We start from the raw sequence: 72,089 nt of genomic DNA, 5'->3' as shown, positions 1-72,089 counted from the left end.
CACGCTGCTCCCACTGTACCTCCTCCAAAGTTTGTGTTCCTTTGGAACATGAATGTTGTTACTGGGCCAGTGCAGACTGGAGCTGCACTAAACATGCCTTTCTACTTACCCCCAGCACCAGCTTTCACTATTAGAAAAGGTGTAGCACAAGTTGTGAGTCCCTGGGTGGCACTTCCTTGTACCACCAAGGACTCATAAATTAAATGTTAACCTATATGTGGGGTTCAGGGGGCGGAGCTAGGCACCAACAACCTATCATCTGCTGTCATCAATTAAACCTACCTTATTTAAACATTAGTCACCTCTACCTCGCTGTCTTGTGTTTTTTCGTTTTTGGCTTAAACCTAAGCGATTTCAAGACCTATCTACATTTGCGTACCTCAATAATGGAGTACTTACAGCAGTTGTCATCGGATTCAGAGGATTCCCAGGATTTTCTGTCATTAACAGATCATTTTCCTTCAGCTTCAATCCAGGGTCCATCCAGTCTCCATTTTTTCTCCCCTTCTGCTATTTCAGTTACATCTGATCAGGCTCCTGATCAGGCTCTCGACCAGGTTCCAGTACAAATGTTGCCTACTGTTCCTGCCACCCAAACATCGAATCTGCGGCGATCCAAGCGTCTTTGGCCTCAGGACGGCCCTCCGGATCGATTGTTTTGGAAGGACTGGCCCATGAATAAATTGATAAAAACCCTCCTTAAAAATGGTAATGCGATTCCGGCAGGGAGTGATAGAGAGTCTCTTTTCATTCTCTATTGCAATTCAGTCTCAGCAGAACCAGTCTTTCCTCCGAAAAAACATAATCAGCCGCGCCCAGCCATTCAGCGTCCTAAAACAGACAGCAGGCAGTCTATTCCGGATCTAACCACCCCCACAACTAGCACCGCTAACCAACAGCCAGCCATTGAAATCCAACATTCGCAAATATTCAACGAGATAAAATCATTTATGCAGCCTTTTTCCGATACTCTATCTTCGGTCAGTTCTCAACTGTTGGATCTAGAAAAAAGGGTGTCTGTTATGGAACAGGGAAAACAATCTACAGCGCAGCCATTAATTTCAGCATCAAAAACTGCAGCGCCGCCTACAGCTTCTTTCGGTCCAGCCCTAATTTCAGCCAGCGAAGCAGATCCTCCAATATACAACCTCGCTACTGCATCTACATACGGATCCTCCTCTCCAACTGCAGCGAGATGTCACACTATATCTCCACAAATCAGACGTATCATTCTCGAAGGTAAGGACATTAATCTTGTTTCACTATTAATGATGACTTCTGAATTCTTGGACCATAGAGTAGTTGATTGTGGAGAATTGGCGGTAACTCTAAAATCCAGAGATCCCAGACTGCTTAAAAATCTTACATTAGGGGAGTTTGTCCTTGCTTTCTCCATATTCAGAGATGTGTTATGCTCGGTATATCCTAACCGCAGAGCTGAATTGGAATCTTACGAATATTACATCGTGGAGCTGTCTGTCAGATACTGAGGGACTATGTTTTATGAGTATCATAAAGCATTCTCTGCAAAAGCAGCAGCGATATTGGCAGCAGATAATCACATCATCAATTGGGCAAAACCTGATCCAGATCTATTTAATAGAATTTTTGGTGGTCTAAGGGCTAATGCATGTGGGGTCTGCGCTTCAACAGCTCATTCAACAGCCCTCTGCCCTAAAGCTGCAATTGCATCAACTTCTAAAGCACCCGGTTTCGCCGCTAATTCATACAGATCTTCAGTAACTAATCCTATACATTCTTCAGCTCCCCTCGATCAATCTACAAGGAAAGACAAATACGGGCGCAGTATCAGATTTTCAGGAGGAAGACAAATCTGCAACAATTTCAATACTGGCTTCTGTTCGAATAGGCAATGCAATTTTATCCACATGTGCAGCAATTGCGGTGACGCTCACGCTAATACAATCTGCCCTTTAAAACGCAAGTGACTTTCCCCGATGCTCACCGTCTTTACTCCTATAAACATCCTGGCATTATCAAGTAAATTACAGAATCATCCCGACAACAACTTAATTAATTACCTGATCGACGGATTACTCAAATTCCTTCTTCCTCGTTCCAAAGCAAAAATCTTTATTCCGTGACTCAAGATCCACAATCAGTGCAGTCTCTCATCGAAAAAGAAATTAAAAAAGGATTTATAGTCGGTCCATTTTTAGCTCCTCCTTTTCCAATATATAGAATTAATCCTATCGGCATTGCCACGAGGAAAATGTCAGGAAAAAAGCGTCTCATTATTGATTTATCAGCACCACGGGGGTCAAGCACCAGCAGCATTAACTCATTAATTCCCCAAGATCAATTTTCCCTGCATTACATCACTATTGCAGACGCAATACATTCAATTAAATTAGCAGGTCATGGTTCCTGGTTAGCAAAAGCAGATATATCAGACGCATTTAAAGTAATGCCAATCCATCCTTCTCTCCGTCACCTGTTTGGTATATGCTGGGAAGGGAAGTTTTTTATTTTGCCACTCAATTGACTTTCGGCTGCCATAGCAGCCCGAAGATATTTGTTACCCTGTCGGAAGCATTATGCTGGATCCTTCTTAATGTCTATCATGTCCCGTTCTTGCTCCACTTGCTGGACGATTCTTTAGTAATTTCTCCTCCTTCAGATGCACCAGCAGAAGCGATTTCCAATCTTAAAAGCTTATTTTCTGAAGTTGGCGTTCCGCTTTCAGAAGAAAAATCAATCGGTCCCCTTCATTCTTTGGAATTCCTTGGAATCATTCTAGATACAGAAAAGTTTGAAGCCCGCCTGCCTGAGTCTAAACTTAACCATATTCGTTTGCTCATTCAGGATTTTCAGATCAGTAAAACAATTAAAAAACGGGCACTGCTTTCATTGCTGGGTTACTTTAATTTTGCAATACGTATCATTCCACAAGGGAGGACGTTTATATCTCGGCTGCTAGTGCTGGCATCAACAGCAAAAAATCTGGACTCCTATTTAAATATCTCTTCAGAAGCTAGGAAAGACATTAAAATGTGGTCTGCGCTTATTCAGCACTGGAACGGTCTCTCTATGTTTTATGATGATTTCATTTCAGCTCCTCACGATATGGCTTTATTTACTGATGCCTCATCTCTGGGATTCGGAGGTCTATTTAATAATCAATGGCCTGAGGAAATCGAGAACATATCTCCTCATCTAAAATCCACAGCTCTGCTAGAGATATACCCAATAGTAGCAGCTGCCCAGCTATGGGGTCATCTCTGGTCTAAGAAATCAATACTATTTTACTGTGATAATTCAACTACAGTGCATATTATAAATAAAGGACGTTCCTCCTCTGCTCTTATAATGCAATTGCTGCGGCGGCTAGTATGGATTTCAGTCTCTAATAACTTCCTAATACAAGCTCGCCACCTACCGGGCATTTTTAATAATGCAGCTGATGCTCTTTCCCGTTTACAGATTTCCAAATTCCACAGTTTGCTGCCCTCAGCTCTGCAATATCCAGCAGCAACGCCACAGTTCAATCAGCTGATTTTCAACTAAATCCAACTATTAATAAACTTCTTAATTCAGCTCAAGATTACATGGCATCAGCACTTGCCCCATCTACCAGATCCTCGTACTCTACAGGTTGGGCATGTTATGTAACTTTTTGTTTACAAAGCAGGATTAATCCTACTCCATTCAACCAGGACTGGATCATGGCGTTCATAGTGCATGCAAAGGACTCTCTACATCTGGCACCATCTACAATCAGACTATATTTGTCAGGAATTCAGCATCAATTTCGCTTGATGTCCATCAATTCCCCAACTCTATTATCAATTCCAGCGGTTTGTCTCCTTTTACGAGGAATTTCCAAGTGCTCTCCGGCTCCTTCTTCTGCTCACCTGCCTATTTCTATAGACATTCTCAGTAAATTGATTTCAATTCTCCGCCACGGCTGTTTTTCTCCATTTGATGATTTAACTATGGAAGTCATATGTCTAGCTGCATTTTTTGGATTTTTGAGATGTTCTGAATATACAGTTCCTTCTATTGCCAGCTTTCCTACCCTAGGTATCCGCTGCAGTGACCTCAAGCTCATCCCAGATTCTCATTTCATCTTATTTCTTCGCATTTCAAAAACAGATCAACTGCGGCAAGGACATTGTATTCAGCTTTCTAAGATCAACTCTCCTCTGTGTCCCTTCACTTCCATGTTGAAGTACATTGCAGAACGCAAAGCCATTTCATCCTCAGACCCTTTGTTTATCAATTCAAGCCGGTCCATTGTATCAAGGCATTGGTTTTCAACACACCTTTCCACTGTGGTATCCAGAGCAGGTCTTCCTTCGCAATTCCACACTCCTCATTCTTTTAGATTAGGGGCAGCCACTTCAGCCGCAAAAGCCAACATTAACCAGCATTTAATTAAAAATATGGGGCACTGGACTTCATCAGCAGTTGAAAGTTATATTCGTTCTTCATCATCTGAAATATCCTCCGCACATCAGTCCATTGCTAGTATGTCCGGAGTGGGGACGACCTTTCTGCCTGAGCCACCAAAGATTTCCCCCTAAGAAATAAAATTAAAGAAAGGTTTTTTTTTTCTTTCCACTGTGCAGAGGGTCTTCACATAGTCATTAGGGTACAGTCTACTAACCCCTTTGTCACATTAAGTGTTTGTTTTCTTTCGTCTAAATGTTTTCTCTTTTTCTTCTTTCTTATGCATTGGCGGTTCTCTCTTTTTCTTCATGTTGCGTCAGCGGGGAGCCGGGGGTCCATTTTTGGGGGGTTAGTGATTCCACTTTCTCCAACCCTTTGTTAAGCTCCGCTTCATTTACCTCATAGAGGAGGGTTCTCCATGAGTCAGAGGGGACCCCCGGCCAAACCCTTCCATCTGCATGTATGTTTCTTTTGGGATTCTTCTTTCAGGTCTGATGTCTCTATGTGAGGGTCCCCAAGCGGTGGCATCCCTCGTGTTTGTCGGGTCTCCTCAAAGACGGTGGCCCCTCTCCTGTTTGTCGGGTCTCCTCAGCGACGGAACCCCCTTTCTATTATGTTGGGCTTTGAAGAGGCGGAACACCACGCATTATATGTTTTAACAAATACTGACTTTATGTTTTCTTTCCGGTTCGCGAGCCTCTTCGTATGTCGGGTAACCTCAGAGACGGTGCCCCTCTTGGTATGTCGGGTCACCTCAAAGACGGTGGCCCCCCTCCTGTTTGTCGGGTCTCCTCAGCGACGGAACCCCCCTACTGTATATGTTGGGTCAGGAAGAGCCGGAACCTCTTTTGTGTTATCAATACTAATTCATGTTTTCTTTCTGGTTCGCGAGCCTCTTCGTATGTCGGGTAACCTCAGAGACGGTGCCCCTCTCGTATGTCGGGTCACCTCAAAGACGGTGGCCCCCCTCCTGTTTATCGTGTCTATCGATCAAGTAAATGTTGGGCCTGGAAGAGGCGGAGCCCCTCTCTCCATGTGTATATGTTTACTAACTCTGTCAATAAACACTATCAGGTGGCATAGCTCCGCCCCGTGAACACTGAGTTGGTACAAACTCACAGTGATAATGAGGAAGAAATTGAAGATGCTTAATACTACAGCAACAGCTACTACTCTGGTCTACTGTACAGTAGTGGTGAAGGGTGGGACTCGAACAGTGTGTCTGCACAGCTGCAGCAATCTCTTGATTCAGTCAGACTTGTACCTTGGAGGCTCCACCAGCCCTGCTCATAGACAGTTCAATCCACCACTGCCAAAAAATATAAACATCCGACCTTGACTTCTGTCCCCTGCACTGACCGCTCCACACCCGTGCTCAGCCTAAAGTGACAGTAATTCAACCCAATAGCTGAATATGAACGGGGACTAATTTAGCAGGGTGACCCTCACGATTATTAATATGCTAGTGCGTTCCCAGTGAAATATCAAAGGAGAACTCTACTATTCTTTCAACAATTTAGCATTTAAATATCACCCAAAATCAAATAGAAATCTTCCTTGCTGACCAGTATAAAACTCCTATCCTAACAAGATGATCTCCAAACAAGCTTCACTGTATGTGTTAATGGGAACATAACTTATTTATCCTGTTTCAATATTAAATATGATGTTGTTTATAAGAACGATACAGCACATTCAATTATTCATCAAAGAATATGGCATTATAATGAGTGGGTTAAGGGCATAGCCTTTTTCACTCAAGTGCATATTCTGTACCAAGAAGTAAAATGTTTCAGTCTGATTTGTTGTCCCCTTACTACATGCATTTCCCTGAGGGCCTAAACCAGCTTTAGTTGTTTTCATTCATTAAAAGTGTATGACAGGGACATAGGGTATGGAGCTGTTAACATTCATCCTCAATACTGACTGGATCTGTAATTTTAGGCAGACTGGTGAAAACAATCCTTGTGGCAGAAAGGAAACTAACATGAATCAATGAACCATCAGCTATCAAAGCAGAGCCCTACTGGGACCCAATTAGTTAGTTATCTAGTTAAATACAAAATAAACAGCCTTTTTTTCTTATAACATTCACATCAAAACAGTTTTAGACAGCACTGCCACCGCATTTTTCATCAGTCTAAGCATCATGATTATAAACATTTTAACCCTTAAAAAGTCACATAGCCATTATGCAGAAGGAATAAAATGCAATTGTATTTATCACAAATGAACACATTTCACTTTCTTACACATGTTCATTTTTGCAAAAGTTATGAATTGTATCCTCCAGAGTACATTGCCCTAAACATGTTCCATTTCTAAATTGTGTACATGTAATATTTTTGCAAAAACTGGTCTTTAAATAAGAAATCTAAAATATACATTGCTTTATTTTTTGCTTTTTTAGAACCCTGTAGCAGGGTATACTTGGTAAAAGTAGTATAAGTATGATGCCTGTCAAAATTTGATTGACTTTTTAATGACTTTTTTTTTTTTTTAATTTAGTCGTCGCCAACGGTTTTTACCCCGGTTTTCTCCCCAATTTGGAATGCCCAATTATTATTTTTATCCCGGTTCAACGCTACAACTTCCGCACCGACTCAGGAAACGGTGGCAGACACACGTGTCCTCCGAAAAGTGTCCTGCCAAGCCGTCTTTTTTCGCGCTGCAGGTCTACAGCGAAGCCACCAGACCCATAGTGCCGGAGGACAACACAGATCTGAGTGGCTTCTACAGCAGACCCGCAGGCACTCTATCGGCCACAGGAGTCGCTGGTGCACGGTGAACCGAGGATTACCCTGCTGACCTGAACCCCCCCCCCATGCGGGCGGTGCTCGGCCAATTGTGCGCTGCCCCCTGGGAACTCCCGGCCACAATGGGTGATGGCATAACCTGGACTGAAACCAGCGATCTCCAGGCTATAGGGCGCATGCTGCACTCCAATCGGAGCGCCTTTACTGGATGTGCCACTCGGGAGCCCCCTTTAATGACTTTTTTATGAGTTTATGACCTTTTATGACCCTTGAATACAAATAGGGCCATGTATGAATAGCAACACTAATTATAGTTAGGGTTGAAAAGGCAGTTTAATGTTAAACCCCAATTTCTGTACTTTAATAACTTTGACCCCATTCAATGGATTTGCATGAACATTTGGATGTGTGGTCCCTTTGGTTAGATCTCTTGATGTGGGCCATTTCGTTCTGCTCGGATATGCGGATTCCAGGATCCAGATAGTGAAAAAAAAATTAAAATCAGTTTTTTTTGCTGGATTTTTTTGTCAGCCTCCAGCTCCAAAATGGTTTGGAATTTATGTTTGACAATTTTAGGGTACAAGGGGACTGGCCCAGAATAGTGCTTTTTGTGGTTTGGTGAAAAAATCTTGTACAGTAGTATTTAAGGCATGCTGGATTTCAAAATGTCACATTTTTAAATGCCACAGTTTTTCATTAAGTATGGAAAACTACAAAGTGGTATGTAATTCAGTATGTTAACATAGCATTATTCCATAGGCTTCATTCGACTCTGAGAAGCAAAATCAGGGCTGGCCTTACCTGTTTATCGGCCCTATGCAGTAGGTAAATGGGGACCCCTTTCAGCCATGTGATGAATAGTGATGCAAAAGTCTGTATAGTCCAGTCCCCTGGCAATGTCATTTGGAAATCATTGCTAAACCTGTCAGACGATCTTGACTGATGGAAGAACTTAGGTCATTTTTTATTAGCTTTAGACGACTGAATCTTCTTTCTGCAGAAGCTACTGTGATGGGCATGGTAAGCAGAATCCTCAGTGCAATGAATGATTGTGGGAATACTTATTTTGGGCTGTTTTTCTGGAGAAAGTTTATTGTTTCAATGGCTGTGAAAATGGATGGAAGCATTCCTGGCAAAACTCTGAGCTCCTCTAACAGCTCATTATCATCAATATCTGCAGATGAACCATTTGTCAGAACCTGCTTTCGAGTTTTGCAGTAATCCATAAGTGTTGGATGTTCCATATTTCGCAAGACAGATATATCATACAGGAACCCCAAATGCTCACTGTGTTTCAGTGAATCGCTTGTTACAAGAAGCAATTGCTGTATCAAGCAGCACAGAGAAATATTGAGTTACGCTTCTCTGAAAATGCCATCTGTACTTTTGTTGGTTCTTCATGACTTAGTAGTACCATGTCTTTGACTGTGCCTTCACAGGAATCATTTAGTTTCTCCATTAGCGTCTTGGCTGACACCATCCCTTCTTCAAAACCAGTGTCTCTGTATGTCTATCTGATAAGTTTCAGAGCACCATCAAGCTGCATCTGTGGACACTACAATAATTTGCTGACCTTGTTTTCTTGTGCAAGAATGTCATACCATATAACAAGTGAAAGGAGAAACTTGTAAGACCTGAGCTCATGATCAACTAGAGATCTTGCCTCACTCTTGATTTTAGCATCAGTTGACACTTTTGATAGTTTAGGTAGTACATTTCGAATTTCAAGTACTTGAAAGCATACAGCCTTTACACAATTAATTTGGCATTACCAACATGTGTCGGACAGTTTCTTTACTGTGAAATTATGCACAAAAGCCTGAAGAATTTCCCATCGCTGAACAGAAGAGGCAAATATTGTATAAATTCTCTGTAGTACTCCAAAGAATGGGACTGCCTCTACTGATGAACTGGCTACATCACTGACCACTAAATTCAAACAGTGACACCTACATGGAACATAAAATGCACATGGATTCAGCTGCAAGATTCTAGCCTGAACCCCCTTGTGCTCTCCCCTCATATTTGCCCCATTATCATATTGTTATTATTATTATTATTATTTATTTCTTAGCAGACGCCCTTATCCAGGGCGACTTACAATCGTAAGCAAAAATTCATTCATACCCCTTACCTCTGCAATTTTGTAATGACAGTCCATGTTTTCCCAATAGCTCTAGGAATGACTTCACCAGAACAATCTGTAACAACTAAGAAGTCCAGAAAGTGCTCCTGAATCTCAACTGTACTGCCTGAAAAATCCACTATTCGAATGACCAGTCATTTGCTCCTGATGGCTCAAATCTGGTGTACAATCAATAATCACTGAGTAGTACTTTCTTGACCTGATCAACAATTTCCTCCCTGATCTTCTCACCAATGAAATGTATTAGATAATGACCAAGGATCTCCTGTGCATTAATTCTCTTTATATGTGCCTGCATCACAGAGTCAAACCTTCCCAGCAGTTCAAACAGTCCCCAAAAGTTGCCATTATTTTGAGCATCAAGTCTGTCAACATTACCACGAAATGCTAAGTTATGCTCTCCTAAATACTGTGCGATTGCTAACAGTTGCTCTATAACATTTCACCAGTGCTGTTTCTCAAGCTGAAGCCGCTGCTGATGTTGCTGATCAATGGTTGCACATGTCCTAATACGTGACTCCGCTTACAACCATGCATGCACGCTATTACAATGGCTATGGGAAGTATCATGCTCTTTTAGCTGTATTGACATATTCTTCCAGTTTCTGTAACCAGATGTGGTTAGCTGAATTGATGCTCTTCCAAACAATTTACAGCAAAAGCAGTATCAAGAATCTTTAGTATTTGAATATACTTGCCATCTCCTGTCTACAAACTCTCCATTTGGAAGCTTGCGTCCGCGTCTATTTGAGTCAGCTTTAGGGAAACAGTAGTTTTTTTCAGATGTACTGGGCCCTTTTCCACTAACAAGTCTTTTAATTTCTGAGAAATTACATTTGGCCAGATTCCCGGATCGTCCAAATCAGTCATGCAGGAGTGCAAGATTCAACATAGGAGGCTGTGTGGTCCAGTGGTTAAAGAAAAGGGTTTGTAACCAGGAGGTCCCCGGTTCAAATCCCACCTCAGCCACTGACTCCTTGTGCTCCGTCTTTCGGTTGAGATTTAGCTGTAAGTGACTTTGCAGCTGATGTATAGTTCACACACCCTAGTCTCTGTAAGTCGCCTTGGATAAAGGTGTCTGCTAAATAAACACATAATAATAAATTGCTTGGCCTGTCAATTTCACCAACATGGGCATCTTTAACTACCAAACTTCATTTACCAAATGAATGCCACAAAGTAGATGTGGAGTTTCTGTATTATCATTAGGGCAACTTATATTTGGCTCCGAATTTTCAGAATAGGTAGTGGAGGCTCAGACTGAACTGTAGAGTTTGGTATTACTTGGTCATACTGACTGTGTTCTAGTACACTTGGCTGAGGTGGTTCATTTTTACCTCCTTGGTCTAACTTCATAAACATTAACATTGTGTTTTCTGGCTTTTTTGCATTTCATGATGGTTTGCTTTCATTTTTCTCTTCTGAGCTCCAGAGGGGTATTTACACCCCTTGTCTCTGCCACTGCCTGCTGTACTCATAATTACTGTGGTGATTCCCATTCAATCTGCAGTTAAAATGAAATAAATGGAAATTAAACATCAGTAGCAAAACACACTATCCTAAACTGCATAAAGTTTACTAATGTATGAATTGACATTTGTATTTAGTTCTTAAAAAAACAAAAAACTTCAATCACTGCTAATTTTGACACAATGTAACATGACAACATGTGCATTGTGTAGGGCTTAAAATGACATAAAATCATATTTATATTAGTGTTGAAAAAAAAATCATAAAGTTATTTTGGAACAGATTAAATATGGTAAAGTTAATTCTATCAATTCATGGCACTGTTTGGTAAGTTTGTTTCAATGCATTATTTTAATTTTTCTAGTGAATATACCTCAAGAAACTGAGAGAGAGCAGCAGGAAACAAAGCATACACATGCCAAATAATGAATACAATGTCTAAGTCAATGAAGCACTGTCACAAAGACGGCCGGAGTGGGTGGCGTCAGACCAGAAGCAGGAAATAAATAAACAAAAGACTCGCGCTCAGCATTTAATAATTAACAGAACAGAAAATAAAAGGTTTGAAACAAAAAACAGGACACGGCACTATACGCCAAAATAAAAAAAGACAAACAAAACGTACTAACACACAAACGGTGCACGGAGACAAACACGGTGAGTAAAGCCAAAACAAACGTTACGATCTTTCTTTTTCTTTCTTTCTTTCTTTCTCCTCTCTCACCCGTTCTCCACTCACGAACACCCAACCACCAGTGAGTGAAAACATGCAGCTTTTATGCAGTTGTACCGAGATTCGATTGCTAGTCAATCATTCAATTGGAATCTCGGTACAACTGCACGTGAATTAATTAAAGTGCAATTCCCCGTGCTCACATATTATTACTTTTTACTTGCACGTGATGTGATGTGCCATCCCCGTGCCTAATACAAATATACAATTTACACACACGTGAAACACAGACCCGCTTATATCCCGTGTACCAATGCCTATACACCAACATTTACACACAACACGTAACGTATAACACATACACAGGGGGGGCACTTTGCCACAAGCACTCATATAAAAACGCATGTCCCTTCTGAAGAAAGCATCTGGCATATCCTTGCAAATAAAACAATACATGGAACAATCCCAGAATCAAAAACAACACAAGGAATACACAGAATTCCTAACAAAAATGCAAGCCTTCATCCCAGAAGTTTTCACTGAGTAATATTTGCAATAATTCAAAGTAGTAAATAAACAGGACAGATGGTACGCAAAATGAAATCAAAGTAGATATTAGTTAGGGTTGCAAGTCCATAGAAAGCGATCATACTAACTATTGTCCTAATAGTTGAACTCTAATAACAATAGAATTTAATAAAAAAGTTAACTCTCAATATAACGGTGCAGGATAACACGTTGAAAAAGAATTTTTTTTATGACATTAACTGCAGCTAAATTACAAACCTATTAATTTATTTACAATTTACACAACATAGGGACATTATGAGTACAGCACAAAGTCCCAACCCGTTCCTCAGTCCATAACACAGTCCATGTTCGTTGCGTGTGCCCCGCCGCTACAATATGATGTAACTTCTGCTTGAAAATTTTTGTCTAAACAAAATCACCACAGTGCACAAACAGCAGCCACCAAATCGCTGTCAGCCAAAAGGCTAAAATCGGTTTATGTTCCACATTGAACATGCTGAACGTGTCGGAGTCTTCCTGCCTCACAAAATTCCAACTCTGAGTATTTCTAACGGCTGGTCAAAATTCAGTATTTTTTTTAAAAATATATGCTTTTGTGATATTAATTTGTTAAGTTTGTTCATTACAAGCAGTGGAAGAGGCAAGGCAACACAAACAACCACACACAGCCATCATCAGTTAAGACAAACAACATCTTCTGCAGATAACACAAGAGACATTGATCATCATGGTCCAATAGGTGTATAAGGTCTACTGCCATGCCATTGTGTTGGGGGGTCGTGTATATCTGGGCAATGCTTATGCAGGTCTAGTAGGAGACAGATGCATAATATTGGCACCAACATCACACTATACACCTATGAATTCCACTGTCATGATCAATGTCGTGTGGCATCCACATGTTTGATGTGCATCAGTTTGTTGGGTGGGGGATGGGGAACTGCATGCAAGGCAACATGAGGGGAAATGTATATGTATGGTAAATTGTGTTACATAGTGTTTTCACCAATGGAGAGCATAGGTTGTACCACTGGTTCATTTACACTGGTCCTGATGGTCAATGCTACCAGGTGGAGTGTATACGTCTTCCAGCAGGTGTACTGCTTAGGAAGTTATGAAGTGCACATGCTGCCAAAGTAATAATTTCTACTTGGCTTCCTAAAAACACGCCAGTGTGCTGCCAAGATCCCAACTACATTTAATAAAGCTGCCCATGTGGAAAAGGTTTCATAAGATAGGGCTTCAATCCAAATGCCTCATCAGCAACTAATACATACAGAACCTTGATCTCTCTTCCAGGAAAAGCTTGTGCATCAGGGATGTGTAATGATTTGTTTTCTAATGCTGAACTAAGACCACATTTACCACACACACCACCATTGCTCATATGCCCATTTGTCCCCCACATCCACTTAGTTCAGCATCAACAACAGCCAGTAAAACCACAGAATGGCTGCCTTTGTAATTATAAAAAATGACCCTGAGTTTGAATGTGGTTCAGTAATGATGAGCTTTCCACTGAACTAATACACTGTGGAAAATGCCACAATTCAGTGCATTTTATGCTAATTGCCTTCCAGTCTTCCCTGCCATGAATGTATTTGTTTAGTTTTGCTTTGTGTGGCGGAGTGTCCCGCCCCTATTTATTATTATTTGTATTTTTGTTTGCGGCGCGGGTAAAAGCGCAGCGTCTTTTATTATTATATTTAAAAACCCTGTGAGGATGCATGGCTGATCAGCTACTGATTATTTAACTAGCTGACAGTCATGCATCCTTACCAAACGCGTGCAGACTCTGGCCGAGGGATAATAAGATAATTAACAACTAGTTAATCCCTCGGCCAGAGTATATAAACCTGCAGCTCTCTGCACTCGAGGTGGAGTGTTGGAGTAGAGAGTACGGGAGAGCGGAGAGAGCGAGCAACATTCGAAAAACAATTGCTAAAACGTGCTGGATTATCCAGCACGACACTTACTTGTTTGTTTGTTTATTCGTTTGGCCCTCCTGCCCTTTTGTTTTGTGTTTTGTTGTTTTGTTTAAATCTTTTGTTTGGTTTGTTAATAAATACGCTGAGTGCCATTGCACTCAGCTTCACCCGCCTATCCATTGTTTGTGATTCAGTTACTTCCTGGTCCGTGACGTCATCACACTCACCACTGCCAGCCAGACTGTCACATATGGTGTCCTGCGTGGGACAAACAACGCCTCCAACAGCCGGACCAGGAACAGCAAAGGAAGTTTTTTTTTGTGTTCGTTTTTTCAAATAGTGTTTTTTTGTGTTTGAAAAAAAAAAAAAAAAAATGGATAAAGTGGACGCCTACATGGAGAGGTGGCATGCGCATCAGAGGGAGTTAAAGGAAGGAGGGGCTACATGGTGCCTCGCCTGCCTGGAGTATGGGCACCTCCCTGAGGTGTGCCCATATGAAGACCCCCTCTTTGTGCAGGCCTTTGATCGAGGTGAGGTGGAGACTGCGGAGGAGTGGATCCACCTGAAGGCCATACCATCGCCGCAGGTGGATCAGGAAACCTGCCTCACCTCCCTCAAAGAGGAGGAATTGGCTCAGGAGAGGAAGGCAGGGAGAAGGAGCAGGAAGAGAAGGGGGAGAGGTAGGCTGCAGCAACAGCAGCCGCAGCAGCAGGAGGAGATCGGTGAGGATGACTGTGAGGTTTACATTGTGAACCTCGTGGCGGAGTTGTGCCCTGGCTGTGGGGCATATGGGCACACGTTGGCCATATGCCCCACGCAATATGAAGAGGCGGAGCGCGAGCATCCAGCGCCCAGAAGGGGGGAGCCCGTGCATCCAGCGCCCAGAAGGGGGGAGCCCGTGCATCCAGCGCCCAGAAGGGGGGAGCCCGTGCATCCAGCGCCAGGAAGGGGGGAGCCCGTGCATCCAGCGCCCAGGGGGGGGAAGCCCACAGGTCCAGAACCTAGGCCTCCAGCAGCAGAGGAAGAATACCTGCTGCCTCTGCCACCTCCACCACTTCCACAGCCAGGAGCAGAGCAGCAGGAGCTGCCACCTCCACCGCCAGGAGCAGAGCTGCCTCTGCCTCCGCCACCTCCACCAGCAGAGGGTGAATGCCTGCTGGTTCCGTCTCAAGCGCCGTGGGAGGACAGCTTACCACTCCCACCTCCACCAGCAGAGGGTGAATTCCTGCTGGTTCCGTCTCCACCGTCGTGGGAGAACTGCTTGCCCCTCCCACCTCCACCAGCAGAGGGTGAATGCCTGCTGGTTCTGCCTCAACCGCCGTGGGAGGACTGCTTGCCCCTCCCACCTCCACCAGCAGAGGGTGAATGCCTGCTGGTTCCGCCTCAACCGCCATGGGAGGACTGCTTGCCGCTCCCAGCTCCACCAGCAGAGGGTGAATACCTGCTGGTTCCACATCCACCGTCATGGGAAGGACTGCTCCTGCCCTGCCTCGCACCGCCCAAGGATGCCTGCCTCGCTTCGCCCAAGGATGCCTGCCTCGCTTCGCCCAAGGATGCCTGCCTCGCTTCGCCCAAGGATGCCTGCCTCGCTTTGCCCAAGGATGCCTGTTGCTCCGCATCGCCCGGGGCTGCCTGTTGCTCCGCATCGCCCGGGGCTGACTGTTGCTCCGCATGGCCCGGGGCTGCCTGTTGCTCCGCATCGCCCGGGGCTGCCTGTTGCTCCGCATCGCCCGGGGCTGCCAGTTGCTCCGCATCGCCCAGGGCTGCCTGTTGCTCCGCATCGCCCGGGGCTGTCTGTTGCTCCGCATCGCCTGGGGCTGCCTGTTGCTCCGCATCGCCTGGAGAGCCACCAGCTACAGGGAACGAGGGAGAAGTGGAGCTCCCGCTGCCAACTCCATGGCCAGGGGCTCCCCTCCCGAGTTCACCTCCCGAGGGTCCGCCGCTGCTGCTGCCGTCGCCTCCCGAGGGTCTGCCGCTGCTGCTGCCGTCGCCTCCCGAGGGTCCGCCGCTGCTGCTGCCGTCGCCCCCCGAGGGTCATTGCCTGCCGAAGGTTTGCAGCTGCTATCTTCGCCTCCCGAGGGGCCTTTTTTGCCTGGGGTCACTACCAGTCTTGCCATGCGGCAGGAAATGCTGTGGCTGGAGCCCCATGAAGGGGAGCGGCCGGCCACGGAAAAGAGGGGGGAGGTCCGGAGACCAGCTCCCCCAGCCGCACTTTCACGGCAGGAAATACTATGGCTGGAACCCCATGAAGGGGAGCTGCCAGCCATGGAAAAGGGGGGAGAGGTCAGGAGACCAGCTCCCCCAGCCGCACTTTCGCGGCAGGAAATACTGTGGCTGGAGCCCCGTGAAGGGCAGCTGCCAGCCATGAAGAAGGGGGGGGGAGGTCAGGAGACCAGCTTCCCCCGCAGCAATTTCGCTGCAGGAGAAAGGGTGGCCGGAGCCCCACGGAGGGGAGCTGCCAACCATGAAGAAGGGGGGGCAGGTCTGGAGACCACCCCCAAAAAATTTTTGGCCAGAGGAGCCGGCCGGTGCGCGGGCCATTGGAACGCTACGGCTGTTTGGGTGGGAGGAGGACATCCCACCGTGGCTGCCACCTTTGGTCCGTTGCTGCCCCTGTTCCTGCGCCGGGACTGCTAACCGGGACTTTGGGGACTAAGGGGGGAGGTGGCCGAAAATGCCATGTGTGCTGCGCACAAGGGGGGGCATGTGTGGCGGAGTGTCCCGCCCCTATTTATTATTATTTGTATTTTTGTTTGCGGCGCGGGTAAAAGCGCCGCGTCTTTTATTATTATATTTAAAAACCCTGTGAGGCTGCATGGCTGATCAGCTACTGATTATTTAACAAGCTGACAGTCATGCATCCTTACCAAACGCGTGCAGACTCTGGCCGAGGGATAATAAGATAATTAACAACTAGTTAATCCCTCAGCCAGAGTATATAAACCTGCAGCTCTCTGCACTCGAGGTGGAGTGTTGGAGTAGAGAGTACGGGAGAGCGGAGAGAGCGAGCAACATTAAAAAAACAATTGCTAAAAAGTGCTGGATTATCCAGCACGACACTTACTTGTTTGTTTGTTTATTCGTTTGGCCCTCCTGCCCTTTTGTTTTGTGTTTTGTTGTTTGTTTAAATCTTTTGTTTGGTTTGTTAATAAATACGCTGAGTGCCATTGCACTCAGCTTCACCCGCCTATCCATTGTTTGTGATTCAGTTACTTCCTGGTCCGTGACGTCATCACACTCACCACTGCCAGCCAGACTGTCACACTTTGTTATTTAAAAACAAATATATTGGTTTAGTTTTAGAACAGGGTACCCCTCCGCCCCTGTGCAGTTTATTATTTTGTATTATGATTTATTTATTGTATTTGTGTATTTTTAAATGACGGCGAAAGCTGTGCGTTTTGTTATTGTTTTATTAAATATGACAACGAGAAGCCGTAGCTTTTGTTTGGTAGTGTGGATGGGAAGCCCCGTCCACAATTAAAAACCTTGTGCAGAAGGTGGCCATCTCCCTATTAATGAATTGTTTAATTTTTTGCTAATCGGGAGATGGTCACCTGCATAAAAGTCTGCAGCTCTCTGCACTCTGGGTGGGTGTTCGGACGTGGGGAATGAGAGCGGAGGAGACAAGAGAGAAATCAAATTAAAAATAAATCTAGGAACAGTGAAGGCGATTTGCCCTGGATTACTTATTTTCATACTGTGTTCGTGATTTTGTTTTGTCAAAACTTTTATTTTGCTTTGTGAGCAGTGTTTTTGTTAAACTATTTTATTTTCTTTTTGTTTAAATAAACGGCGCTGCAGCTCCTTTGCACCGCCTGTTTGTTTTTCTTCCTGCATCTGGCCTGACGTTACCACTCTGCCAACCCTGTCACAGGTCACTAGAACTATTTCAGGATACATCTTTTTGACAGTTATAAGTTTGCCTATTATCCAATCAATATCCTTTCCTCACTCTTAAATGGGGGCTTTTGATTGGCTGAAATGGCACCACAAGTCTCCCCTGGTGTGCCATGCAGTGGCCTGAAACCTAGTCCATGCCACAAAGTGGCTCTGTGTTCCCAGGGCTTAACAGGTGTAACAGGAGGGAGGCCAGTACACACCATTGCGGGGCCGGGTCTGTGTAGAGGTATCTCTTCATGGTCTGTAGGCAGGTCTGCATCTGACTCTTGATGCACACCAGGCCTTGCCCTCCCTCATCATGGGGAAGGCACAGAACCCAGATAGAGAACCAGTGCTTTCCCAGAAGAAATCCATCATCTTCCACTGGACCCTGGTGACAAACTCATCATCGACGCGATGAGCTGGTTGATCACAAGAATGCTACCCCTGAAGGAAAGCAGTTTCAACAGACCAGACCAAGATCTCAGTCTTGCAGCAACTTTATCCTCCAACTCCACCCAGTCGGCTGCGACTGAGGTCTCCGCTGGGCTCATGCTCCACTCTGAGTGCTCAGACACAACAAGGGTCTTGTAGGCTTCCGCCAGAAGTTTTAAAAAGACAGGCCACAGCAAGGCACAAAACTTCATAGTCAGACTGTCAATGCCCAGCGATTTGTTGTAAGGCATCAGAGAGCTCGGCCAGGGTCAGTTGCCCTTTAAGCTCGTCTCTGTCGCCTTGGCTGACTGTGGGAAGCTGTGGCAAAGTGGTTAACAATGAGGATGTGCAGGTGATCAAAAAACAGACAGACAATTATAATCCAGGTGTAATGTTATTTTATGATTTGCAAATCCAGTGTCTGATGGGAAAACGAACAGTAAACAATAAATGATGCCAAGTAATACAGCGGGGTGTATTACTTTAGTTATAATCCCCAGGTTTTTACCAAAATAATAGTCCCGTTCTTTATACACCCACACGAAAAACAAAACACATACACAAGGCCGTTAGTGAGTGAATAAGTGCTTGTGGTGCAAGTACAGTTTATTCGTGATACAAGTGCAGTGCTGTTCCAGGTTTGTGCTGGCCCTTAGCGACTGCTCCGGAACGTGTTAGCCATCTACTAATAACAAGAAACAATTAGACTAACAAAACAAACACTCACAATACGTTTTACACACACAAATCACCGGTCCTTCCACGTTGTTCTCTAACCAAAGCAAAGGAACAGATTACGTCGCTTCGTTCCTTATTTATACCGTCACACATGACCCCTTGGTAAACAATTGCAGCTGCTCCTCCAATCCGCGGCTGTCACATTATTTCCCTTCCGGATCGATGAGTTAGTGCACCGAAGCTCCGCCCCCTTTCTAGGTGACTGACTTCCTTTTAATCCTGGGAACGAAGTGTCAGGCCAAACAGTCCAGGGTATTCTGTTCCCGTTACTTAGCGCCCTCACAGGTCGGGAGGGAGATTTACCACCAAAGATCATTCTATTTCCATCACATTAGCCCTTCCCATAGAACCCTGCATGCGTCGGAATCAACGGGATTCAGAGAGAAGGGAGCAGCATAAAAGGCCCTGGCCCTCTCGTTCACGGTCTCCGGATCCGTCAGAAGGGAGCCATCCTCTGCCAGAAGACAGGTAATGTTCTTCTTGTCCCCCTTTTTCTTCTCTAACGCATACAAGAAGTGTGTACCACGGTCCATCTCCCAAAGGAATTGAACCCACAAGACCCCTGGAGCTGAAGTGCCCACAAGGTGTTTTTCTCTTCGTACACGTTCTGCAAGAGTTGGTCTCTGAGTGACAGTTGGCTCTCCAGATCAAGCACATGCCTTTCTTGCTTCTCAATCCATGAGTCTCTCCAACTGCTCGTGCCCCTGTGTAATCATGACAGAAGGTCTTGATCAGGAAAGCATGCACAAAGCGCTTGTCCTCCAACAAGGCAATTGATAAAATGCCAATAGGCTGTGATCTATGAACATGCCAGCCTGATGTCGAAAAAGCAAGCATAATGCACCTAGCTCCATGAGATATAGAACTTGTCCATCCGGGACTGAGACACCCACCCCTCCCTCACCTTGGTGAAAGTGAAGGCAGAAGTGTCAGGATGCTGCCAATGCCTGATTTCAACCAGGGAGAGCTGATTGGTCATCTCCCTCAGAGCTGCTGACAAGAGCGGATAGGGTTCTTGCCCCTCCCTGTCTGTGGCTTCCAGGATGCAGTTAAAATCCCCCTCTCCCCCGAGGACCACACACTCGTCAGTGCAGATGTTGTTCATGTAGATCGACATCCAGTGAAATAATTTAACACTCTGGAGTGCACAGGTTCAGGAGGTGAACAATAGCATCTCCATCCTGGATCCGGTGGTGCAAGAGACTGGCACAATGTTTTCCACAGAGTACTTTTGGTTGAAAGGACTGGGAGAAGAGCATCGCTATCCCACAATATGTTTTAGAGAGATGTCAATAGAAAAATATATAATTTAATTTTAAGGAAAAAATCTTTTAAAAAATAGATTTTATTGGAAAGATTTTTTTCTTATTCTTGTAAGGACCTTTATAATATTATAGAGGTACAAATTATCAAATATTGAAAAGAAAACTGAATAAAAAATGTATTAAATGGTTGAATTATTCATGAAGATCCATAATGTATATTAGAATGACAAATTTATCAATGAAACATGACTGGAGCACATACAGTTACTAGCATAGCTTACATCAAAGTGAAATAAACTAATTTTAATAAATGACATTACGATGGAAATATGCATTCAGGCTAACAATGCTCCATGAGACACAATTCTAGAAAATCTAATGTCTCAAAGGTCAGTCATACAAGGACTGGGCTTGCAAAAATGATACGTATTTATTCAGAACCATGTGTCAGAAGTTTCGCTTTCATAAGACTTGCAGTAAAAATTAAAATAAAATATTGTATATAATCCATATAGTTTCAAGGTAATAAGTCCGAAGAACGTTCTAAAATGTAAAGAGGTGGAATAAACGTCCAACATGTTTGACTTATAAAGCTGAAGGTTTACCCTGCAGGTAATTTATCAATGGAGAACGAAAACATGGTGCATCCTGTAGACCACAATGGCATAATGGCCACTGCATTATTAAAAATCCAACTGTGATCACTCCCCATGAAAAGGTGAAACATACCAGACCAGGAAGAAAATGTTTTTTTGCCTCCTGCGATTATCCCTGATTAGCTCTGACAAGGATAACCAGGATTTTCATTGGCTCATATGTTCATTGGCCCACTTTTTTTTTTTTTAGGGGAAAATATTATTGTTTGAACTTTGCATTATTTAATGTGCACCTACTTAAATGTACAGACAACGTCCTTAAGGCTCAGTAAAAGCAAATTTCACCTGAAATTGTGCTTTAGTTTTAAGGAAGTAGTGAGAAACAAAGCCAATCATGTCAGTCTTGATAGGAATTAATAACACAGACACAGGTTTTCCAACCCACAATAAGATTATACTATATTGACTATTCATTTTGTTACATTTTAAGTGAAACCGAGGGGTAGGTGTACTAAAGTGCTGCGCCTGTCGCAATAGTCGCAAACCAGTTGCAAACGAGTCAGAAGTCTACTGTGAAATGTACTAAACAAGCACAATGCTATTAGCGACTTTTTAGGGAATGCAGTTTCTTTGCGGTTCAGCCTTAGATGAATATGTAATTATGGGCGTTCCTACATAAATTCATAAAAATGGGGTGGAGATAGTGCAAAACATTTACAATTGTATCAATTTGTTAAGAACTTTTGAAAGCACATTTTAAACAGTTGCAATTGTTGCTGGTATTTCCCAGACCACTTTTTCTCTTGCATTGCCAGTTGTGCTCAATGCATTTTTGAGGCAAACACCCAAGTACCTAATTTTCACTAAAGGCAGGGTGTACTTACAAGCCTTGTGTAACAGGGCGAGGAGCCCTGTATGTATTATTTGTTTATTTATTGTTAGAACAGGGTCTCCCCCTCCGCCCCTGTGCAGGTTATTGTTTTGTATTATGATTTATTTATTAATGTATTTATGTATATATGACGGCGAAGCGCTGTGGGTATTGTTTTTGTATTTATTTATTGTTTTGTAAATATGACGATGAGAGCCATGTTTTGTTATTGTTTTGACGGTGTAGCTGCGTGGTTATGTTTTGTATTGTTTAGTAGCCTGGCTGGGTAGCCCCATCCACAGTAATTTAAAAAACTTGTGCAGATTGTGGCCGAGGGGTAATAGAATAATTGCCAGCTAGTTAAACCCCTTGGCCACGGTATAAAAAGCCTGCAGCTCTCCATGTTCCGGGTGGGTGTTTGAGAGGTGGAAGGAGAGAGCAAGTAGCAAGAGAGAGAAAACGAAACTTAAAAATTAAAACTTATAGGGTCAGTGAAGGCGTTTGCCCAGCTTGACCTGGGTTTTGTTTATTTTTTTGTGTTCGTGTTTATTTTTGTTTAAACTTTTATTTTTGCTCTGTGAGCAAGTTTTTGTATTTGAATAAATGGCACCGCCGCATCTTTCTTTTTGAACTGCAGTACTGTCAGTTTTGTTTGGTTCCTGCTTCTGACCTGACTTCACTGCCCAGCCACCCTGTCACACCTTGAAAACAAATTTCTATGACATTTCTGGTTTCCCCAATGTGTTGGGAGCAATAGACTGCACACATGTGCCACTAACCCCTCCAGTTCAGTTCCTGAGCAGCTGGACTACCTGGTAGTTCTGCAGAGGGAGCACCAGGTTGATCCTCCTGATGTTCCTGAAAATCAACTGGTTCCTCCAGCTGGTCAGCCTTGGCACGCCTTGTTCTCCTGGTGGAGCTAACAGTGCTATGGGAGGATTCTATGGATGAGGCATACAAGAGGAAGAAACGCCAGTATCTGGAGTTAGCCACTGCGGTGGAACAGCTGGGTGGAGATTCCGGGTTTATCCAGTAGAGGTGGGTTGTCAGGGATTTGTCATGCACTCCATGACCCAGCTTCTCAGAGATTTTGGATTTAGTGGACAGGAATTTCACCGTATATTGAAGGCTTTATCCGAGGAGGTAGAGAGAAGTAGCAACTGGCTCTGGTTGAAGAGGAAAGTGGCCAATTGGGGACCTCAGAAGAGAGATGATGGATGAAGTAAATATCAATGAAAAGGAATGGAGAGTTGAGATAAGTAAACTGAGCTGGGTTGGGTGGGGGATGGAGGGGACTGCTGCTGGGATACCAGCATCACTGTCAAGCCTTCCTGAGGTGTTGTGGGCTGGTCAATGAAACACAGAAGACGGGAGGTGCCCACTTGATAACACCTGCAAAGTACTCCACCCATCCCATTTCAGACAGTTGCCATGTAATAAAAATCAGGAAGATATGGAATAAATCCAGTGGCTGTGGTGAATAGTGAAGCTGGCAATGAGGGAAAGACCATGTGACATCTTAAATGGTGTCTCGAACAACTACTACTTTACAACAGACAATTCAATTGTGCAGATCAAGATCTGCAATCCAAGTTTGTACCTGTGGCTGGACTAAGGTGACAACGGTCAAGGGTCTGAAGAATAATCAAGAGATGCTTGAGGGAGAAGGGGCAGGGGCCTTGCACTGATCAGTACTTCTTATGAAGTTGGTCAAGTCAGACTAGTGAAATCCAGTGACTGGGTGCACATCACAGCTCTCAAGAGAGTAGTTCCAATAGTAGTACAGCTATGAAATCAATGATCCTGGTGAGCCTAGTCATAGGAACAAGTCTCGGAGAGAAAGGAACCTTAATGTGCGCAAACCAAGGGTTAAGTGGTCAAGAGCCTCAGAGAAAAGGAATTGGCACATGGTTGACATGGACCTGTGCTTTTTGTTGGAGAAGTTAAGTGGAACAGAAGAAAGCAAGCTGGATAGGTTCAGAGATATCATCTATGCATATAGGAGTGAGATGTTTGGAGAAGATAGAAAGCAACGAATAACTATGATTCCAGGAAAGTCTAGACGGCACCTGGAGATTGAATTCCTGGTTAGAGAAAGGAGGCAACTGAAGAAGCAGTGTTGGAGAGCTAAATAAAGTCAGAAGGAGGCCCTCGGTCCTCTGCAAAATGATCTAAAACATAAGCTTGCAAAGTTGTATAAAGCAGAGCGCTTATGAAAGCGCTGTAAAAAAGAAGGAGCATGAGTAGCACTGTTGCTACATATGTGGGTGTAATTTTCACCCACCTGTCTCTTTAAGTAAAGGCAGTAGTCTGGCCAGGCCAATCTATAAAAACTACATTTCCCAGTATCCATTTCTTCCTTGCTCTCACCACATTGGTCCATTCAAATTTTCATCCACCAATCCTCTCTCACAGTCAATCTTCACCTGTCTCTTATTCTCTGATTGTGGGGGGATGGTGATGTTTTTTTTCTCCTGTAACTAGCACCCTGGTGGGAGAGTCTGTCTACCTTTTGTAACCTAATCTTTATACTGTTGGTTAGATATTATTCTTTAGCCTTTGTTTTTCTTGTTCTCGGCTGCTTTAGCTTATTGTCTAGTTACAGTTTTTGCTTAATTAGGTAGGGTAGTTTCTTTTGCGTTTTTTGCTGGAGGGTGTGGTTGTATGCTTTTGTGTGTCTGTTCTGGACTGTTTGCAACCTCAGTTTTCATCAAACCTCCATTTCATCGTTCTCAATGTTTTACATCTCATGAAGTAATTAACTGGACTTTAATACCGGTTTGGTGAGCACTTTCCATTGACTTGGTCATCGCTTTTGTTACTTTTTGGGACTTCCATACTATTTTGTTGATTTATATTTTGTTGCATTTTTCATTCATTCATTCATTCATTCATTCATTCATTCATTCATTCATTCTGTACATTCATTATCCTCCGTGTCAGTAATTGTTAATTTGTTGTGGATATATTCTATAAGCTCTGTTGTGTATCTTCATTTCTAATCTGTTTTCCTGGGTTTGTTTTCACTATTTTCTTCCTTGTCACTCTGTTCCTAATTTAGTTGTTTTCTACTGTAATTGTTTATTCTGATTCTCTTTGTCAAGCTTTGTGTTCATGGAATAAACCGGTGTTTGTTTAGTTAAATTGACGCATTGTGACGACTCTGTTTTTACTGTCAGTCACCCTTACTGACTTATTAGTTGTAATTATTTGGCCAGTAGTATCTCCTAAGGGAGGACAGTACAGTTCCCTAACAACTGTGCAGGGTGACCGTTACAACCTGTAGGAACTTGGAGGCTTGCTCTGTAAGCACTGGGATCGAGCTTGGAAGAGGGGAAAGCCCAGTGTCCAAGGTTGTCTCGGAGCTGTGACCCGTATCAAAGGTTAGCTCTTGGATATCTCCTCCCTCCTCATCCTGAGGGAAGGAGCTACTTTCCTAGGAGGTCGCGATTGATATCTTGTCCTGGTCTTCCTCGGCCACAGCCAGGTCTGGTTCTAAAGCATCCCGGGTGAACACCGGTAAAGACGGGCTCAGTTCCGGCGCAGGTGCTAGCGTCGGAGATGTCCAGTGCCTGCTTTGATTGTCTCGCCCGCTTAGCACTCCACGCAGGACATTTAACCCTATGCCGCCTACGGGGAATGACCATATTTGGGCATGAATAAATGACAACTTTGTGTTAGCGCTTGTAGATTGGTAACCGTAAATCAGAAATTAAAACCCAGTATATCAACAGAAATTCATTAAGGAGACCTTTCCAATGATATAATATGTTTGGTTTTGGAATGTGTTATATTTTTTCACATATAAGCCACACCTCCCAAAAAATATAAAAAATGGTATAATAATAAATAATATTTGTAAAGCATACTAATGTACAATTTTTTCTAAAGGATGTATAAAAAAAGAGTATATAGGAGCTGCAAAATTTTAAAAGGATTTCAAATCAGAAATCAGAATTGAAATTGCTTGTATAGGTGCAGAGCTATACAGGGTATTGTAATATGTGTATTTTACAAAAAAGAGCCAGGTCAGCTGTGAAATGAAACTGGAAATGTAATATTATCTTGTTTGTGATAAAAGAAAATTATTTATGTGTATAAAGTTAGCAGTATGTGTGTGTGTGTGTGTGTGTGTGTGTGTGTGTATATATATATATATATATATATATATATATATATACAGGTAGTGGACAAAAAAATTAAAACACTTGGGTAAATGAGGGCACCGAGGCTATGAGGCCTGAGGGCGCAGAAGCACAGAGGGGTAACGAGCTCTGAGGGTGTCTAAAACTCCGGAGCACCGAACTTTGGAACGCCGAAGCACCGAGGGTGCAAATGCACCGAGGGCACCCTGTGCACCTGAGGATCTGAGGCCCTGAAGCACCGAGGCACAGAGTATCTAAGCACGAGGGTGCCAAGGCACCAAAGCTCCGAGAATGCAGAGCACCGAGGGTACTGTGGACAGGTGGCTAGCCTTAATTGCGTGCAGTCCCCCAACCCAGGGTAGCGAGTAGCATACTCCGGGGTGGATACACAGGCTCAAGTCGCTGCAGTTAAGCAACTAGATAGCAGTATGCAGAAGCGCACAGCGCTGCACTGGGGTGCAGCGCGGGCAATAGACTGGCCTTAACTGCATGCAGTCACACAACTGGTGCAGCGAGCAGTGAACGTCAGAGTGGAGCACAGGCTCATAGAGCTACAGTAGGCGTGGGTTGAACTGCTTTAATAGACAGTAAGAAGGAGAGTACTCTTGTTTTTTTTTTTTCTTTTTAAGTCCCAACGCACCGAGGTGCTCGGGCTGAGACAGCCAGTGAAGTCTACTCAACAGCGGGGCCAGGCCCCGGTGGAGGAATCATACGTCTCTCTTTCTTTTTTTTTTAAGCCGCAAATAGCAGGAGAAAATAACATATAAGAGCAGATGCTGCAGGTTAGAAAGTAGTCTTCAGCGCAATCGATGCAGACTGATGAAAAGAGAGAAAAATTAATGAAGCTCAGTTCATAGAAGCTGAGTTTACTGATTCCAGGGACGTGACAAGCCAACTTCCAGCAATATTTGTAAAAAATAAAGCAGGGCGCTCCATGTGGATTGCAGGATGCACCCTATAGCCTCGAGATCGCAGGTTCGAATCCAGGCTATGTCACTGACCATGACCGGGGGTTCCTAGGGGGCAGCACACAATTGGTTGAGCGCTGCCCGGGTAGGGAGGGCTTAAGTCGGCAGGGCAATCCACGGTTAACCGCAGTGGAGCCATTCAGATCTGTGCTGTCCTTCAGCACTATAGGTCTGGTGGCTTCGCTGTGGATCCGCAGTGCGAAAAATGACGGATTGGCAGGAACACATTTCAGAGGACACGTGTTTCAGCCTCGTGTTTCAGTTTCCCGAGTCCCTGGGGGGTTGCAGCGGTGAACCGGGATAAAAATAATAATTGGGCATTCCAAATTGGGGAGAAAATCGGGGTAAAAAACATTGGTGATGACTAAATTTAAAAATAAATAAATAAATAAATAAATACAAAATAAAACAGGGGAACTCCTGTAAAACTTGACCGAGAGTGCTTTCATACAGACTCAATCACAGCAACTGGACAAGTTAGTACCTTACCTTACCGCAACAGAGGAAGTGAGCTCCGTAGAGTGAATATTTGTTCCCTCGGAAGGCGGGACCGAGGACGGCACTCCCCGGAAGGGCCTATCGCCAGCTCTGATATAAAATGCTCAGTGAATATCTGACCTGTGGCAGGCATATCCCAAAAGTATTGTTGGTGGTCGTCTTCGAATTGAAAGGGAACTCCCTTGGGCTGCATTTGAGTTCTTCAACATAACCAGTACTATAATAGGGTTTGTGAAAACCTACTTCAGGGAATTGTGGTTCTATATTCAACTCCAGTTTACCACTACTTGGCAGTTTCTAGAAGTTGGAATCATGGCAGGTTGTTCTCCACTGACCTTCACCATGATAACTGAAGTCCTTATTAGGGCCTCGAAATGGGTAGTGGGAGGAGAACAGCTGGCTTCTGGCATGCAGCTGACACCATTTAGAGCATAGATGAATGATATGACCACCATGACTACAATGAAGAGGATCGACAGTAGTGCACTACCAGGCCTGCTTAAAGCCTGGTGCTTTCAGTTCGGTCTTCTTCCAAGGTTACTGTGGACGCTTACTGGAAGCCTTCATTAGTTCATACATTAGGACATGGCTGGGTGTGCCATGATGCCTTAGCAGGGTAGCGCTCTAACTAACTCAAGTGCACTAAGGTTCGACTGGAAATGACACTCTGACATGAACTTGTGCGGGGCAGCAGTGTGGAGTAGTGGTTAGGGCTCTGGACTCTTGACCGGAGGGTCGTGGGTTCAATCCTCAGTGGGGGACACTGCTGCTGTACCCTTGAGCAAGGTACTTTACCTAGATTGCTCCAGTAAAAACCCAACTGTATAAATGGGTAATTGTATGTAAAAAAATAATGTGATCTCTTGTAACAATTGTAAGTCGCCCTGGATAAGGGCGTCTGCTAAGAAATAAATAATAATAATAATAATAATGAACTTGTGTGACAAGTGTCTATGGGTGGTAGCACCCGTAGTAAGAACTGGGAGAAAGTGGGCAGCAAAGGATGCGGTGGAAGATGCAATGGCTGCCCTTTGTATCAGTGATATCATAGAGCAAGTACAACAGGGGAAGAGAAGGCCTTCGGAGGAAGTTAATAGTCACTGAAATGCAAAAGTATTTAACAAAAAGCTGCTGTGGCAGGGGGTTCAAGATTAGTATCTGGCAATCCTGTTCAGCTGTTTTGCTTTCTAGAAAGACCATTTAACAAAGCAAGCAGAAGTATATGTAATACAGTCCCTGTTAATCTCTATTTGCAGGCTATTTTCAGTCACACATGAGGGAGGCAATGGTCTGTTTTTTTCACATCAGGCATCTGCAAATATCAAGCATGGAATAAATCCATAGAAATAAAACAATTGAAAATAATGCGGCAGAAATTTGACTGTATATTACATTCTCTATGCTGCACAGTACATATTTTACTTTCCCCATGTACAAGGAGGTAGGGAAAAGGTATTTGTGATATAAATAGATAAATACTAAACCAAAACAGAAATATTGCGGCACTGATAATATTGCAAGTATTGATGACTCGTAAACATGGCGACATTCACCAGAGCCTTGCTTTTACCCCTCCCCCCAAAAGAATACTTCCTGCACTTTTCTTTCATGCAGCTGCAGTTTTTTTCAGATGTCACCCTGTTTTCTGATGTTATCACCCCGTTTCAGCGCCCCACTTGCAGTCTCTATGTAAATTTGCTACCTCTTTGCACTTATCGGCCACCAAAATGTTGCAGCCAAATGTTGCAAAGTTGGTATCAAAATACATTAGTGCATACATTTTAGATGTTTTTACACAGTACAGGTGAATAGATTCATCTAAGTGAATGTATTTATCAAAAATAACAGCCTTTATGTTAAATAATATTAATGAAACATAAAATGCATAAGGAACAAGTCAATAAACAACCTTAACTGCAAATATCCAGCCCGAAATGCTTCAATTATTGAATTGTCTACTTCATTTAAACAACCCTTAAGATGTTAATTTTTATACAAAAATAAAAATATACAGTAACATTACAACAAAATATTATCCATAAATATTGTAGTTTAAATATTGTCAGTGGTGGAACCCAAAACTTTCTTTATTAAAAATAAAGTAGATTGACTCAAAGTTTAGGATTTACAGCATCCTGTATTACATATGGCAAAATTATGGTAAATATTGAAACCCTGATCCATAGAAAGTTGGGTAACGTATGGCTAATTTGGTGTTAAAACTTTGTAACAATTTATAATGGAGAGGTTTATAAATTGAGAGTAACACCTTGTAATTTGGATGGTTAGAAGTTGCATGAGTTATTAACAACTTTATCTTATTTTTTATAACTGACTGCAAGTCTAGAGGGACTACTCCAGATAATGTTTGGAGCAAGTTTATGAAAATAATGTGAATGTGAAATATGTAATGAAAGCAAACCAAACCCCTATATGTGTTAATTAACAGCTAAATTAACACTAGACATTTTTGGATTCTTGAATCTGTCGACATGTCATTGTGATGACTGCCTTGGGAATCTATCGTTGTCTCTAAAATCAAAACAAATACCAATGTTAAAAATACTATTTCCCTCTGTAATTATATGATGTATATCATAAGCCCCTGTTGAAACCTATTTTGAAACCAGCGCAAAGGAACTTTAATAAATCAAAACAAATTGTTATAGAATAACACCAGCAAAGGCACAAATGAACCTAATATTAAGTGGCAGTTATCCATATAGAAACAAAGTACCAAAAACAAAACAATTATGATAAATGTTTGCAATTATTTAAATCAATAATCTTTTTCACAGTCATTTGTTTTGTCATTTGTTTTTCTTAAGCCGCTGTTAGCAGTTCTAAAACACAAGCAGAAATACCTTTGAATGTCATTTAAAATGACTTTTTCCATTTCCCATTTTGTGATGTTTGCAGTCATTCTGAATGGTTTACGTTTTTGAATAATTGTTCATATTTGGCTTACTCTCAGCTTACTGTGAGCTTGTCAATGGATTTCAGACAAATGAAAATATATGGTGCACCTTATATTTAACATATCCAATAAATATATGGATTACAGACTAAAATATATTAAAAATATATCCCATATATTTTTTAATATTTGATTACAAGTACTTTTAGGATTTCAGACATCTTACGCAGCGGACTCCCACACCAAGGCAAACACTAGAGTAGTTATCTCATATCAGAGTGTCCTTAAACAGTATCTCTGTTCAAGCTGGTTGCAGGCTGGATCTTCAGATTGTCAAAGCTCAGAGACTTGTTTGTGTGTCAAAAGGCTTGGATTTCATGTCTGGAGCCCTGTTTGAATGTCACGCTTGTGCTTTTGTAACTTTCTCTTTACCCCTGTGATTGGATAGTTTGTTTATTTTGGGCTGTGCCAGAGTCCACATGGAGCGTTTCCAATTGGCTGTTCTCGTTCCGAGACGGCCCATTGTTCTCAATCGGTACACTGTTTCGACCCTGTAGGCTGGATTTATGAGATGGATTGTTTTCTGTCTGAGGTGTCAAAGCACTCAAAACTGTCTGGTTTGTACCCTCTGCAAGACACTGCCGGCACCAAAGGATTCATTCAGCGATGGTGAAGATAAACCACTTGTCCAGTATTTAGTTTACAACTCTTTTTAAAAGCATTCTCTGTCAATGGGGAGTTTGTGACCAGAAACCAAGTAGACACAGAGAATGGCTTAGGACCCCCCTCTGTATTTTTCAATTCTGTTAATTTCATACACAGAATTATATTATGACCCACTCTGACGCTACAATACCAACACATCCCACCTCAATTTTAATTAATATCCATAATCATCAGTGGAATGTAAGCACAGTTGAGAGCTTTAAAGATCATTCTCAGAAATCAATTATAAAACATAATTAAAGTGCACAATCAAAAAATGAAATTTGGAGAGGTTGAAAATATGTGTTAAATGGGAAAGAAGGAGGTTTCTTCTGGGAATAATTGAATTTGGTGAACGGATCAGATAAGACGCTGAGAGTATTTCAGTTTGTTCAATATAAAAACATCCTTTTCTAGAACGATTGCATTGGCATGCTTGGTGAGAATGAATAACACCGGCTGATTATGCTACATGTGTGGTTACTGTACTTGGCTCTCTCAGGTCAGTGTTTCTATTAAAACAGGAGCTGGCAAGTACAGCCCTGATGTGCAATTGCAATACAGGTTTTAAAGGTATAATTAAATGATTAAGTACTTTTGGACTTTTGGAGGCTCAGTTGATTCCATTTAATAATTACATGGTTGGAAAAAAAGACCTGGACTGGAGGGTCTAAGGTTGTCATCCCATCTGATGGCCTAATTCCATTGGTAAACACACTTGAGTGAAACCATTTACAAACTTGATGAAAGTAAGACTTCAAAACAGGAACCTAGTGAAGCTCACAGACTGCAAAGACAAAATAGAAGAAAAGGAGACTATTTCGGTCACCACTTCACAACACAAATGCTTCAAATGATCCTACTATCAGTTGAACATTACAATACTTAAATGTACGCCCACACAACGCAAGTATTCCCTTCTAAATCGTGCGTACACACATTCAAACATAAAGTATGCGATTTACCACATAATTGTTTAAGCTGGTTCTGCAACATTAGCAGTTAATCCTGCAAATAGATGTAAGCACTTATGTATGTAAAGGTATTCAGGACTGAGTAAGTACATTTTCACAGAAACAGCATTACCCCAATTTTTCTAGTTTGAAAAGCCTTACATATGAAACTAAGCACTGTCTTGATTGGTCAACAGTGATATGCCTACTAGCATTAATTCCATCAAAAGCCTCATATTTAATTAAATAGCTACATATAAACTGCTGTATTTTGAAGCAATCGTTATGTCACTTCAGGAGTAAGTTCTGGGTTGAGAACATACAAACCACTTAATAAATGAAGCTCTAATAAAAATCATGCTCATCACACTGTTGGAAAACCGATGCAGACCTAAACAAATATTACTGCCTTTATTTTTAAGTCAAAGTTCAACCACACAAATACAACATACTCACTGTATCAATCTAATGCAGCAGTATTAATACAGTCCAGTTACAGTACCTATAAAAATGCATGCTGTTGTTCAGAAGCAATTTGAGCAAAGCCGTTCAGCTGCAAACCTCTATCATCTAACATGTCTTCAATTAGTACAACCCCCCACCCCCCATTATCCTGTCTATGCCCACACATAAATTTGCATGGTTATACAATGCAATCAACCAGAGAGGCTATGGGAATTGTTTGACAATTTAATTGTCTTGACCCTTGTTGAGCTGCCCAAGTCCAGCATATGTCAGAAACAAAATAAGACATTGAAAAGATTATGGTTAAAAAATAAACAGTATTAACTGTAACAGCATTCAAAGAAAATATTGCATCAGCGCTTAAACATAAAGCTCAGGTGGATTCCAGCTTTGTCCATTAATAACTAATGAAGCCACTAAACAAAATGTGATGGCCATAAAGCCTCTTAATTGTTTGTACACATTTATACATTATACATGTGTTTAAGGGGTTTAAATGGAATGATGTATGTTTATCTATTTATGAGGAGATCTACCAGTACTTTGTTTTTATGAACAATGTGTCAGCAATTATTGGTAAAATCAAAAATATTGGCTGTGCAAAGGAAACACAGTGAAAATAACATTCAAATACCCAGAAATGTGCTCAGTATTTAAATGATGTTGTTTCAATGGCTACGTTTACGTCTAAAATGCTAAAAGTGTTTGTGTCATGGAAATAGACAAAAATATTAGTTTGGCTTTGCTGAATAAAATTTTAAAAAAACAAACATAATATTTGTCTTGGCATCTTAGAACAATGACACTGGTTTAGTACTATCCCCCCAAAATATATTGTAGGAACAATTCAATAATTGATAATTGTTTATCTGGGTTGATTAGTTCTCTTATTAATAATATTTAATTGACGTGTTACAAAGATCAAGGATTTGCTATGAACACACATTCACGCGCAGACACAAGGAATGGTTAATCAATAGTAGTATTTTATTAAGTACAAAAATAATAAACAGAAATCAGAAAAGTCAAAAAGTAAATGTCTTAGTCTCTAAGCACAAAACACAATTCAAAAACTCTCACTACACTCATGCTTTGAAATATGACACCGCCTGTCTCCTCACACACAAACTGCAGCGCCAGCAAGCTGTGACGTAGCTCACACACACACACTCCCACATCCAAGCACACAGCCTCAACTGAGATGATGCAGACAATATCTTAGAATATATCACATTAAGCTTATTAATGGTACAGTGCCTTGCGAAAGTATTTGGCCCCCTTGAACTTTGCGACCTTTTGCCACATTCAGGCTTCAAACATAAAGATATGAAACTGTAATTTTTTGTGAAGAATCAACAACAAGTGGGACACAATCATGAAGTGGAACGAAATTTATTGGATATTTCAAACTTTTTTAACAAATAAAAAACTGAAAAATTGGGCGTGCAAAATTATTCAGCCCCTTTACTTTCAGTGCAGCAAACTCTCTCCAGAAGTTCAGTGAGGATCTCTGAATGATCCAATGTTGACCTAAATGACTAATGATGATAAATAGAATCCACCTGTGTGTAATCAAGTCTCCGTATAAATGCACCTGCACTGTGATAGTCTCAGGGGTCCGTTTAAAGCGCAGAGAGCATCATGAAGAACAAGGAACACACCAGGCAGGTCCGAGATACTGTTGTGGAGAAGTTTAAAGCCGGATTTGGATACAAAAAGATTTCCCGAGCTTTAAACATCCCAAGGAGCACTGTGCAAGCGATAATATTGAAATGGAAGGAGTATCAGACCACTGCAAATCTACCAAGACCTGGCCGTCCCTCTAAACTTTCAGCTCATACAAGGAGAAGACTGATCAGAGATGCAGCCAAGAGGCCCATGATCACTCTGGATGAACTGCAGAGATCTACAGCTGAGGTGGGAGACTCTGTCCATAGGACAACAATCAGTCGTATACTGCACAAATCTGGCCTTTATGGAAGAGTGGCAAGAAGAAAGCCATTTCTTAAAGATATCCATAAAAAGTGTTGTTTACAGTTTGCCACAAGCCACCTGGGAGACACACCAAACATGTGGAAGAAGGTGCTCTGGTCAGATGAAACCAAAATCGAACTTTTTGGCAACAATGCAAAACGTTATGTTTGGCGTAAAAGCAACACAGCTCATCACCCTGAACACACCATCCCCACTGTCAAACATGGTGGTGGCAGCATCATGGTTTGGGCCTGCTTTTCTTCAGCAGGGACAGGGAAGATGGTTAAAATTGATGGGAAGATGGATGGAGCCAAATACAGGACCATTCTGGAAGAAAACCTGATGGAGTCTGCAAAAGACCTGAGACTGGGACGGAGATTTGTCTTCCAACAAGACAATGATCCAAAACATAAAGCAAAATCTACAATGGAATGGTTCACAAATAAACATATCCAGGTGTTAGAATGGCCAAGTCAAAGTCCAGACCTGAATCCAATCGAGAATCTGTGGAAAGAACTGAAAACTGCTGTTCACAAATGCTCTCCATCCAACCTCACTGAGCTCGAGCTGTTTTGCAAGGAGGAATGGGCAAAAATTTCAGTCTCTAGATGTGCAAAACTGATAGAGACATACCCCAAGTGACTTACAGCTGTAATCGCAGCAAAAGGTGGCGCTACAAAGTATTAACTTAAGGGGGCTGAATAATTTTGCACGCCCAATTTTTCAGTTTTTTATTTGTTAAAAAAGTTTGAAATATCCAATATATTTCGTTCCACTTCATGATTGTGTCCCACTTGTTGTTGATTCTTCACAAAAAATTACAGTTTCATATCTTTATGTTTGAAGCCTGAAATGTGGCAAAAGGTTGCAAAGTTCAAGGGGGCCGAATACTTTCGCAAGGCACTGTATATAGATTAAGTATATGGCAAGTTTACTTTTAAATAAATTCTTCATACAACAATATGAGGTAGATTACGTATAATTACTTCATCAAGTTGCAAACTAAATAATTAACAGTACAATTCTATGTGAATGTGTTACAATTAATGAATTTAGTTACATGAAAGGACAATGCAACTGAAATTATACTCAACGGTTCCTTGAAGCTCAATCTTAAAGTGTCCAGTACAAAAACGCTCCTCTCCGCAACGAAGTCTTCAATCCTACATTGGATCAAACTCAGCAACAAAGCTTTCAATTCTCGATAGAATCAACAAACAGCTGCAACAAAGCCTTCAGTCCTCGGTATAGGATCCACAACATCGCCCGTCCGCTCTGTCCTCTTCGCTGAATCTTTTAGCTACGCAGGTAGCAGGGCACAGTTTCTTTTGGATACTGTGGTTTTAGGTGTGCAGCAGACCCTAGACTGGTTTGTCTGATAACAGTCTCTCTGAGCTTTACAGCAGTCCTTCAGCCGGGCCTCAGTCTCATTGCCTGTGGTCATTGACTCGCTTGCAGCTTGCTTCCTCGTCTTGGGTCTGTTTTCAGGCAGAGTCCCGGAGTTGGAGCTTTGCTTAGCAGAGTGACAGCACCTTGTTTAGCATTCAATGTGGAGCGTAACATGTTCAATTTTACTCAGATATTTATAGTCTTTCTACTCTGCTGAGTAGCCACTTTCATGAGATCATTTGTGTATCTTGCCTTTTTAACTCACAAATCTTTGAGATTTGTCCTTTGTCTGCTTCCTTTCATCCAGTAGCTTGTTGTTGCAGTTGGGACTTGCTGACATCTATATTTTATGTCTTCCTTGTACCAAACCGCTTGTGTTTGCAGTGTTACAGTCTCTTCACTGTCCTTTCAGCCTCACCCAGTCCAGATGCCCCCCTCCTAGCCCTGGTCATCTTCAGTTTAGTATTCCTGCCAGGAACCAAGGGGCCCTTTTCTTAAGACACAGCAGTTTGCTCTTTTCCTAAGACACAGCAGTTTCATTAATTAGTCCAGTTATCTCATGAATACACGTTCACGTATTAATATCATATTCAGGGAATATGTCCCACAATATGTTGGTATACGAACTGTTCTTATTAGAGTAGTCATTATTAAACCTCATAGTCAGCGCTCCAGATAAGCTGTGTACTGGGTGTTTTATACATTGAAAAAATATGAATTACGTATGATATTTAAATTTAATGTGTTAAGACTAAGCACAGCAATTTTACTGCACAGCTTGAGTTTGCATGTTACCAAGCTTCTTGTACTTCATTGGTTCCTGGTATCTCAATGGTCAATTGTGAATATACTGCATGCGTTAGCTAGGGAATGGATCATAGAAATTCTGGGACAGCTAACTGTAGCCTGACTGAAAATTACCAGAAACACATGACCAATAAGTCCATATTTTGAATAAAAAATAAAGCGACTGATCTGATTCAGGATTTTTCAGCGCTGTCATACACTTAAGAATTTTTGGAAGGTAAGTCTATATAATAAATACAGTACTCTGTGTTTGGAAAGATTCAGGATGCTTTATATCGCTATAGCAAGGAATACAATATTGTCGTTTCTTTATTTGCATTAGTGCAGTATCGGTACAAGTTTTTGAAAAATATTTTTGGACATTTGGGAAGGGAGAGCCTAGTGCTACTGAGAGGAGACTCTGTGAATGCAGTGGCTAACTACATCGAGAGTAGCATCTTCCTGGACTATAATATTATTGTGGCAGGAATAAATGGCTGTGAAAAAGACACTGTTGGATTTTTTTCAGGTGGAAAATAAGGAAAGCCATATGTACAGTATTTATTGAAAGTACTCATGACTTCAAGGTAATGTTGCATTTTATTCAGCAAAAATATATAGGGCCCTGTAACAGGGGTGTGCTGTTACTGTAGGGTATCTGCTGAGAAACGTGAGAGAAAAAGAGGGTTTGACTTTGAAACGCCGCTCTGGCGTCCAGGTTTTATTTATCTTACAGGCAGTTGAAGTGTTGGCAGCCCTATGCAGTACATGAAGAACAAAAAGGCAAAACAAAAACAACTAGAAAATAAAAGATGGCCAAGCGCTACTCCCACTAAAAGGGAGGTCCAGCTTCAGGAACCTTCTCCCTGCATAACCTACATAAACTTTGGTAGGATTAATATTACCCCCGACCTATGGTCCTAAGGATCCTGGTTAAACCTGTAGTGGTCCTTAGCTCACCCTGGTTCCATATGCAGTCGTGAGGGTTCTCCTCATTCACCTCCAGGTTTGCAAAGCACAGCCCCAAACCCCAAACCCCAAACCCCAAACCCCAAACAAACGAAGAACCAAGAAACTGGCTTTTCAACCTCATTTTAAAAAGCAGGTGACCAAGGTTAATTGATTGTCAATTGTTCAATTCACACCTGGCCACCTGCTGCACATTGATTTAAATTAGGCAAGCAGGGAAGTCTAACCTCCCAGCCCTGCCATCCAAAGTTAAACAAAGTAAACACATTATTGGTTACAAATGTTACACATTTTTATTTACAACCCAAACCAAACTATATTTCTTTTATATATCAAACAGAAATATCTTATTTACAGGGGCAGGCCTCCACCCTGCACAGGCCCAATTTTCATAAATGGGCAAAGTGGTGGCGCTGGCGCTGTTCACGCACGTTAGGACTATGCAAGGACGTTGGTTGTCAGCGGATCTCGTGTTGATGCTAACATTTAAATACTTGCGGTCCTATGTCGGACCAGGTCCGACATTACAATTTTCCCTTTCCAGTCTGATGTCGGAAGCTGTCCGACATCATAAAAAAGACATAAAGCACGGGTCTCGAGTTGTTTTTTCTCCGGAAAAAGCAGAGAAAACCATTCAATGGCCGAGTGATAGGCCATACTTTTTGGTTGCGGGTCAAACCCGTGGGAATTTACAAACCGAAGTGATACACGCCGCTGTAATCACTTCCAGCATTATTATTTACAGGTGTTTGCCATAAGGCTCTGGACATTGTAGTAATTTATCAATAAACACCCTTGCATCTGTTAGTAATTGTCTGTGTGATTTGTACCTGCACTGCACTCACCTGTATCCACTCACCACTTTTCCACACTACCCCATTACCATTAAATTTCGTACAGTATTTATCGAGATTACTCATGACTTCAAGGTAATGTTGATTTTACAGTACAGGTTTAAGTATGTCTTAGCCTCTTGTTTGATTTTTCATTGGCATAATTGCAAGCATTTCTTCTCGTACTAGGTTGCCACATATATATCGCCTGAGAATACAAAGTTGTACAACATCACAAACATCCGCTGACTAATCCAAAGCAAACTGTGTAACAGTGATTTGCTGTTTGTCAACTTGATCCACCATTTTCACAGCTCAATCGTGAACTGTTTTTGCAGATAGTTTGCAATATTTTGCAGTATTTGTTGGGGAATTCTTCAAATAGCTCTTTGGCTATATTAAGCATACAGCTCTTCACATAGTCGCTAACCTCTTAAAAGCAGTGGAAGGTGCAAGGCAACACAAGCAACCACAGACAGCCATCATCAATTAAGACAAACAACATACAACACAAGACACATCCATCATCGTGGTCCACTAGGTGCATGAGGCCTACTGCCATGCCAGTGTGTTGGTGGGTCGTGTATATCTGGGCACTGCTTATGTGGGTCTAGTCGGAGACGGATGCATAATAGTGACACGTGTCAGTTTGTTGGGTAGGGGGTGGTGAACTGCATGCAGGGCAACATGAGGGGAAGTGTATATGTATGGTCAATTGTGAGACACAGGTCCATAGCAGACTGACTACCGATAGTGCTGTAATATACAACATACTGTTTGTTTCAGAATCGTGGAAAACTATTAAAGCCTGGTTCATACAGCACTTTTGTTGCGAAATGTCACTCAGTGCAATGGCACTCAGCGTATTTATTAATCAATAAAACAAAATATTTAAACAAAACAGAAACAAAATGGCACGAGGGCCAAACGAATAAACAGACAAACAAGTAAGTGGCGTGCTGGCTAAACCAGCACGTTTTAGCAATTGTTTCTATGTCTTCTACGCGCTCTCTCTCCGCTCTCCCGTACTCTCGACTCCAACACACCACCTCGAGTGCAGAGAGCTGCAGGTTTATATACTCTGGCCGAGGGATTGGTAATTATCTTATTATCCCTCGGCAGAGTCTGCACGCGTTTGGTAAGGATGCATGACTGTCAGCTAGTTAAATAATCAGTAGCTGATCAGCCATGCATCCTCACAGGGTTTTTAAATATAATAATATAAGACGCAGCGCTTTTACCCGTGCCGCAAACAAAAATACAAATAGTAATACATAGGGGCGGGACACTCCGCCACAGACGCACATCGCAAGATTGTAGATTATGTACTTCCGACTTTTCACACAGGGTCAGAGACCCTCGACTGATCAGAAATGATGTCGGAGTCTGAAGTCTGTACTGTAAGTTTTGTACTGTAAAGTAACATTTAAACTTGTCAGTACTTAGTCAAAAGCAATAGTCTTTATATTATTAGTTTTGGTGTACTATTTAAAAGCTCTTGTGTATGTTGATGTTGCTAAAACTACTTCATGTCAAAACCTAGCCCACAGTACAAATGCATTTGTTACAGGTCATGAGCGAAAACATCATTCTGTGAATAAACTTAACAAATTAATATCCAAAAAGCATGCTTTTTTTAATACTGAATTTTGACCATCCATTAGTAATATTTAAAGTTGGTGGAATTTTGTGAAGCAGGAAGTCTCCCACACGTTCAGCTTGTTCGATGTGAAACAAACAGATTTTGATCTTTTGGGGATGCTGTTTGTGCATTGTGGAGATTTTGTTTAGACAAAAAGTTCCAAGCAGTAGTTATCATGTAATAAACGATAACATTAATATTATGGGTCGGATATATAAACACATCTCGCAATACAGTACAGACCATCGTAAATTAAGGCTACGTTTATTGTATTTTGGCAGTATTGCATGTACAGGTGTAATTTATCTATTAGAATACAGTGAATTAGCAGTACAGCTATGGCCAAAGGTTTTGCATCTCCCTATATAATTAAATCATTTTGCTTGATGGAATCGAATGAAGCCTGTGGAATAATGCTACATTAACATACTGAATTACATACCACTTTGTAGTTTTCCATACTTAATAAAAAAAACTGTGACATTTCTAAATCCAACATGCCATAAATACGACTGTACAACTATTATGGCTTCCGGTATCGTTCTGTAGTTTCCTTGATTACATGATGTTAAATAAAACATCTAAATTATGTTAATCTAGGCAAAAGTTGTGGCCATAGCTGTACCATTTCTCAGCAAAAAAATAAAAAAATGTAAAAACTGTATAGTTTTCAAGCAAAGATTAATTTTAATGTTTAAGTTTAATTTTACTATAACCATTAAAATATTTGATATAAAATGTAATACACTGTTAGTATTTTGGATATTCGCATTCATGAACAAAAACTAATAAATTATGTTAGTATAAAAGTATAATTCATATATTTTAAAAAATATACTGGTTTTCAATCCACTGATCTTTGGTGTTCACTGGAAAAAACAAACCAACCAGTCCCATATTCCAGTAGAGCAGCGGAACAAAATGAGGGGTCTCTTGTTTTTCTAAGTTGAACAGAGACTGAGATATCAGCAATTAAAATGTAAGGCAGTTACCTCACACTGCTGTCCCAGGAAGTGCTGTCTGTCTCGGGCAAACCTCTCCTGAGGACTCGGCGGTGGCTGTCCTCAATCTTTTTTCGCCAGAGTACTTATTTTTTCGTGAGAACGAAACAACCTCATGGAAGTAGATCCCCTTCACAACAAAAGAAATTACATTTTAAATTCCTTTTTTGCCAGAGTACTTCTATTTTTGCTAGAACAGCTGCTTTTTTCATAAGAACAATTTCTTTGTCGTCAGGTGAGTGGCGAAAAAGATTTTAAAAGATAAAATACACATTTCCCACTCAGAAAATGTCAAACCGTTTTGGAGCTGGAGACTGACAAAAAAAAAAAAAACAGCAAAAAACACAGACTTATTTTTTTCACTATCTGGATCTCGGAATCTGCATATCCGAGCCAAAGTTATTAAAGTACAGAAATTGGGGTTTAACATTAAACTGCCTACTCAACCCTAACCGCGCAACTATAATATACAAGTTTTCCTACAGAACTGTAGCTTCAGCAATTGTGATCCTTATGGTAGTTAACCCTTTGTGGTCCATTGTCGGACCTGGTCCGACATTGCAATTATTCCTATCAGGTCCATTGTCGGACCCTGTCCGACATCATTATAGAAACACAAAAAACTGGTATCAGATAACGGGGTGGTCGTAAGTAAACAAGCTGGCTGCCTGTGAATCAGCGCACACAGAGAACACTGACATTTGCAGACCTTTTCTGAGATGTTATAGTAATAAAATAATGACTTGGATCACATTATTGAGGAGTTTGGTGATAAAACGAGTGATCAGGAGATGATCGATCGGTATGTACGACTATTATTATTATTTTTATTTATTTCTTACATAGGTGAAAGCTATAGCGAACGAAAGGGTGGGACGGGGCTGGAGATGCCTAGTGAGTGCTTTGTTGATATGCAGGGCCATTTAAACCCATTTGACTGTGAAAAAAAAATACTTTTAAACAGCGCGTCTAAAATTAACTGCGCGTGTGAAAATTAATTAGACCTGGCGTGCCTGACGCGCATTTAATAAATGGACTGCAGAGGGTTAAACATAACTTGAATCTTTTTAAATCTTATGTTATTATTCCTACTGGTTGATCAGATCATCATTTAGTTTCATGCTGTCCCTTCCAAATTTGAAAATTCATAGTGCACACTGGCATTTTAATAATCATTTAGCTAATGATGGACATTTAAAAAAAAAAAGTTTTATTTTCTTTTGGGAGAGATGGAGGGTGAAGAAAGGGGATTTTTCTTCTCTGAGGTTATGGTGGGAGGTTGGGAAAGTACAGATCCAGTCTTTTTGTCAACAGTTTAATAAAAATGTCACTAAAAGTTTAAATAAGGCAATGGGGGAATTGGAGGCAGATATTCTAGAGCTTCAGCAAGCTCTGGATTATCGGCCACATGACAGCCTGATTGAGGGACTAAAATACAAAAAGCGGGTTGGCAGATCTGTTGGGAACAGAAGTGCAGGAGCATTAATTAGGTCCCACTTTAAGAATCTGGTGTAAATGGATGCACTAACCACATTTTGTGGCTAGAAATGAAAAGTGCCCAGAGTAAAATGATTCATTACCTGAAAACAGAGGATGGGCAAGAGTTGAGGGAGCCTGTGGAGATTAGGAGAGTGGCTGTGGACTTTTATAAAGAATTGTTTTCAGCGGATATTGTGGAGGAAACTGGGGAGCATTTGTGGGAGGTGTTTGGATAGTTTGTACAAGAAGAAGTGTTACCTCAGAGTTGCAGGAGGGCTGTCCTTACTCTTCTTCATAAGAAAGGTAATCTGTGTGATTAAAAAACTGGAGACCTGTATCAATTCTTGGTGAGGATTATAAAATCTTTTCTAAAGCCCTGGCAAATAGTTTACAAACTGTGCTAGGAAAGGTGGTGCATTCAGATCAAACTTATTGTGTGCCTGACAGATCCATTTTTAATAATATATTTTTTGATGCAAGACATTCTGGCAGCCTCCAAATTATTTGGTTTTAGGGTGGGTTTAGTGTTGTTTGATCAAGAAAAAGCTTTCGATAGGGTTGACCATGGTTACCTCTGGAGAGCTTTGGTAGTGTTTGGGTTTGGGTCCAGTTTTATAGAAAGATTAAATTACTCTATCTATCTGTCTGTTGAAAATTAAGGGTGGGTTGAGTACCCATTTCCCTGTAAAGAGAGGCATTAGGCAAGGGTGCCCATTGTCTGGAATGCTATATGCATTGGATAAAGAGCCTTTGATCAACAAGCTGAGGAGCATTTTGATTGGTCTGTCCATCCCTCAGGTTTCCAGTGAACCAGTGAAGATCACAGCTTAAGCTGATGACATTACGGTTATAGTGATCAATCAAGCAGATATTGTTCAGTTAACTATGTGTCAGAGACTGTTTGAAAGGTTGCCATCAGCAAGGATAAACTGGGCTAAAAGCAGTGGTTTGCTTATAGAAGACTGGAAAGGTGATCGTCCGCCAGATTTACCAGGTAGATTACAATGGAGCAAGGGTGGAATCCATTATCTTGGAGTAGATCTAGGTGATGACAGGAATATTAAAAAAAAAATTGTGAGGGAATGCTGGAGGAGGTGAAGACCAGACTCCAGAGATGGAGGTGGCTCATCCCGCAACTCTCCTATAGAGGAAGAACGTTGATAATGTTGGCCTCTAGCTTATGGCATCATTTTATCTGTTTAGACCCCCTGGAAAGTGGGTGAGAAAGTGTGTGATCTATTTGCCATTAGTTGAAGGGGGACCGGGCCTTATAGACATTTCCAGCAGAACTGCTGCGTTCCGGCTTCAAGCCCTGCAGAGGTTGCTGTATCCCCGAGAGACATTCTTGGATGCAGTTTGCTTCTTTTTTCCCTCGCCAGGTGGGATGGGGTTAGAAAAAACTTTGTTTTTTTGTCAGTTTAATAAATTGGATTTGAGTTAGGGATCCGCTCAGTTCGCTTGGCTGAACGTTTCATTAATGAAGTGCGCAATGCCATGCCTGAGGAAAATATAGAGCTGTTGGAGGATATTTTTAGAAATAAGACTCTGCCTCAGCCTGACCCTGATTTACCTGATTTAGATATTTCCCCTGAACTCAGTCTGGACTCTGATGTGCCAGTGAAGCTGTTGACTGTTAAATATCTTTCCCTGGCTACAGTAGATGGTAAGAAGCTGTATAGAATGTGTGTAAAAACACATCATCAGAAACAGCTTGAGTCATTACCTGATATTCCTTGGAGGTTGGGGGTGGAGGTTCCTTATACAAGCCACCATTACCAAAAAGATCAGGTGATCTGCAGTGGAGAATTTTACACACTATTCTTGCTGTTAATTCGTTTGTAGGTATTATTAACCCTGAAGTTAAACATAGATGCTCTTTTTGCTATCAAAGAAATACTTTTTCTTTTTTTTTTTGTAAAAGATTAAAACCCATTTCAGTGCGCTGAGAAATATTATTATTGGATTGGGTTTCCAGTTCAGTGACTTCATACTTTATTTTTGGTTTCAGATTTAGCAAAAAGGACCATTTTAAAATTCAACTTGTTAATTGTATTTTTGGCCAAGCCAAATTGGCTATTTTAAAAAGTAGAAAAAAATAAGATTAGTGGATTTAGTAATCAATATTCTGTTATCATTTTTAGAATGTTATTGTTAAGCAGAATGAAGCTGGATTTTAGTTATTATAAAACTACAAATAATTTAGACAGCTTTCAGCAGATTTGGTGTATAGATGTGTTGTGTGACCATTTTGCGATTTTAAACATTTACAAATTATCAAAGAAAGAAATGAAAGGTTATTTTGGTCGCAAATTATTTTCTCAAATTGCGAAATGGAAACTATCAAACAAGCAACATGCTATATATACAGTATATATATATATATATATATATATATATATATATATATATATATATATATATATATATTTCTGCTGAAAACAAATTCCATTGTATTCATTTGTAATCATTACTCAGCACAGCCCTACAACCAAGATTAGATAAACTAATATGTCTGTTGAGTTAGACTAATAGTATAATGTTTGTAGCTTGTTTATAAAATACTGGTATATTTCAGCAGCTGTTCTACATCATTTTTTATATAATTTAGAACAACCATAAACTGTTGAAACATAATTACCATAAATCAAGCATTCATTGGTAAAAATTCAAATTTTCATACTGTACATACTTAGCTTTTTGTTGTACTTATTTCACACATCACTCAACTGAAACTCTGTAAAACATAAATTAATGTAGGCAGACGCTTCTCTGTGCAGTACACAATCATAATAGAATTACAGTTATGGATTGTTCTTCACCTTGTGTTCACTGAGCAGTATATAGATGCATATATGGGTGGTTTTGTCACAGGCATTAAAAATGGGCTGCAGGTATATGCAAAATAATTGAACAGTAGCAATATAGAGGTCTAATGAAATCATAATGCACAACTAAAATAAATATTGCTGCCATTGCACAAGTGTATTACTGAATTTAATTTAAAATAATAGTTCTTCATTCCATTATTAACAGTAATAATGAAAAAAACATGTTACTGATATAAATGTAGTTCATGAAATAGTATCTGCTTATATCCACTTGTTTCTTGATATTTATAAATGTTGTGAAAACATATTAAAACACATGAGTCAGAATAAATGTTGTATAATTAAATACACATTCAAATATACATACCTGGGAACTCTCCGGGTTTGACCCAGTCTCCAGGATTTTATTAAAATTACTGGGGCTCTGGAGACATGGGCAAAAACTCTGAGTCACCCTTAAAAAAAATAAAAAAATTGTTGCTATGCGCCCTTTTAAAACAAAAATAAATTTATTCAATGGAGTTGTCTTGATTTGAATGACATCTATTACTTCCAATTGCTTACACAATGCAACATCATCACTGACGTCTGACTTTGGCAGTAACTAATCAGGTTTGTGCTGAGCTGATCAGCTTTCAAAATTGCATTTTGAAACTGCCAACCGCCGTTCAGTTTCCTATGTAACTGCGGGGAAATTACAAGGATAGCTATTCTACTGAATATCCTGTTCTTAAAAGATTGCGCAAGGGAAGCGACTTTATATTTTATTCAGTTTGCTGCACAGATATTTCCATTAGACACAAGGGTGTTGGTGATTGTAAAGCCCACGTGGAAAGTGCAGCACATAAGCAGAAAGTAACTGAGGTGGAGGATAAATACCTGATTCAATTTCAGAAGTTTAAAAAAGTATCTTTGTCAGAAGACAATTTAAGCAGAAACGCTTTTTACCGGGTTTTTAATTGAACACAACCTGCCATTAGCAGCAGCAGACCATGCAGGCCTACTGTTTAAAAGGATGTTTAGCGATTCTAGCATTGCTAAGCAATATGCATGTGGATGTTGCAAGACTACAGCTGTAATTAACAATGCTCTTGCACCACAATGTACCGACGCTATACTTGAACTTGTTAAGACAGAACCCTTTAGGTTATGTCTTGATGGAAGCATTGATGTATATGGAGATAAACTGTATCCTTCATTAGTTCTGTTTCTTGACCCTTCATCGGGACAAATTAGACTGGGAATGCTCGAGATGATGGTTTACAAATGACGATTCCACTGCAAATGGTATTATTAACCTGGTGAACGACTTCTTCTTGAAGAAAGGAATCCCTGGATAATGCTAGGGTAAACATGGGAAGAATTAAAGGTCTGAAGAAATTGATTTCTGATGAAAACCAGAATGCGTATGTACAGGGTTTCCTATGTCACTTGATTAACCTGTGTATTGAGAAAGGATTATCTACTCTGTCTGTAGATCCTGGTTATGTTGTGTCTTTTATTTTTAACTACTTTTCAAAAAGCTCGAAGAGAATGGCACAACTAAAGGATTTTTGTGAATTCTGTGAAATTTAAAATAGAAAAATGTTAACTACTCGTTGGCTATCACTCGAGAAGGTAGTAAGAAGGTAGTTATGGATCAGCTGCCAGCTCTCAAATCATATGCAGAGCAAAGAAGAGCAAAGAAAAGATCCACAGTTCCAGAGATTAAAGATGATACTCTGTGATCCAAAGACAGAGTTGTATTTATTGTTGCAGCAAGAACAGAGCATTCTGCAAAAAGTGATTCCAGCTCACAGAATTCTTTAAGAAACTGCTCAGCAGATTCATAAAACCAGATGTTCTTGCAACAGTGTTGATGTAGATGTAGAGAACCCTTCAAACTACTTAGGAAACCAGAGCCTGTTAATTGCTTTCACAACCAAGCAGTACATCAGTTTGTCTGCAGTGACACCAAGAGATGTAAACAAGTTTTACACAGATGTGATGGATTTCTATGTGGCAGCTGCTTGTTATTTTCAGAAGGTGCCAATTCATGACCCCATTTTGAAAGAAGCAGCTCAGATCCTTGATGTCCCTAAAAGAAGGGAAATAACCTTTAAGTGCCTAGGAACCTTTATGGCAGCTTTCCCATCGGTGATAGCAGCTGAAAAAATGGACCAGTTATTTGAAGAATGCAATGATTATCAAACACTGCAGGACACAGAAATGCAGGGAATACAAACTGATGGCATGTCACCATCACCAGAAAAACTATGGTTTGAAATTTCTCAACTGAAATCTGCTTTCACTGGGTCTGATCGTTTCCCTCTCATGGAAGTTTTTTAGCATATTTTAGTGCTACCACATAGTAAGACTGACACCTGTCACTCCATTAAATATGGAAGTGATCTTCTGCTCCAGGCAAAACAGGCAACTTACACAGCCACCAGGACAAGGCCTTCTGCAGCAACAGCACCAGCACAAGAAGTAACTGGTGAAGATACAGTCACAAGCTCATCCTCTGCCACCATGCACCAGTAAAATCAAAGCACATTCTTAAACATTGTTTTCTTCATATTTAGAATTGTGTTGTATCTGCAAACATGAGGAAGGGAAATGTAATGGAATAAGTGAGAGGACAATTCCATTTAATATTTTTAAGGGTCTCAGGGTCAGCTCAATCTGAATGTTCCCATGTATGTTTTCCTGCCCTTTTGATTGATTTATGGCCCCTATGCCCTGCCTTGCTACACCCTGCGTCCTTGATTGATTTATGGTCTCTACGACACGCTCTGCTGCCCACCTGTGTCCCACCCACCACACTCCTAAATCCGCCCTATGACTTAATTAAGGATAATTGAATGTTATGCTAATATGATAATGAATAGGTCTGGGTATCTGATAAGGTTTATAGTGTATACTAATATAATGTTTGGGGTTGTTGAGAGGTATTTTGTAATTTTATGGGTACTTGCGTTAACATGGATGCTTTGTAACCTTTAAAAACATTTATAGTGAAAACTAGTATAAAGTGGTAAAACAAAACGTAACGACAGCATTAAAACTGAAATAAATAAAGCATGCTAAGGAAATGAAAAAACAAATAGAAAATAGACATAATAAAAAATAAAAAAAGTAGGCCTAACTGAAAACAAGGAATGCATCTCTATTCACCAGAGCAGTCATCACAGCCAGGCCCAGAATGGGAGCCAGATGCACCACTCTGTATCAGTCCTTCTGAAAAATATAATTCACTGAACAGTACAGCCATATTTAATAAAACGTCAAGAATTTTGGATGCTGTTGGTTCTAATTCTATAGATTCTTGTCACACGGCTGACTGAGTGGTGACGTCAGAACCAGAAGATGAAGAACACAGACAGGACAGTTGAGATGAAATGATGAAGGCGCTTGCTTGCGCCGGTTTATTGTAAAAATGTTTGAACAAAACAAAACACAGGGCACGGCACTTGTGGCCAAAATAAACAGACAAACAAAACAAACAGACACTAACAAACAGGGACCAACACTAAACAAACACGTACTGTGTTGGTCCTCCAGCACCACGTAGCAATTGCTTACTTTCTCTTTAATTATCTCTCCTGTCCTTTTGCCCTGAACACACAACCCCGAGTGAGTGAAACGTGCATCTATATATACTGTTGTGCTGGGATTCAATTACTAATTAATTATTCACTTGAATCCCAGCACGTGAATTAATTATGTGCAACCTTGTGCTCACATATTAAATACTTTAAATGCACGTGAAGTGATCCCCGTGCCTAAATACAATTATACATTTTAAATACTCGTGCTCATTACCCACATTATATCCCGTGTACCAACTACAATACACCAACATTAACACACGCAACATACAACATAAAACACAAGAATACACACAGGGGCGGGGCACATTGCCACAACTCTACAGATATTTCAACACATAATAAAGCGTTAAGCATGTCTTTCAGCACAGATTCAGAATACATTTCTAAGCACAATCTCGCTGGAAAAGGTTCTGTAAATATACATAAAATGATTTGTTACAAATCAGTGACGTACACACACACACAACACACTACAGAATACACTATTTTCTATGTCTAAGTTCGAAGTCTACACAGCAATTTCACATGTATCATATACTTCATTACGAATAATATTTTTACTGTGGTTCTTTCGGGATCATCAATGGAGATGGCTGAAGCATTGCCAGATTCGTTGCCCCCCCCCCCTTCACAATCCGTGTCAACAACAAGGACAGGGGTTTCAGAAAGCTGTGGTGGTCCATTATCGGTATGAAGGTTAAAGATCTAATTCGCGGAAGACTGGAGCAGATCCATTTTGAATCAAAACTTACTGCAGGGTGCAGGGAAAAAGGGCATTCATTCGTGAGCCGGTACAAGCTTGTAAAAAAGCATTTAACACACTACATTTTTAGGAACGTTAAAATTTGATTGTAGTATAAAATAAAAAAATAACTGTCGGAAAGTTTAACTATGCCAAGGTGCTTAAGGCTTTTTATATATTCAGTTGATATATGTAAGGCCCTCCTATGTTGTAAAGATTTATAAGGCTTTTTAAGCATATCTGATTATATACGATGGCTCCCCACATATTGGTAAATACAGTTTTGATATGAACGTTTTAAACTTAAACTGCATAGATCGACAGTCTATTTAAAATATGTATTTATTATTAGAAATGGTGGTATCATCTGTTTTAGTAAGATTTAAATTAGCAACGGTTTGATTCGACAGTACTGTTTTGTTAGTCCCCCGTGAAAAAAAGGCGATTGCAGATCGCGGCGCGATTTCTCAGAATGCACCCATGGTTGCAGAATTATTGATTTTCCATGGCAACAAACCTAACTAGTGTTCACAACAACAAATTCAAGTTTTTTAAACATTCCACAAGGTGGCGCAGTGAGCTTTTTGAATAACTATGCTTTGTTTATCTTGCTCAACCCGCTCTTAGGAAAAGCAAACGACTCATTTTAGACACTGACATGCTGTGGCTATTAAAATCCTGAGCTAAAATGGATGTGATGCTGGCTCGGCGGATCAACCACAGTGCGGTCTCTCCAGCGCATCAGCATGACAACCGTCTGGATTGAGCTAAGTAGGGTACATCTCTGGGGTCTTCAAAGTTTACCATGGTGAATTTATCATAGTGTTTTTCCCACTTTTCCCACAGTCCACTGTATTAACATGCTTTCACTGTCTTTACTATACTGGACCATGGGAATACCATGCTATACCATAATAAATGTTTCTAAGAAATGTTTACTATAGTACACCATGGTTAACCATGGTCCAGTATAGTAAAGCACAGTGAAAGCATGTTAAAACAGTAGACCATGGCAAAAGTGTGAAAACACGCAGATAAATTCACCATGGTAACCTTTCATAAGGGCAGCCATATAAAAAAAAAAAAAAATTAACAAAGAACCGGGTTGATTTCAACTTTTAAAAGGCTACCGCAGAATTCAAAAACTTCTGTTGCAGAAATCATGGACCCTTGCTGCAGAATTTGGAAAAATTTGCTGCGCTTTTCACAGGGGGCTATGTTGTATGTTTAAAATAACCCCCCACGCTGCAATATTGTTTGTAAAATGTCTACCACGACTCTTGTAAAACAATATATTGCAACAATACTGTTTTGTGTGTTCATACGAACCATTGTTTAAAATGAAAGTGGTTATCATACCCCTTTGTTTACAAAAACATAGTCAAGGCCCCCCATGTCACATTATAAGATACACAAACAATACTATTGAATAATAGTTAACAAAGGAAGTATTTATTGGTACACTTTTAAATTCTAAGGAAGTTACAAGCTCATCAATCAATAATTTAAACAAACCACAAATATACCACAAATGTGTTTGATAAATAAAATAAACGTGTTGTTTTCCACATATAGGGGAGAGTGAATGTTTGGTCACAATGGGGCTTGCAGCCTAAACGTGTCCATCCCTTCATCTGTTCATCTCGCTTTCCTTTTCAAAATCATTCCAAGATATATCTTGGAAACGTTGGAAATACTGAAACAAATTGTCCATCAGTTGAATTCACTATGTCACAAACAAACTTCCCCAGTGACATAAGAACTTCTTAAGCTTAAGCCCTAGGCTCTAGAACTACCCCAATCTCTATGGATGTCACAGACATCTACTTTTGTACTGTGTGTGTAGTGTCTTTGTTTCTAGCTGACATTGGAATGATTATGGTAGAAGAAATACACATGAAAAAGTAATACATGTAAATTATTATTATTAGTTGGTATATTGGGAATTGGTACTCCGGTTTCCTCCCACAGTCCAAAGACATGCTGTCCAGGTTGATTGGTCACTCTAAATTGCCCTCTGTGTGAGTGTGAGTGAGTGTGTGTGGTACCCTGTGATGGACTGGCGTCCCGTCCAGGGTGTAGTCTCACCTTGTGCCCTGTGTATGCCGGGTTAGACTCCGGCTCATCGCGACCCTGTAAAGGAGTAAGTGGTTAATGATAATGGATGGATGGATGGATGGATATTGGGAATTGGAAGTGAGTCACTAACTTATTTTTAGATGAAACAACATCTCTACAAAAACAGCCTAAAATAGTACAAATGTGGTCATAATGTGTTATATTACTGTGACCGAGCTCTTGAGTGGCGTGTGGGTGGTGACGGCACGAACCAGGAACAGAAACCAAAACAATGAATGGCGGTGGTGAAACTGCAGCGCTACGGCACTCAGTGATTTATTAAATAATAAACAAACAAAAGATTTAAACAAACAACACACTACAAACAAAAGGGCACGTTGGCCAAACAAACAGAAAAAAACAAATAAGTATCATGCTGGGGTAAAACCAGCACGCTTAGCAGTTGTTTAGGTTTAATCTCTCTCCTTGCTCGCTCTCCTGTACTCTCCTCTGTACACTCCACCCCGAGCACAGACAGCTGCAGGCTTTTATATTCTGGCCGAGGGGTTAACTAGCTAGTAATTAATTAATTAATTAATTATCTTATTACCCCTCGGCCACAGTCTGCACGAGTTTCATAAGGATGCGTGACTGTCAGCTAGTTAAATAAGTCAGTAGCTGATCAGTCACGCATCCTCACAAGGTTTAATAATTAAAACACAAAACAATAACAAATAATGGCGGCAGCTTTTGTCCGTGCCGTAAACAATAATAATACAAATAATAATAAAAATAGCGCACATATATATAGGTGGGACACTGCGCCACAATTACTTAAAGTTTATAAACTGTATAATGTACAATACAGCTTAATTGGCTGTGGCCCAATGCACCTGGTAGCTAAAAGTGCTTCTCCTATCATTGTCAGAGCCAACAAGAAATAAAAGGTTCCAATTTGCCAGTGAATATTTGTGTTCTGTTTACTGCATGCATTTTCTACTTAAATATAATGAGCATTAGACACAATTTGATCGTTTAAATTAATCATATTATACTATGGAGGTGACATTGGTACCTAGTTTCCCTATTGTTTTACTTCAGTCATGTGAAATTATCTCCCAGCTGAAGCTTACTTTTGTCTATATTTGTCTAATGTGATATTTGTGTTTCTTCATATTACATTTGTTACAAATCAAACTTTGGCTTTTTATTTTCAGGAACTTTGAGGAGCCCCACTGTCAAAGAGGCTACACACCATATTTTGCAGAATGTGGTTAAGAAGTGACTGCATTACACCCCAGATAGGGAGGGTGTAAGAGGTTGTAGATAGCCATGAAAAATTGCAAGTTAATAGTTTTACAGTATGTGCCTGTGACGGGGTACCCCCTGTATAGTTTGGGTTATGTAGCATGGGTGTGTTAAAATGTATGTTTGTATGTGGGCACGGGGAAGTCACAATCACTTCACGTGCAGACTGTGCCAGGGCCAGATTGAATGATTAGCAATCAAGTCCCGGCACAGCTACTTAAGAGTCACAGGTCTCACACTCTGTGTTGGTGTGTTCGCACTGGAGAAAGGGAGAGAGAGAAGGAGAGGAACATTTCAAATAATAATAACAATTGCTACTCGTGCTGGAAGGACCAGATCGATACTTGTTTGGGGTTTGTCCACTGTTTTGTTTGTCTATTTATTTTGGCCAACGTGCCGTTTTGTTTGTTCTATGTTTTGTTTTGTTAAATCTTTTCATTTATAAATAAACCGTGCCTCGGCGTTTCATCACTCACAATACTGTGTCCTGCATTTCCTGCTCTGTTATCACCTGCAAGCCTACTGTCATGTCATGCTTTCCAAGGTCTACTGTATTGCTATTGACTAATGTAGCCTCAGAATGGGTGGGATTCTGTGTGTCTTTATGGTAGAGTGGCTGGGTGTCTATGGTGGTCAGGAGGCAGAAAGGAGACTCAGGACTTCAGAACTGCAGATTTATTTTAATAAACCAAAAGTAACAACAAAAACACAGTTCAATGAGCCAAAATAAAAAGGTTAAACAAAAACAAGTCATGCAAACAAAAATATAACAGAAAATCCTTCACCCAAGTCTTATTCTATTTGGGAGCAGCCACATTCTCACATGTTTTTGACATATTTTATAGATTGTTTTCTGGTAGAGAGGTACCTAAGGAAGGCCTAACCATTCGAAGTAGTATTACAACATTTTAAATTGTAGATTATATTGTTTTCTGAGACTACATATCTATGATGATATACTATTGTTCTGGTAACATGTGAATGTATTATATATCCCTAACTTCAAACATACATATTAAAATCTTCACTAACACACGTTTAGACAAAACTGAAGGAGACTTATGTATTAGTGTTTTGGTACTCCTATTTCTATTTCCTGTTACAACAAAAGAATACAATGTTACCCTCTGGCATGAACACTGTACATGTGTATGTGTGGCTGCCACTGAGGATGTTGTTTGTGTCAAGTAGTTTTTGGCAATGCAATCGTTGTCTATGTAGTGATTTTTTAGAAGGTTAGCACTTATGTTTTTGTGCCGCTCAGCATTAAATGTTGTACAATGGTGTTAAAACAGAGAATCAGCCTAGCTGGTGACGTATTAGCCTTTGCTGGCTACTTATTATCTGAATCTCTCTAAACTAAAAGCCTGTACACTGCAGCAGCAGAGAGCTGCATCGAAACAAATGAGGTGGCAGGGGCAGGCACTGCACTTCCCCTTGAACAGTTGAGTGCCCCCTATGGAGGTGTGTCTCAGTTTGAGAACCCCTGCTCTACTGGATATCTCCATTTGTAATACATTCCAGTTAGTAAGTCAATAGCAATTTTACACATGTTAGTTTTGCAAGGGGACACAAATCTGATGAAATTAGAGAGTACTTTAAGTAACATCAAGTCATAAATAAATTAAGGTTTCCATTTTGCTTCTAAGCATTTTAAAATAACAAAATGATATGTTCGGTGTGACAACCAATCTATTAAAATGAAGAAAATTCATTTTGTATGTGTGTTTGGAGAGCAACAGATAAAAAGGCATGGAGGAGATACAATAGTGATAGGACCTATTTGGAGACTCTGGATAGCGTTGACATGTGTATCAATAAACTAATTGGAACAAGTGGAGGGAAATGCTTAGCCTTTGGTTTTCAATCCTCAAAGCCATCATTTCTTTAATCATCCTTAGTAAACAACATGGTGGTAAACTGAACAGCCCATCCCTTAGAGAATGGAGAGCAATTCAGTTTGAGTAAAAAAAAAAAAAAAAAAGTATTCTGGGAACAATTGATTGATTGCTTTGTGGATTAGGAAAACAAATTAGCAATAGCTTTCAAAAGCGGATTAGGCATGATTAGTAGATCTAGTGGCAGAACAGATTTTTCTGCCACTATCCGGAATGCTAAATAATTCAAAAACTGCAATAATGATATCTATGGTTTATGAAAAAAAAGATGTAGTGCCATTTATAATAGAATGGCACATCTTTTTTAAATGAGAGATGTCTCCACATAATGTCTAATTATAAATCCAAAATGTCACTTTCTGAAATGTATAGCTAAAAATGCCCTTTACCCCATTTACAGTATTATTATTTAAACATGTTGAGATTCATTGTGAGGAAAACGCATCACTTTAGGAACTTCACTGCTGCATAAAAGTGTAAATGTTTCTGGATATCCTGTGGGTTGTACCTATCATTTATTTATTGTATTTTCTTAGCATAAAAAGTAATCAGACATAGTTTCACCACAACAACTATTAATGAGTAATGTTGTCAGTAAATGTACTGTAACTGATGCCTTATTGAATGTTTGTTTAGCCAAAAGCACATGTCAAAATCCCACTACGTTACTTCTGATATAGATAGTTTGTTTGTCTCTGGCAGGTAAGGCTTACACAGCCATTGAAAGAGCAAAAATACATTTGCTTTTCCTTTATTAACCAGCAGCACAATCTAACTAAATAAAGACTATTAAACATTGAATTTCTTTTTCTGTTGCTGTTGGAGCCCAGCATTCTGCATGGAAAAAGTCTCACAGACCCCCTTAAAACTCTATTAATACAAAGAATAAATTAAATTAGCCCATTAGAACTGCATTTTTATGAATCCTAGGGAATGTATGATTGGTTATTTAAATGTAACCCCCCCCCCCCCCTTTACAGAAGATGTGAGCTTGATGTAGGTATATCTATAACACCACTTGCACAAGGGACTGGGATTCTGTTTCAGGGTCTCGGTTTATTCACCAAAATTAAGTCAGGAAGGAAGAGTTGGAGAGAAAAGTCACAAGGGAATAAAGGAAGTAAAAGATAGAAATACTATATAACGATAGGTGAATAATGTTATACAGAGAAAGAGGGTGGTGGCGGCATCTGTAAGAAACAGAACTACATTATCACCAGGGGCCTGCCGCCTCCACATGTTACATGCACTCTTTGCAACAGCCATTTTTACATTATGTGAACGTACACACACCTGCTATTTTACTTTTCAGGGTTCCAGTAAATCTGCACCACTGGCGTTTCATAAAGTGGCTCCTCTCTTCATACAGAGATTCCAAGCTCTGAAGAACCTCTTCTGCTGCAACCCCTTTCTAGTATTCAGAATACTGCAGAATCATAATAAATGTATCACGACTACTACATTAGTTCATTGTCATATTCAGACATGAGTGGTAAATCTAAGTTGAGCTTTAGACAATGAGTTTGGACTTCTTGCCCAAGTTTACCTCAGTAATTTCAATTAAGGGATCCTCTGTATCTGACTGTGTTATAAAAATAGTTGTATCTATTTTTATAACAGTTATGTTAATGCAAGACCATTATCATTAAGATAGACACTTCCTACAACTTGTTCCAGTGAAATTATTAGTTTGTAAGGATTTCATGAAAGTTAAGTCCCCGTTTTTAATTATGTTTATGCATTAATATAAAAAGAAGAAAAAACTTTGATTTTATATAAACACCATTTGTTTCTCCAGTAAAATTATTCAATCTCCACTTAAACCCACCATTTTCATTTTCTTTTTTTTTTTGTGGGGGGGGGGGAGTGGGGAGTTGTCGGCCAACATTAAAATTGCAGCATATTGTTTTTCAAATGTTATTGTTTTTTTTTTTGTTTTGTTTTTTTCTTGTCTCTCTATGTCTGAATATTCCAGTTTGGTTTCTGGAGACAATAGTTTAAAACTGTTAGCCATTTTGAACTGCATTTCATAGTTGAAAATACAGTGTGTCATCATCAATGCTATTTAAAATTTGGCATACGCCTGTGCTGGAATATATATAGAAAATACTTTTAAACAGATTCAAACCCATTTTAATATTGTTAAATGAACTAATCTGATCTTTGTATGAAAAAAATATTAATTCAAACAGTCTTATGGCACCTCATCGTGTTGATACTAAATGTGTGAAACCCAAAGTGCTTAAGTTAATCATCATCTGGGATAATATTCAAACATGGTGTAAATGGAATTTTAAATTGAAGATTTGATCAGAGTAAAAGAGGTAAGCAATGACGTGATAGGGAGAGATATAACAACCCTATTCTCACCTCATCTGGCATACTATGCAGTGTAATTACATTTTGCCATCATTTGTGACATGGCAAACAGGCAAGATCCATAAATCAACATTTCTGAAAGAAGTGACTGGTTCACACTTTAAAATTAAAACCACACAGGCACCAAATGTGAAAATGTGTAAAATGAATGCAATTATTATTTTTTTGTACATGAATACTTGTTGTAATGATTTCTAGGGTAGCAGACTGAATTCAGTATTTAAAAAGTGTGCCTGCTGTGTAAATGGATACCAACTTTTTTGGAACAGCATTGGTCTATATACTTGGATTTAGTGATCCATTGGATTATAAAGGCTGAAATATCTGCCAAATACATATACAATGATTTCCAACTGCTGCCGAGCCCTGCGTGCACGCTGGTGCCTGCATGCCATCACCTGCATGGCATTAGCAAGCTGACACATCAGAAGCAGCATTTGCCTAAGTTCAGTTAATTCTTGAAAATACGTTGTTCCTTCTTGGTCCATTTTCAGACATGGTGTAAAGACATGTTGTAAAGTCAGCTACATGTTATATAATCAGACTGCTTAGCGAGGTAGGTTATTCGCTAGCGTTTATACGCTAGACTAGAAATGCATCAAACTTCTTTTTTTTGTTCGGATCAAGAACATTTATGCAATAACCATTTTTTAAACTCATGATGTCATTGTGTACAGCTGTTTTTTCAGTAGAATCCGGTTTGATGGAAACCTGTTTTTGTACAGTAAGTTTTGCATATATTTTTGTGCAAAATTTTGCAAGTTCCCTAGAAATTTGATCGTCTTGTTGAGATAGATTGAAAATTTTAAAACTTTAAAATGCTAAAGGAAAGGAATATCAAATTTAAAGAAAAGCTGGTTTATATCGATACAGTTACATCAAAGATATTCTATTACAACAAGATACTCCACTGATTTTCTATAGGCGGAACAGACTGAACAGAACTGGATAATTTGTTTTCGCTGAACCGTTCCACCTTCCCGTTCTGCTTGTTCGGTTGAACAGGCCTGTCTGCTCGATGAGCAGTTCCACATGGTGGCACCCCGCAGGTACAGCTATGTACAAAAGCTTTGCATCACCTAGAACATTAGGATTGAAATATAATTTTGATATTTTATTTAATATCATGTAATCAAAGAAAACTACAAAAAGATATTGCAAAACTCTTCATGCTAGATTTTGAAAAATTAATTTGTCAGTTTTTCATTTCATACACAGAAAACTACAAAGAGCTTGTAATTCAATATGTTAATGTAACATTATTCAACAGGTTTTATTTGACTTTATGAAGCAAAATGTGTTAATTTTATGGGGTGATGCAAAACGCTTGGCCATAGCTGTACTGCTGTTTCTCTGTATTCTAATAGTAGATACATTACAACTGTACTTGCAATACTGGGAAACTACAATAAACGTAGCCTCGATTTATCATGGTCTGTACTGTATAGTGACATTTTTTATATATTTGTAATATTAATAATAGTAATATTCATGTTATAGTTTATTAAATATTATATAAAGACTGCTTTATAAACTACTTTTTAAATGAAAAAAAAATCATCACAAAGCACAAATAACAGAATTCCTAAATCGTTCTCAGCCGTGATGCTAGAACAGAAAAATAGAACAAACTGTTCCACATCGAACAAGCTGAACGAGTCAGTCTGTTCGGCTCACGAAATTCCGCCTTATGGGGACCTCCGTCACACTGTGTGCAAAGAGTTGTGGGATAGAGCTAGGGAGATTTTCTATTGAGAGCCAATGGAGCAGTTTTGGATTGAACTGCTTTGATCTTATTTTATCGATGGTCAAAAATATAAAAAACTTGTGAAGTCTATCTTGACGAATGATGACATACTGTAATCTATATGAAAAATGCACTTTTCTGAACACAGTACAGAGTAGATGGGTGCAAGTACATTTTTTTCTTTTTAACCATTTATTTGAATTTCACTTCAATCATTTACAACTATAACTTATCTGTAAATATAGAAAACCAATAAATGAATAAAACAAGCATGACAGAAGTAAAAGCGGAGCTGAGAATCTTGGTAATATAGAATATCTTTGGTGTAAGTGTGCGCATGCCTCCATTGTCGTTCCGAACCACCTGTCCACACTTGATCTGCTCCAAGTCATATCGCAACTGTACCGGTACGAAACTTGCTCTTGTCTGGGTTTTGTATCGATACAGTTATACCAGACTACTCCAGCTGGGACAAGAATCAAGAAGGGTTGTAGGCTTCTGTCATCTTATAAGATACTAAAGATGAATTCAGCAACACTGAAGGTATGGCAATTCATCATTTGTATTTGCTTTTGTTCCTTAATTTCTGTACATAAAAACTGTAACATACTTACATGAAGCATTATTGTACTTGCCAGTTTCCTTGAAAGTTGGTTTTATTTACTGCATATATAAATTACTGTCAGATCAGTTATATGGGTATTGTTTATTAGTAGTGATGGGCACCAATATTGATATTTTGATATGATATCGATATTGTTTGATAGTGATAATTTCCATATCACAATATCGTGGGATTTAAAAAAAAAAAATTCTCATACGCACGTGGAGACATACTTTGTATTACTAATACTGCTAAAAATAATCCTTCAGTCACAGTTTGTATTAACAGGATTGGAGCAGCTCAAAAAGTGTCTGTGCCACTGCTCGAGGATACTACACGCCCATAGTAATACAGACACGTGTTGAGCGGAAGCTTGCTGTGTTGACATCGGGGTGGAGAGCATCTGCTCCATGGAGAGAAACCCTTCCACTCCAAGACTGTGCTTGTGAAGGCATTGCCCAGCCGAGGCCGGAGTCATTGCGAGGATGCCGGGACTCCAGGATCCCAGAAGTAGTTTAGGGGATGTTGATCCAAACAGTATAGAGAGGGTTTGCGTAGAGTAGTAGTTTCCTGGAGCGGGACATTCCTTTTAGTGGGAATAGCGATCGCCTTGTTATTATTATTATTATTATTATTATTATTATTATTATTATTTATTTCTTAGCAGACGCCCTTATCCAGGGCGACTTACAATCGTAAGTAACCTTGTGTGGCAAACTTTTATTGTTAGCTCTGTTTTCTTTTATTTTCTTTATTAGATCTGGCGCTAGGATTACCATTATTGGTACCCTAGCGTCAGGGCCTGTGTTGTTATTAAATCTGCACGCCTGTGCTGCGTGTCAACACCCAATGATTTGTGTCTGCCTCAGTATTTTTCAGTAATGGCTCACGTTTGTAACATCAGCCTGTTGCACTTGGTGTAAGAAGTGGTATGTCACTCGTCTTGCTGAGTCTAGGCAGGATAGGCACAGAGCAGTTGGCTGCTAGGATGCACATTCAGAAGAACCAGCCTGCGCTCAGGTCGCCCTCGGCCGGAGTCGACGTGAGGATGCCGGGACTCAGAAATCCCAGAAGTTGGTCAGTTTAGGGGATGTTGATCCCAAACAGTATGGAGAGGGTTTGCATCTCCAAGTGTTCCCTAACAAGGTTTTTTTTTTTTTTTTTGTAAATTGATCTGCCAAGCCATGTCTTACAAAATGTCCTGATCACCATGGACAGCAATGGCAGATACTTATGGTAAATTTATACAGTTCTGTTGACAAGAACTCTGACATAAAGATCAACAATGATGAGGACATATTGTTTATTCAATGCTGCAGATCCTCTTGAGACCAACTAGTAGATGTCATTTAATGTTTTCAGGGTGCTGTGAAAAGAGAATATGCAACAAAATGAACAATAAAAACACGACAAGAACGATAACATAATGAAAAAAAGTAAATGTGTCATTTAAATGCTCTACAAATATTGGTAGTTTATGAATAAAACATAATGCAACCAATTGTGAGGTGTGGTGTCTAATGTACATACATCTGGTAAACACTTTAGTCTGATATATTCTGCACACTAAGGAACTTCTGTTTCATTATACATTGTGTTAAAAATAAAAACAACAGTCTATTGTCCTGTAACAAAGGTAAGATATTTTGAGTTGCTTGTGATGTTAAATTTCATATTCCTTTCTTGTTTAAACTGAACCAAAATGTTGACTGTTTTGATGAAAAGCATTAGCTTTTAAGATGGCAAAGATATGTTCCAAACCTGTGTCTTTTTTCACGCCGATCAGACAGCAAATGCATACATCACATCTGACTAACAAACAAATTATAGCTGATATCTGCCAGTTACTGCAGGCAGATCTGGAAAGAGATACGGGAAGATATAACGCAATGCATGTTGCATTAAATTAAAGGTCACAGCTGCTCCAACTTTTTTTTGCCTCTGGTTCCTTTGAGAGGACTGTAGGTGCTACTGCAGATATCAGCCAGTCGGCTGTGAGCGGTGTAGTACATTAAGTTACTGCATCTTTAGTGAAGCAATGTATTCGTTTTCCCCTGTCTCACAAGCTGCAAGAGCAAACTAGGCAGTTTTTTTAGTCTGGGTTACCTTGAGTTCTTGATGCCATTGATTTGCACACATGTGCAGCTATGATGAGCATAGGGTTGCCAACCCTCCAGGATTGGCCAGGAGTCTACCGGAATTGGCATCGATCTCCCAGTGACTACTGAAAGCAATCCAGGATATTTTAATAGGATATTTTAAGAAAATAAATTAATATAATGAATGCACATAATTCATACAGAAGTTAATTAATTGTTAACCCTTTGCAGCCCTATGTCGGACCCTGTTCGACATCATCAAAAAGACGTAAAACACAGGTCTCTAGTTGTTTTTTCTCTGGAAAAAGCAGAGAAAACCATTCAATGGCTGAGTGAGACCGATAGGAGCCGAGAGAAGCCAAAAAAAGGGGCGGATCTGAGCAATACAAATAGCCCCGGCACCACAGAGATAGCACGGCCATAAACAAACAAGATAGCTGCTTCCGCGTCCAGCGCTCAAAGAATATCACAGACATTTGCAGAGCTTTTTGAGATGTAATAGTAATAAAATAATGACTTGGATCGCATTATTGATGAGTTTGGTAATAAAACGAGTGATCAGGAGATGATTTATCGGTATGCACGACTATTAAGAGGTATGTGAAAAATACAGCGAAGAAGGGGTGGGGCGGGGCTGGAGATTCAGTACTGAGTGCCCTGTTGATATGCAGTGCCTGTTTTACTGTGAAAAAAAATACTATTGTCCCTAAATTTTTGCCACATTGTGTAAACTTTAATTGTTTTAATTTAGTTTTCAAAAAACTAAACTGGATAAAAACTAGGACTACAACCTTAATGGTAATTTACAAAAAAATTCCATGTGAGTTAGACTTCCTAATATATAGCAGTTCATTAAATAAAGGGTTGTCAGGAATAAAGTGTTGAGTAAGGTGCAACAAAAAAAAAACCCACCAAAGCAGAAAATAGTGTTTAGATATTTTTTTAGATATTTTAGATATAGATATTTCCTCCATCTACAATTACATTTTATAATATATTTATATTTTTTTTTAAGGAACAGAAAAGGCATGACATAATCATGCACATTAATCATGGTTAAACCTCAAATGAAAGGTACAAATGCAAAGCAATTTAAATTAACATGTGTGACTCAGCAGGAGTTAGGAAAATGTGTTTTGTATGTCCTTGTGCAGTGGTATAGTATTTTACTGTGTTGTGGTTTGTGTATAAAATGTGTAATTCCTACTTCATATGAGTGCCCAGTTGTTACCCAATCTGTGGCCTGTCTGTATATAACTTGGCCTGGACAATTTGTCATACTTTACACAATGCCCATTGGTGAAACCGAAAAACAACGTTTGGTTGTGGGTCATCATGCTGCTTGTTTTTTTTATTATTGATGTTTTCTTGTTTGTTTTTAGGACGGACCTTCTAATTTCCACCTTACCATCCCACAGTTTAGCAAATGGCCACCTTACTTAGAGTTGCAGATTTACAAATTGCAACAAATTAAAATAGACCACTGTGTTTAATTTAAAGTTCGTAAATCGAGGTTGTTACACAGGCAAATGATTTACTAGGAATCTATTTAAAACGATAAAATGCATTAAACATGCTGTAACAGGGCAAACAGGGTTTGTTTATTTTTAGAATGGGGTCTCCCCCTCTGCCCCTGTGTTATTTTGTATTTGTTTATTATGATTTATTTATTGTATTTTTAAATGAAGGCGAAAGTCGTGCGTTTTTGTTATTGTTTTATTATTTATGATGCCGAAGTGCCGTGTGTTTTGTTTTGTTTTTGTTTAAATATGAAACCTTGTGGTAATGTGTGGCTGTCGGCTAGTGCGTTGTTAAACTAGCCGGCAGCCACACATAATTAATAAACTCGTGCAGATTGTGGCCGAGGGGTAATAGAATAATTACTAACTAGTTAAACCCCTCGGGCACGATATAAAAAACCTGCAGCTCTCCATGTTCGGGGTGGGAGTTCAGAGGAGGAATGAGAGAGCGAGTGGAGAATCAAAGAGCAAAAAACTAAAACGAAACTAAATTTACCGTAGCTTCAGTGAAGGCGATTGCCCAGCCTGACCAGTTTGTTTGGTGTCCGTGATTATTTTTGTTCAACCTTTTATTTTCTGTGCTCTGTAAGTGTGTTTTTTTGTTTAAATATTTAATTTATTTTTGTTTAATAAAAACGGCGCACCACGCGTCTTTTGCAACTGTAGTTACCTGTGTGTGTTCTTCCTGCTTCTGGCCTGAAACTCAGCCATTCCTGTCACACATGCATTCAATTTAATAAGTTCAGAAAATCAACAAAAACAAGCAATAATGCATAATATCACTACCACCGGAGTAATTTGGTTCAGTAATGGAAGTAGATGGTGTTGGTCCTGTATTAGGCATTTTACTAGCAATTTTATTTAAGCTATTATTAATACACGTAAGTGAGCGGTCTATGCTATTCATTTTATTACACAGTTTCACTTTTAACATCTTATTGTTCCTCATTTCTTTCCTTAAGAGCCTCAGTTCAGTTACTGTTTTGTTCATCTTATTTTCGATTATGTTATTTTGTTTGATCTGAAAATCAAGCAATGTATGTTAAGATACCTGACATCTTCGCCCTAAGCAAGTTGATGTTGGGTCATTTTCTGGGATCTGCTCCTGTGGTCTTTGTTCCAGTGTTGTGCATTCACTGTGAGGATGATGCTCTTCATTTACACTTTCCTCCACATGCAGACACTAACAGGATTATTCTAGGACTATTATAATTATTGGAATAGCCTATATATATATATATATATATATATATATATATATATATATATATATATATATATATATATATATTTATACAGGCACCTGAAATTGTAAGGTACACTAATTGAAATATGTTTGCTTATATTACTTTCCCCGTTGTTCTCCGCACTTGTCAGCCCTTGTTAAAAATATAAAATAATGTACCCGATCTGAAGCAAGTACAAAACTTGCCCCAAAATTCAAAGTAAAAAATATAAATATTTTAAAGTTAGCAAGAGGTGACTAGCAGCACTTACATTATTGTTTTAAGTTATTTTATTATGGGTAAACTTTGCCCTCTCACTCAATGGACCATATTTAGAAGCAAGCAAAAAGACAAAGACACAATTTCTTAGAGGAATAAGACCATGTTAGTGGTATAAAAGAGGAAACAACTCTTGACTGGTCCTTCCTACAACTAAGTTTATACTGTTAAATGTATACTGTGAAAAAATATGTCTTTGCATTTGTTTAATAAAGTAAACTAGTTCTTCTGACATGGCAATTATTTTGAACTGCCTTATACTTAGGGAATACTTGCCTTCAAAAGAACAACACAGTCGTCACCGCGTATTGGAACACCTCCTAAAAGAACACTTCGCCTAACGGAACACCCTTCTGATGTAACACATTTTTCCCATTGTAAATGCTCCAGCTAAACAAACAGGACCTTTGCTTAAAAGAACACCATCTTGGCATCGATAGCGATTCATTCACAATGGATACAGTACTGTTTTGTAAAAAAGCGACTTGTCATCGCGAGAGTGTCCTGAGGCGCCGTCATATCATTTGTTGTATTCTGATTTCTACAAGTGCACCTCTTTGCTACAAAATGGCACATAAGCAAACTGCAAAATGCGTCGCTGTTTCTCTTGCTACAAAAAATTGGAAATTTTTCAAGCTCTTGAAAAAAACAAGTCACCGAGCAATTTAGTGTTTCCTGTTCTGGTGAATTGCTTCCTCATTCTATGAAATAATGTGCATGCCTTGTATATTGCTGCTGTGTTGTGCGTGCTGTGTTTGAATTTAGTTTGACAGTTAGTTTATTAACATTAAGTTAACCCTAAGTAACTGCCATTATTTTTGCCTCTGCCATTGAAATAGACCAAAACACACCCACCAGCAGCAGTGTGGAGTAGTGGTTAGGGCTCTGGACTCTTGACGGGAGGGTCATGGGTTCAATCCCAGGTGGGGGACACTGCTGCTGTATCCTTGAGCAAGGTACTTTACCTAGATTGCTCCAGTAAAAACCCAACTGTATAAATGGGTAATTGTATGTAAAAATAATGTGATATCTTGTAACAATTGTAAGTCGCCCTGGATAAGGGCTTCTGCTAAGAAATAAATAATAATAATAATAATAATAATAATAATAGTACATTGCGATTTAAGCTTTTTGAACATGTTGTTAACATTAGTTTGTCTGTTTATTATTATAGTTTATTGACATACACTTGCCTATTGTTTTGCTTTTAGTTATTCAGTTTGTCTCATATGTTGATGCACGTGCATCATGACAAGTAATACATACGTATTATACGTATTTATTGATTCATATTGTGTCTGGTGGCTAACTCCATCTTAGAGAACACTTCGGCTATAAGAACACTTCGCTTGTTTCCCGAGGGGCGTTCTCTTAGCTGGAGACAACTGTACTTACTTGTCTTTGTTTGATTAACACATTTCTTTAATAAACTACATGTGTGGATGTCACAGGATGGCTTGAGCGGTGACTTCAGACCCGGTAGAACACAGGACACAGACAGGACTGGTGAGTGATGAAATTGTGCTGATGCGCCGGTTTATTGTAAAATAAAAAGGTTTAAACAGAAAACAAAACTCTGCACACAAAACAAAACAGACAGACAACAAACAAGTATCGTGCTGGTTTAAAAGGCAGCGCGCTAGCAATTGTTATTTATACGTTTTAATTACTCTCCCTCTCTCTCTCCCGTACCTCCTCACTGTACGCCCAACCCTGTGCATGTGAAACATTCATTTTTTTATACAGCTGTGCTGAGATTTGATTGCTAATCAATCATTCACTTGAATCTTGGCACAGACTGCACGTGGACTAATTGTCATACAAATACAAATACCCATTTTAATCTGCACGTGAAGTGATTGTGCAATCCCTGTGCCTAAATACAATTATACATTTTACATCACCTGTGCTACATAACCCACACTCCATGCACCACTACAATAATACATACAACAGACAACATGACACACACCACGAACAACATAAAACACAAAATACGCACAGGTGCGGGTCACCCTGCCACAGGGGATTATAGGTGTAGTGCTGTGCAGAGATGCCATTGGTACTGGTTGTGCCATTTGGTGCTACTTGCATCTATTTGTAATTAATGTAATTAATGCGTGCTCAGTAAGTACACATTGAACATTTTATGCTGAAACACCTGCAAAATTGTGTAGGTTAGCAATTACTAAAACAGTTTTCTTGGTTTCAAAGAGCTTCTTAGTTGTAAATAATGTTAAATAAATCAATGTATTTGCCTCTCTAAGCTAGGCAGTTAGTCATTCTGTTTGCCACCCACTTTTTAACAAAGTTAGGCGCCTATGATTGAGACACAAAATTCTTGGACAATTGCTTCTGACATTGATAAAATACCGAATTGTTGTACTGCTTTTAGAATGAAACAGGAATAGATACCAAAACTGACTCAGTGTTATTGTAAGAAAGTGTATTGGTCCAGAGCTTATCTACATTCGAAGTGAGTATAATTTAGATTTCTGTTATTATACAGGTAAATAAAATAATGCAAAAGCTTTATTGTTACTGTTGGTTATTAGTTATCAACTATGAAAATTATGTCAAACTCCTTAAATTAGGTCTTAGAAAATTGTCAAAATGGTCCTTGAAATTTGTATCAGAAAAACGATATGAACCTTGTATAAAACATTGGAAAACTGTTTATTTCAAGCCACGTGCCTCCTCCAACTTTTCCCAACAACGTTTATTCCCACTTCTCCTGCTGTAGGTCTTAAGTGAAATTTTGCGTTTGTAACGCTGGTAGAAACAAACGTAGTCTAAATATGCAGATGAAAAAGCAATTGACAACTGATGCTCGTCAATTGTGCCTTTCTGGAAAAAAGATATAGATACAGTGTTTGCATGGTGTCAGAAAATAATTGGACTGTCTATACTCTTCTGCATATTAGTCGAGTGTGTTAATTACAAGAAAATGCTTTTTTCTGTAATTATCAGTGTTGTTTTTAAGCACTTGATAAATAAAGATTGTGAACCCAGTGTTGAAAATCAGTTCCTTCCTGCACTTCCTGACTATCCTGATCACGCACAACATTATATACCAACTTGTAAATAGGAACTAATATAACAATAGATATACACATTATGCTTTTTAGTCTAAATAAATGCTCACTTAGAATCTAAGACTTCATTTTATTTAGTATTTTAAATTGTATTTCAAAGGTCAACAACACTTCCTCCATTAGTGGCCTTTATAGGGATATTTATGGCATTTTATAAATGAAATGACCAGGCTTGCAAAGAATTTTAAACAATACAGTATAATATAAAAAATATGCTAATATATTTAGAAATAAATATATTGTTGGCTCTTTCAAGAAGCAGCTACTGGGAGCCAGCTACTGGGTGCCAGCTACTTAAGCAAAATAAAGTAATCTCAAAATAACAGGTAAGCATTTATTTTGATTATAGAAAATACAGTTGATGTGGCTGGATCAAAAGAATGTAATTAATAAAGTGTAAAATTATTTTAATACAATATGAGTAATCGTTTTTTTTTTAATTATCCAATGCATCATTGTGGCATGCATGGCAATTACTGGGTTATCTTCTTTCAACACACATAATATTCATTTATAGCCTTGCTCTTAATATTAGTTTGGTACCTCTTCCCCAGAATATACAAACATTAGTCATGTTTTCTGTACCCTGGAAGTGGTTTGACATTATTTATGAATTTAATTTAGGGGTCCAGCTTCTTCCTGACCAGAATATGAATTTACTCTTTTTTTAATTTAATTAAATGCCTTGGGGCTAGCTGGCCCAGTAAACTAATTCATACATTTCTCATGCCTTTCACCTCTGAAGGCCTTGCATTCATCTCAGGTCGCAAGTGAAATTATCTTGGTGTTAGAGAGCAAAGGTCAGTTTGCATTAAGTTTATAGATGTGGATGACAACAGATAAGCTATACGATAGATTTTTGTTAACTGAGGAAACAGTTGTTAATTCTCTAGAAATACAGTGTTGGTCTTGATATTATTGTCATGGGTAGGGTGACAGCGATAACCAATATACTAAAAGAACTTGAATGTAAGTAGCCAACTACGCCACCTTGGGTTTCAGAAGGGCAAGGCCGAAAAGTCTTTTATTTATCCCTACATAGGTTCTTTTTGATCCCTGGGGTTCCGCACACACAACAACGGTAACAAGTTTGAAATTAATAAAACAAACTTTATTAATTCTCCACAGGGTTAGGTTCACTTTAAGAAAATACACACAAGGAAGCTCCCACTAAAACAAACAAAATACAAAATCTAAAAATACTACTTGGAGCTACCCTCCCGCGGGTAAAAACACTAGAAACCAAAAACAAAAAAACAATTGTGGCAAAGATATACAAAACACAGTCTCGATCCAACCATAAAGAAAACAAAAAGTCCCGAAACAAATGTCTGTATTACTTCTGCTCCAATGAAGTCCCAATATCCAAAATGATCCAAAAGTTTACAAAGCTCCCGTTCGTATTCCACACCGCCACTCTTAGATCCTTCTTCATCCAAATACCATTTCCAGAACCATCCTTCCATGCCTCCAAGGTGCTTGGTGCTTCCCCTTCCTGGTTCTCTAGCCACCCCCTTTATACAACCCCTTCCCCTTGCTCACCCAATCACCGGTCCTGCAGTATGCTTAAGGTGGGACCTACTCAACAGGTCTAGTGAAAGTACAGTGGGATGGCACAAATAGTGCAGTTAGAAAAAAAAAAAAGAATTTTAGTACAGCAGATTCAACAAAACAGTCCACAGTGCACAAACACCGCAGTTCGTCACCTGTGACATTATTTTCTTACAAGGCGAAGATGCATGAAAGATGAGTAGAAATCTGAACTGGAGAACAAGCAAAATGAAGAGTGAAAACATGTGTTCATTATGCCAGTTATTATTCAAGTTTCCACATGGGGCAGTGTTTACACTGTACGTGTATGGCAAACGAAATACTTATTTGGCACTGTCGGCAAATTGCACTCAAAATCCTATTGGTAAACATGCATTGTTTTCCAGTACCCATAAGAGAACTGGTTGAAACAAAAGCCAGTGCCGGTGGGGGTACCTGAAGGTCTGGGTTGAAACTGTTGTAGGTAATCTCAATTACAGATGCAAACTATTACAGTTAGCACTCGGATAACAACACTCAGATACACGTCAGTTGCATTTTACCGCCCTTGTATTAAGAATAAAATCAATCCACATTATATATATATATATATATATATATATATATATATATATATATATATATATATACAGACGTGCTCAAATTTGTTGGTACCCTTACAGCTCATTGAAATAATGCATCATTCCTCCTGAAAAGTGATGAAATTAAAAGATATTTTATCATGTATACTTGCATGCCTTTGGTATGTCATAGAATAAAGCAAAGAAGCTGTGAAAAGAGATGAATTATTGCTTATTCTACAAAGATATTCTAAAATGGCCTGGACACATTTGTTGGTACCCCTTAGAAAAGATAATAAATAATTGGATTATAGTGATATTTCAAACTAATTCGTTTCTTTAATTAGTATCACACATGTCTCCAATCTTATAATCAGTCATTCAGCCTATTTAAATGGAGAAAAGTAGTCACTGTGCTGTTTGGTATCATTGTGTGCACCACACTGAACATGGACCAGAGAAAGCAAAGGAGAGAGTTGTCTGAGGAGATCAGAAAGAAAATAATAGACAAGCATGGTAAAGGTAAAGGCTACAAGACCATCTCCAAGCAGCTTGATGTTCCTGTGACAACAGTTGCAAATATTATTAAGAAGTTTAAGGTCCATGGAACTGTAGCCAACCTCCCTGGGTGCGGCCGCAAGAGGAAAATCGACCCCAGATTGAACAGAAGGATAGTGCAAATGGTAGAAAAAGAACCAAGAATAACTGCCAAAGAGATACAAGCTGAACTCCAACGTGAAGGTATTTCAGTTTCTGATCACACCATCCATCGCTTTTTGAGCGAAAGTGGGCTCCATGGAAGCAGACCCAGGAGGACTACACTTTTGAAAGAAAAACATAAAAAAGCCAAACTTGAATTTGCTAAAATGCATATTGACAAGCCACAATCCTTCTGGGAGAATGTCCTTTGGACAGATGAGTCAAAACTGGAGCTTTTTGGCAAGTCACATCAGCTCTATGTTCACAGATGAAAAAATGAAGCTTTCAAAGAAAAGAACACCATACCTACAGTGAAACATGGAGGAGGCTCAGTTATGTTTTGGGGCTGCTTTGCTGCGCCTGGCACAGGGTGCCTTGAATCTGTGCAGGGCACAATGAAATCTCAAGACTATCAAGGCATTCTGGAGTGAAACGTACTGCCCAGTGTCAGAAAGCTCTGTCTCAGTCGCAGGTCATGGGTCCTCCAACAGGATAATGACCCAAAACACACAGCTAAAAGCACCCAAGAATGGATAAGAACAAAACATTGGACTATTCTGAAGTGGCCTTCTATGAGTCTTGATCTGAATCCTATCGAACATCTATGGAAAGAGCTGAAACTTGCAGTCTGGAGAAGGCACCCATCAAACCTGAGACAGCTGGAGCAGTTTGCTCAGGAAGAGTGGGCCAAACTACCTGTTAACAGGTGCAGAAGTCTCATTGAGAGCTACAGAAAACGTTTGATTGCAGTGATTGCCTCTAAAGGTTGTGCAACAAAATATTAGGTTAGCGGTCCCATCATTTTTGTCCATGCCATTTTCATTTGTTTTCTTATTTACAATATTATGTTGAATAAAAAATCAAAAGCAAAGTCTGATTTCTATCAAATATGGAATAAACAATGGTGGATGCCAATTACTTTTGCCAGTTTCAAGTTATTTCAGAGAAAATTGTGCATTCTTCGTTTTTTGTGGAGGGGTACCAACAAATTTGAGCACGTCTGTATATATATATATATATATATATATATAGTGCTTAATTTGAGCCGGATCCTGCCGGAACAGGATCCGGCACCTCTTAGAGTTGACTTTTTTCGTTCCGGCACCTAATTTGCCCGGATCCGGTACCTCTCGCGGCATGATTTATTATTTTTTCCACTGTTTGCACTGTAAACATTCTAATAAAAGCGAGAGTTAAAGTTGCATCTGCCTCCTCGTTATTTCTGCAGCCCCCCAGAAAAACCATCACGTAAAAGCGCTTCCTATCCTGCCACACCGATTCCAGACCTGCTTTCTTATTTGTACATAGAGGTTATGGGGCGGGCTGGCAAGTTAAGTATGCGTGTGGCGGGTGTTGTGCAGTGACAGCTAAATGCTTTGAATTAATCAGCACCTTGGAGAGCGCTGTCCATTTCAGCACCATAGGTAGTAGTCGGCTACTTGGCTGTTTACTCTGTCTGCTGCGCTGCTACATTG

Source organism: Acipenser ruthenus, chromosome 9 (genome assembly GCF_902713425.1).
Source record: "Acipenser ruthenus chromosome 9, fAciRut3.2 maternal haplotype, whole genome shotgun sequence".
In the NCBI taxonomy this organism is placed as follows: domain Eukaryota; kingdom Metazoa; phylum Chordata; class Actinopteri; order Acipenseriformes; family Acipenseridae; genus Acipenser; species Acipenser ruthenus.
Note: the sequence above shows the minus strand (reverse complement) of the source record.